Genomic DNA, 72,089 nt, shown 5'->3' with positions numbered 1-72,089 from the left:
CAGAGTGAAATTTGAAAGCTAAAGAGATAATCATGTTCAGTTCTGGACGAGGGAGAGAAGCAACACTGAAGCTGTCGTGTTCTTGGTGAGGGCCAGTCAAGGACTGAACAATATATGTTCGAAGTACACAACGAAGAGTTACACATGACTGAGGCAATGCAGTTACCATTTGAACTGAAAACAAAAGTGATAGGGTCTAAAGGTGTGATTCCTTAACATGAGGATAATCTCGGCCAGACAAGGAAGTTGATGGTGGATTACAGATGGTTCCAGCTCGTTTTTGTAAGAAATGGAGAGTCTTCAGAGCATTCTGATGGAGGATGGAGATGCAAAACGATTGCACATCCATGGAAAACAGGAGACAGTTGGAGACCGAATTCTAGAAATTCAGAATCTCATGTGAAATGTCAAACAAATCGTGGATCTAATTGGATAAACACTAGATGGTGAGAAAAAAATCAGATCGTTAGGAAGAGAAGAGACCTTTGGGGGAGGAGCAAGCAGAAGCAATGGATATATCCGGCTAAACGTGTTTGTAGATTTAGGGAAGTAAGCTGAAACATCACACTATTTTACACTTCGGCAATTAGTAATCATGTTTCATTGAAATCAAACATTTGCATTTAGCAGTGACCAGTCCGCTTCACTGTCTTATGTAGTGCATCTCAATATGTTAGCCATGAGCTTCAAGGGATTAGGGGATATGGTGACTTGAATGCAATTCAGATGCATGTGTTTTTGATGCCACTGTTTTATCTGTATTTTCGTTAGGTTTCTGTTCATAATTTATTAGTTCAATTAAATTTAACTTCACTGGATACTATGTGATTTTATTTGCAATGTAACAAGTGAATTTGTTAAAATAATGATATAATATTTATCATTTCTCTTCAAAATAAAAGTGTTGCTGCAATATTAAGTCGTTGTTTGTTTTGTGCTTACGGTCATTCGCTGGAAATACAATATGACCAGATTGCTTGAAATATGGGGTCCAGATCAGAGTGGTGCTGGAAAAGCACAGCAGGACAGGCAGCATCCGAGGTGCAGGAGAGTCGACGTTTCGGGCAAACGTCCTTCATAAGCCTGTCATGTTGTGCTTTTCCAGCACCACTCTAATCTCGACTCTGGTTTCGAGATCTGCAGTACTCACTTTTGCCTGCTTGAAATATGTAACGTTTGTGAAATAGCCTAGCATATCTGCATTTTGAAGTAGTATCGTATCTAAAGGTTGGGGTAAGAAATAATTGCATATTTAAACATGTTGACATTTGACTGAATACTCATTAATATGATGAAATACATTGTTGACCATTCTGCCTCCCAATCTGCTCATCCATGTCTCTGTTCTGATTGGGCGGCCTGTAGAACATTTCAATAAAATGACTGCTCCTTTCGTATTTCTGACTTCCACCCATTCTGTCCACAAACCTCCTCGACGACATTCTGCAACAGTGATACTGTCCCTGATTCGCAATGCAACTTCTATGCCTCTTTTATTTCCACCCCTCTTAGTTTTGAAACATCTAAACCCTGGAACATCCAGCAACTATTCCTGCCCTTCTAATATCCAAGTTTCCGTAATGGCCACAATATCAGAATTCCAAGTATTGATTCTTGCTCTAAATTCGCCACTGTTATTCCTTATTTTGGTTGAATTAACATAGACACATTTTGACACATCACACTGACTGCACCTTTGCCCTATCAACTGTGCCAAATTTAGAGGGTCATGCCTATCAGGACACTGCTTTTTTGGAACACCCACTCTCACAAGTATTGTTACATATAGATGAAGACAGGCACCACTTTGACAAGGGCAACACATCCAACCACGGACAAGCCAAACAGAGACATTCGTGAAAACTCCTGGAGCATTCCATTCCAACCTGAACTCCATCAACAAATGCATTGACTTCGAGCCCATTTACAACCCTCTGACGAAAATGTCAGGAAATGACATCACCACTCGTATTGACGTCACCGAGCCGAGGAAACCTAAACACGAAATAGAAAGCGGGTAAACACCAGTATCTCACCAGAGGCTTATTGATGGTGTTACCGCTTATGGTGATGAAAGGTCTGAAAGTGAACCTTCCAGCTCAGCCAGCATCCTTACATCCAGTGCATCTCCAACAGTTACATCATGACTAATTAGTATCCTAACTCCCATCTTATTTCCACTTACCTCCACTTGTGATAGAAATAACTTTTTCAGATCATTACGATTTTCCTCTGGAAGGTAACGCAATATTATGTGCTAAGTTTTGAAAGCTTCATCATTGCCCAATTTATTTTGCGAAATGTCCAATTCAGAGTGCTCTGAACTTGGTTCTTCACTCTTTCTTGTAGCTAGTAACACAGTCCGCTTTAGCTTTTCATTCTGGTCGAAATAACTTTTAAGCATATTAGCATGCACACTCTATGAAATTTCTTTCTCTCTGGAGACTTGATAAAGTATTCACCTCTCGTGATTTCCTTTCGACTTGATAAGTTCCAAAAAACATTGCTTTTGAACGTTAACCTATCCCTCTCAATTCAAGCCGAACAACTAATGCAAATAAACGGAAATTAGTTGATTCATTTGGTGCATCACTGATCGTAAAAAGTACAAACGGGAATTCCTTAACCAACTCAACTGAATAACGTTGCCTGAAAGCCCTCAATATGGTCCTTAATGTCGAGTGCCACGTTTCTATCGCTGTCTGCCACACTTGATGATATGAATTTGAATTTGAATTGTTTTAATCCGAGGCTATCTGTAACTTCTTTGAATTATTTCAATCTGAGGTTTGATCCTTGATCTGTATGTATCTCTGTTGGAAGATTGTAACTTGTGAAAAGTTTGTGTAATCCCTCTAAAATCCTGTTAACTGTGATAATTTGACATGGAACAACCTCTGGAAAGCTAGTGGACATATCCATTATTCTTAACAATAATGATTCTTATATTTTTGTTTAAATTAGGGGTTCTGTTAAACATTCCTTAAATGCATGAATAGTTATTAAAGATGCAGGTTTATTGCACCCTAATATTTTCCAATTACCTGTCTGGCGAAACTCAACTACATCCTTGTGCAACCCAGGCCAATGAGAATATTTTGATATTTCAGCATGTGCTTTCTCACTCCGAAATCACAGCGTGGTGTTATCTCAACTCGCAGAATCTCCTTTCTTTACCGCTATACGTGCCCCCCACCCCCACCTCCGGCGATACAAGTTGATGGTCTTCTGCTAATTTCTCATCGGCCTGAATATACGATGGTCTCCGTTTCCTCTTCCAGACATCACTTTAAAGATTTTAGCATTCAGGGATCCGTGCTACTTCTTTTCCTGTGCATAACTTTTGATACAGTTGCTTTAAACCTTCATGTTTTCTGCTATAACTCAGTTGAAATATCTTAGCTAAAGATGTCTGATGTGAAATCTGCCTGCTCCTGGTTTATGTCAGACATCTGATAAAACATGGTCTCTGCTAATTCCACTTTCACCTTCTTATCTAAACTCATTGATCTCCCCTGTTTCAACTAGTGACCTTGTGAATGCGTTTTCACACAGTCTTGAAGAATTGCAGGACACGTTTTCTGCAATAGTTCAGTTGCCTTACTTTCCAGTAGCCTTTCCTACCTGTGAAACAGCTGTATCATTAGCAAGAACAAATTGTATTCCCAGAGCTGGCAGTTTGTGCAGTACTCCCACCACGACATTTCCACTCTTCACTGGACACTATATCCTCGATCGACAGAAATAAGCGCTTCTTTTCTCACTGTTAATTCCTGTTATTTGCACCATTTATGGTAATAGACCGTCAGAGTTACTTATCGCCTCATCTTTCAACATCACTGTTTGAGAGGATCTCTTAATATTGCAAGTTCTTCATCTGCTACTTTTGGCCTATTCGCAGGTATATATTTTTAAGAAGGCTCAGCCCTTCCTCCTTAACCACCCTCCTTTTTATCCTTTGGTAAGTTATGCTAATGATCTTCACTGAGGTCTACATTTTCCTTTCTACGTGAGGATCTCTTTTCAACCCAATTTCAATCCGTCACGTATCGAAATTAATTTCGGAAGCCAAAATTAATTTATGGACCAACTCATAATCTTCAGCAATTTCTGCTATTCTTGACCTTTTAACTTCCAGGTCTTCCACGTGATATCTCATTACATTAGAAAATGGGTTTGGAACTCTCTAGAATGATTGTCTCTCTAAGAGATTCATACATTTGCTCTATTTTCAAGTAATTTTGCACCGATCAAAATTACTTTGATCCTATCAAACTCAGTATAGGTTTCACCAGGGACCGTTGTGAGGTATCTGCCACAGCTTATTGGCACTTCAAATGGTTTTCTTCACCTTCTAATCTGACTCAGGTGTTTCTTGTGATCGTGATGCAAATACATCACTAGCTAAACATACAACTTTTGTTTGTATCAACAAAACTGCATGATCGCTGGTCACTGCATGTTTGACCACCTTTTCAAATGAAATAAAAAAAGAAGGCTTCTACATCTTTCTCATATAATTTATGGAATGCTTTCATATATTTAAAGAGTTTCTCACTACGCTCTTAGCTCCAATGGATTGGCTTATCTTTACTCTCTTCCTCAGTAAGCTTACCTTCAGCCTTCATTACCATCCCGTTAACCTGTCTTTCCTGTCTAAGTTCAATTTCTGATGTTCAAACTGCCTGTCTTTGTTCATTTCTACTCTGATCTGTTCTCTCTCTTACTTCTCTCTTTATCCCACTTATCTCTCCCTTCTTTTAAGTGTAATTCAAACCATTTAATTTCTTTGACCGTTCCTTGTCTTTTGCTTCTAACCCCAGCTGTTTCATTTTTGATTGAAGTTTAACCGTTTCTAAAGATATTGACGGCGTTTCCTAAAACAATAAATGCTGAGCTGTTGCTGTAATTATCTTTCCTTTTCTCACGGAAAGAGGCAGCTCCAACTCTAGCTTGGTTGTTATATCTAGCAGGTTGGCTTTAATTACCTTTTTCAAAAACTCCAAGTCATTTCTTTTCCGCTTTCGGAGCACTCTGAGTGACTGAATGCGAGATTTCTATGGCAAGCTCTGTTTCAAACAACTGAATTCAATACTCATAACAAAAGACACTAACGCCTTCCGTTATCTGCCATTGACTACAGCGACACTAATCACAAATAAGCTTTCAGATGGTGGATAGCCTTTGGGGGATTCGAAGGTTGAATATTCGTTGCACTATGCTTGGCCTCTAACGTGCTCTGGTAGTATTTGTACTTGCATGGTTTGTCAGTTCAGGTTCTATACAATGGTAATCCCTGGATTTTCATAGTGGGAAGTTCAGTAACGGTAACACCATTGACGGTCATGAGGGCTGTCTGGAAGGGTAAGTTTTCCCACTTAAAAAGGGACTTACCTCGGGAGTCGTGACTTCATTATGACAGAGCGGCGAGGAGAGAAGGTGGAGTGAAGCGAGGGCTGCTGGGAATGTAAGGGAGTAATTTATATTTGGACAGTGGCTGAACCCGAGATACTACACGTGTCGTATCTCGCTCCGGCTCCCTCCTCGAACAGGAAGGAAAAGACTCAGTGTGGTAAGGCTTTTATTTTTTTCTTTATCTTTCTTTTTCATATAGTTAAGTGCATTGTTTGGGTTTAGTTAGTTCACACCAAGCTAAGCTTACAATGACAGGGGACTTCAGACCAGTGCTTCTTGCTTGATGTGGGAACGTAGGAACGTCTCTGACGTTCCTGACTCTTTCACTAATAAGAAGTGGGTCCAGCTGCAGCTCTTGTTTGACCGTATAATGGCTCTGGAGCTGGGGATGGACTCATTGTGGAGCATCCGCGATGCTGGGGAGGTCGTGGGTAGCATGTTTAGTGAATTGGACACACCACAGGTTAGAGTTGCTGAGGGAGACAGTGAATGGGTGATGAAAAGACAGAAAAAGAGTAAGAAGGCAGTGCAGGTGTCCCCTGCGGTCATCTCCTTCCAAAATAGTATACCACACTGGATACTATTGGGGGAGATGGCTCACCAGGGGAGTGTAGAGGTTGCCAGGATCATGGCACCATGGCGACCACTGCTGTTCAGACGGGCGGGAAAAAGACTCGTAGGGCCATAGTCATAGGGGATTCTATTGTGAGGGCAGCAGATAGGCGGTTCTATTGCCGAAAAGGGGACTCCCTGATGGTTGCCTCCAAGGTGCTCGGGTCAGGGATGTCACTGATCGGCTGCAGAGCATTCTGAAAGCGGAGGGTGAACAGCCAGTTGTCTTGGTGTATATAGGCATTCACGATATAAGTAGGAAACGAGATGAGGTCCTGAAAGAAGAACTCAGGCAGCTAGGAGAGAAGTTAAAGAGAAGGACTTCAAAGGGAATGATCTCGGGATTTCTACTAGTACCACGTATTAGCCAGCGTAGAAATGCAAAAATAGGCAGGACGAACACGTGGCTTGAGAGATCGTGTAGGAGGGTTGGGTTTAGTATTGTTGGACATTGCGACCAGTTCTGGGGAAGGTGGGACTATTACAAAATGGACGGTCTACATCTGAACCAGACCGGAACCAATATCCTTGGGGGAGTTTTTGCTACTGCTGTCGGTGAGGTTTTAAACTAATGTGGCAGGGGGCTGGGAACCAGAAGAGAAAACAAATAGGCAGCGAGGTGGAGACTGGAGACTGTAAGACGTATGAAGATAGCATTAATAAAGTGAAGAATAGGCAGAGAGCAGTTGAGCGCAAAAAAACTGGTGCCCTGAAATGCATCTACTTTAATGCAAGGAGTATAGTGTGTAAGGCAGATGAGCTTAGGGCTAGGATTGGTGCCTGGGAGTATGATGTTATTCCAATCACAGAGACCTGGTTGAAGGAAGGACATGATGATTGGCAATTGCATGTTCCAGGATATAGACGCTTCAGACAGGACAGGGAGGGAAGTAAAAGGGAGTGGGGTTGGAGTTGCATTTATAGTCAAGGACGTTATCACAGCTGTGCTAAAGGAGCACACTATGGAGGTCTTGAGTAGTAAGGCATTATGGGTGGAGCTGAGAAATAAGAAGGGTGCAGTCACACTGTTGGAGCTGTATTACAGGCCTCCCAACAGTGAGCGTGAGTTAGAAGAACAAATAGGTAAACAGATTATGAATAGATGTAGAGGCAATAGGGTAGGGCCGATGGGAGGTTTTAATTTTCCCAACATTGACTGCGATACAATTAATGTCAGAGGTCTGGGTGCGGTAGAATTTGTAAGAAGCGTCCAGGAGATTTTGCGAGCGCAGTATGTCATGAGTCCGACGAGAGAAGGGGCCATATTCGACCTGGTGCTGAGGATCAAGTCAGGATATGTGGTAAAAGTTGCGGTGGGGGCTTTCTTTGGAAACAGTGACCACAATTATGTAAGTTTTAGAATACTCATACATAAAGAAGAGAGAGGTCCTCAGGGACGAGTACTAAACTGGGCCAAGGCCAATAGCATCAAAATTAGGCAAGAGCTCGGAAATGTGAAATGGGCACAACTATTCGGAGGGGAGTCCACATTTGAAATGTGAGAGACTTTCAAGGTAAGGTTAAAGATAGTGCAGGATAGACACAAAGGATAGGAAGAGCAATATTAGTGAACCGAGGATGAAAGGAGAAATTCTACGACAAGCCAAGAGGAAAAGGGAAGCATACATAAGGTCGAGGCAGCTCAGAACAGAACGGGCTCTGGAAGAATATCGGAAGTGTGGGACAAGTCTTAAACGAGGAATCAAGCGGGCACAAAGCGTAAATGAAATAGGCTTTAGCGAGCAGAATTGAGGAAAATCCCAAAACATTTTATTCTTATATAAGAAGCAAGTGGGTAACTAGAGAAAGGATTGGTCCACTAAAGGATAACGAAGGAAGGCTGTGTGTTGAACCTGAGAGAATGGGTGAGGTTCTGAATGATTACTTTGCATCAGTGTTCACTGAACAGAGGAACATGATGAATGTTGAGATTAGAGATAGAAGATTAATTAGCCTGGGCTACGTTGACATAAGTAGGGAAGATGTGTTGGGTAGGCGAGAAGATAATAAGGTGGTCAAATCCCCAAGACCTGATGGAATTTTCTTCCAGGTTGCTGAGGGAGGCGAGAGAGGAAATAGCTGGGACACTGACAGATATCTTTGTGGCATCCTGAAATACAGGTGAGGCGCCTGAGGACTGGAGGGTTGCTCATGTTGTCCCTCTGTACAAGAAGGGTAGTGGGGATATTCTGGGTAACTACCGACCAGTGTGCCTGACGTCGGTGGTAGGAAAGTTGCTGGAGAAGGCACTGAGGAATAGGATCTATTTATATTTAGAAAATAATGGGCTTATCAGTGATAGGCGGCATAGTTTTGTGCGGGGCAAATCGTGCTTTACTGACTTAATAGAGTTCTTCGTGGAAATGACCAAGTTGATAGATGAATGAAGGGCTGTTGATGTCATATACATGCACTTTAGTAAGACGTTTGATAAGCTTCCCCATAGTAGACTAATGGAGAAAGTGAAGTCACATGGTGTGCAGGGTATTCCAGCTAAATGGGTAAAGAACTGATTGAGCAACGGAAGACAGAGATTAGTAGTTGAAGGGAGTTTCTCGAAATGGACAAAGGTGACCAGTGGTGTTCCACAGGGGTCCGTGTTGGGGCCATTGTTGTTTGTTATATACATAAATGATCTGGAAGAGGGCACTGTTGGTATGATCAGCAGGTTTTCAGATGACACAAAGATTGGTGAAGTAGCAGAAAGAATAAGTGACTGTCAGAGAATACAGGAGGATATAGATAGAGTGGAGAGTTGGGTGGAAATGTGGCAGGTAGATTTCACGCCAGCAAAATGTGATGTGATGCATTTAGACAAGACTAATTCTAGAGCGAATTGTACAATGATTGGAAGAGCTTTGGGATTTGTTGATGGGCATAGAGATCTGGGAGTGCATGTCCAGTGTACCCTGATAGTTGCTGCACAATTTTATAGAGTGGGCAATAAGGCATATAGTATTTTCGTCTTCATTGGACGGGGTATTGAGTAGAACAGCTGGAAAGTCATGTTATCATTGTACAAGACGTTGGTTCAGCCGCATTTAGAATACTGTGTACAGTTCTGGGCGCCACATTACCAAAAGGATATGGACGCTTGGATAGGCTGCAGAGAAGGTTTACGAGGGTGTTGCCTGGTATGGAAGGTGCTAGCAATGAATAAAGGCTGAATAGGTTAGGTTTATTTTCATTAGAAAAAAGAAGGTTGAGGGGGGACCTGATTGATGTTTATATGATCATGTCGGGTATAGACAGGGTGGATAGAGACAAGCTTTTTCCCAGGGTGAAGGATTCTATAACGAGAGGTCTCGTTTTCAAGGTGAGAGGCGGAACGTTTAAGGGGGATACACGCGGCAAGTACTTCATAAGAGGGTGGTGGGCGGTTGAAACGCGTTGCCAGCAGAGGTGGCAGAGGCAGGCACGGCAGATTCATTTTAGATGTGTCTGGATAAATGCATGAGTAGGTGGGGAGTAGAGGGATACAGATGGTTAGGAATTGATCTACAGATTCAGACAGTACATTTAGATCGGGTCAAGCTTGGAGGGCCGAAGGGAGTTTTCCTGTGCTGTAAATTTTCGTTGGTCTTTCTTTGTTCTTTGTCCAGCATTGAACTTTATTTTTCCTTTTATTTCAGATTATCTTTGTCTGGTACTTACGACGCATGCATTCCTGGCACTTTTCGAGTCATAAGAATATTATCGAGGTCTTAATGGATTTGGAGTTGGATTGGGTCAAGATCTGGGAAATCACAAATGATGATGAACATTGTGCAATCATGGGTGATTATCGCCACTTCATACCTTGTGATACAGATAAGACTATTGATGAAGCAACTGAAGATCGGCAAAAAATTAGAAAGCATGAAAAGTTAATGATAACAACAGGAAAAGGCTTGAACATCAAGCAATAATTTCTTTAATTTTCCTACTGCATCCCTTACGTTGTTGGAAAAAAGCTATAAAATCCATGCTGTTGCATATGAACCATTTTACTCACATCAGATTGATTCCAACACAAGCTCATGTTCCAATAACGTGCCTGACTTATTAAAATTACGCATTATCTGATTAAGTGAGCTGAATTAAAGTGCTCATTTAACTAAATAACTTATTGTCTTATACGTTGATGATATCTGAATTCTGCGATAAAATTCTTCCTGTGCATCATCTGGAATTCATCGATTTTATCCAAGTTTGAATCAAGGTTGTAATGAGGTGCGAGGTGACCTTGGCCGAAATGAAACTAGGCGTCAATGACATTTTATTACTGCAAGTCATGTGTGACAGAGCCTCCCGCTGATGATGCCTTCCATTGGGTTACTGTTAACTAAAAGTTGATTTACATAAATAATGAGATCTGCAGACGTTTGAGAGTCAGAGTGGATAACGATTGAAGCTGGAATTAACAAAGCAGGGCAAGAAGCATCAGAGGAGAAGGGAAGTTGACATGCCCATTTGGAACCTTTCATCAGGACTAGTGGTGAGGAAGGAGGTTACAAAATAAATAGACACAGGGACTTCGGGTAGGGGTAAAGTTAAGTGGGTTACGGATAGTGGATACAGATAGGAGATAACTGATATCGGTCATAGGAAATGTGGATTGTTTGATGGGAAAGAGGATGGGCAGGTAGGTTCAGAATAAGGGGTGAGTGGAGAGGGGGGCTGCGCCTGTCATGAGGTGGATGGTGGAGAGATTTGAAATTCTTTGCAAAGGCAATATGCTTGCAAGCTCGTGTGGTGAAACATAACGTGTTCTGCTTCCGGTTTGGAGAAACTCGAGAACCATTTCAGGCAAAATATATGGCCATACGTTCCAATCCACCCCACCTTCCAGTTGGTATCCATTTCAATACCCCATCGCACTTCCTCGACAATATGTCCATTCTGAGCCTCCATCACCATCAACAAAAGACAAATTATAAATGGGAGGAAGAACACCTCATCTTCCGCCTTTGGAGCTTACAATCAGACAGTCTTAACTTTTATTTCACCAGCTTCCAAACCTCGCCACTCATCCCAGGCCTAGCCCTCCCTCTCCACTCCACCTGCTTAATTTAAATTTGCCTTTACATATTCCTTTGGGGCTATCTGCTTCACCATTCCCACTGACCAATCGCAGCCACCTCCTACATGCACCCATCTATCACTATCCCATCCACCTTCCCCACAGCCTAACCACATCCTTCCATTTAATTCACCAAACACTTCCCTTGCCCCAGTCCTGAAGAAAGGTTCAGACCTGAAACGTCGACGCCCATTATCCTCTAAAGCTACTTGAAATGTTGACTGATGAACTGGTAAATGGTTGGGTTGTATTTCCTGAATTACGTATCGAGGACAAACTGGAATATTTTCAACATTATCAGGTAATGACAGATTTGCAATAATATTGCCATGATGAGCAGCAAATTCAGGAGCAAACGTTTTCAGTACTATTTCTGAAATCTTGGTAGGCCCGATACCATGTAGAACACCCAAACATTTCTTGATACCACGTGGCGTAAATCGAATTGGTTGGAAGTTGGCGTCTGTGTTGCTGAAGACCACAATAGAATGCCAAGATGCATCAACCTCTCTGCACTTCTGCATGCAAATTGTTGCAAATGCTTTAGCTTTATCAGTGTTATGTTTCAAATGAGCTATCACACAAATCCAGATGATATTTGACAACCAAGCTCTTAAACAGCAAAACTCTGTTTTCAAAAAGGAGATATCAATATATATAAACGTTTAATGTTGCAGTTGTAGTGATGGCTATAAATGAGCAATGTCCGAATCGCAGTCATTGAAATATTCTCAATATTGTGGCAAAGTTTCTTTCTAAAATTAGGAGAAAACTGAAAAGAAGGAATGAAAGTGGAAATCTCAAGAGCAGTGACAGGGTGCGAAGTATTTTTTTTTCAAATAATATTAAATTAGGGTGGAGAAATGATAAATATGCATGGTGCTTTTTTTTCGAAAAAATTCTGTCGACCTCTTCACAGCAACGTTTGTCACTCTTGATCAATTAGTTGATCAATCTTTTTCGCTTAGCACAACCTGCCAAATGTTAATTTTATTTTGAATGAAGAAGTTTAACATGTCTCCAACGCGTAAATAAGCAGGTTATGAAGTATCTAAACAATTAGATTATAGCTTTAAGTCATTTTCATCTCCAGTCGCCATTTTTCACCATTTATATTTAACTTCTGTTGTGAATGCTTTGAACAACACTGTGGGCACAGAAATCAGCATTGCTTATTGGAAGCGTGCTAGTTGCATTTCTCAATATGAGGGCGTCAGTGATTTTTCCACATTCAATACTGAATGGATAAGCGTAGGAGGGATGTCAATTATTCCTTGATGTCCTCTGATGTGAGCAGGGGCATTGTGTGTGTGTGTGTGTGTGTGTGTGTGTGTGTGTGTGTGTGTGTGTGTGTGTGTGTGTGTGTGTGTGTCTGAATGCGCCTTTGACGGACGTTCGAAACACGTAAAAATCAACGAGGTTAAAAACAATGACTGCAGATGCTGGAAACCAGATTCTGGGTTAGTGGTGCTGGAAGAGCACAGCAGTTCAGGCAGCATTCAAGGAGCTTCGAAATCGACGTTGATGAAGGGCTTTTGCCCACTAATCCAGAATTCAATAACACGTGGTGACATACTGGCAGAGAAAGAGAGCTAAAACACGAGTTGAAGGACATGAATCGCAGGCATTGTGCCATCCATGTTCATCCGCACATTCGTGATAAAAGACTGACACTTGACAGGCATGAAGACAGGTTACTGGTGACACGGATGTGAAGCTCTAAAATGCTGAATATCATAATGCTCAACAGATACATTGTGTTTCAAAACGAATAATGTTTATGTGTTGATAAGCAGAATGGAGAAATATAAATAATCAAATACCCATTGTTGACCGTTAACCAGGCAGACCTGTCAATCACTTCAAAATTAAAGGCTATGAAGTGATTACATATTGGGGGAATGGTCCCAAAACTAAATGGAAAGTAAATGCTAGCAATATATTTTAATATTTCAGACATGATGACGAGCACGAATTTTGTCCTTGACATTGACACGAGATAATAAGTGATACATCCCGAGAACTTCATCTTCTCCTGAGACAGGATGACGTTCATTGCCAGCTTAGCTGTAATGGAGAGATCTCTGGATCCAGAACTGACCTGTAGCAAATGGACAACAGTCTGGTAAGCTAACGCATTATGAAAACTCATCTCGTGGTTTTGGGAACTGCACTTCGGGACCAGAGCTGAGCGGGAGGGAACGGAGAGCATCCAAGGAAGATAAGTGATTCTGATTCAGAGAGGGAAGCAGAAAAGTGACGTCACAAGAGAATGGTGAGTTGATTAACCAAAAAAGGGGCCCGGTAAATTTGAATCTGTGTTAAATTGAATCTTGTTAATTTATTGGTTACAGCAATGTTTTCGTTACATCTTGCATAAGGGGTTAAAAATTAAATTAAAACAATTAACAAGATAAGAATGGAAAGTCAGAAGATATGTTGTTTCTGCACAATGTGAAAGCTGGTGGATCCCATTGTGGTTCCCACGGATCACGTCTGTTGTAAACGTTGTTTGCAAGAAGAATTCCAGCTTAGAGTCGATGAGCTGGAGTCTGAGTTTCGAACACTGCGATATATCCGGGTGGCATAGAGTTACCTGGATGCTGTAATTCAGGAGACAGTCATATCTCGAAGCAAACTAAGTCAAATACGGTGACACCATCAGGTTCAGGAGGGTGTGTCTGTGAGAGAGGCAGGTAGAATGATGCAGCAGGCAGAGTTGCAGCAGTCTCAGCCCCTGTACATTTTCGAGAGGTTCAAGAGTTTTGCTCCTTGTGTGGATGGAAATGGGGACTTCAGGGCGGATGAACAAACTGACAGCAGCACCGTGGTCCAAGAAGCTATTGAACTTGTGGGAGAAGAAATAAATATAGTTGTAATTGTGGGCATTATAATTAGAGTTACAGACACTGTTCTGTGTGACCACGATCAAGAGTTCCAAATTTTGAGGTGCTGGTTTTGGACTGGGGTTTACGAAGTAAAATATCATGCAAATCCAGGTTACAGTCCAATAGGTTTATCTGCAAGCACTAGCTTTCCGACTTCTGCTCCTTTGTCAAGTTGTTCACAATCACCTGATGAAGGAGCAGCGTTCCAAAAGCTACTGCTTCCAATTAAATTTGGACTATAACCTTGTGTTGTGTGATTTTAAAAGAGTCCCAAGGTTGTGTTGCATGACTATTGCTCGGATTCAGGATATCTCGTCTGAGTATAAAGAAATTTGGAGTGGGTGAGTAGAGGTCCAGTGGTCTTGGTCCACATCGACACCAACGTCGTAGACAAAACGATGGCACATGTTCTGCGAAGGGGATATGAACAGCTTGGAGCTAAATTAAAAAGCAGAAACAAAATAAAGATAATCGCTGGATTTCTTAGCTGAGCAACAAGTTTATTGGTATAGAGACATTAAGATTAAGAAGGTGCTTGATTCACAGATTGGCGGGGAAGAAATATGTTTGAATTCACGTGACATTGGTGCCATGCAACAGTATTCATCTGAACAGTGCCGGGACCAGAATCCTAGAGAATCACATAACTACAGCTGCAGACAGGGCATTAAAATACATGAGTGAGGACAGCGGGGTGGGGGGGCAGACTGTCCAGATAATTAGAAAAAATAGAAATAAAAGAAGGACATAAGCGAGCAGAACTCATGAGAAGTTACTAAAATCTTCAACACTGACACAAAAAGTACAGAGTTTATACTAAAAATTAGAAGTCCAACTTCAAGCATTGGACAATCTGGATAAGCGGATGGCAACGAAAAGAAGGACAATGAATATTCAGTTGAAGGTGTTATTTCTGAATGCGTTCAGTCTAATGAATAACGTAAATGGACATATGGCGCATATAAAAATTGGCAGGTATGATGTGGCGGGAATTATGGAGAGATGGCTGCAGGGCCATTAGGATTATGAGCCGAATATTCAAGGGTATACATCTTATCGAAAAGATATGCAGATGGGCAGGAAAGTGGAGTTGCCTTATCATTAAAACATGAAATCAAATCAGTAGTTCGAAACGAATTGAGGTCAGATGATGAAGAATCGGACTGAGTAAAATTGAGAAAACGCAAAAGTTAAAAATAAAGGAGGGGTGATGTTCAGGTCTCCATGCATTACTCACGAACTGGAGTACAAGATACAAAATGATATAGAAAAGATGTGTGGGAAAGGTAAAGTTATAGTGATCATAGGGGATTTCAATATGCAAGTCGAATGGGAACATCAGGTTAGTCATGGATTGCAAAAAAAGGAATTCGTGTAATATCTATGAGATGGCTATTTGGAGACGGGGGCCCGATAGGTGTCAGGCAGTGCTGGATTTTGTGTTGTGCAATCAGGCATACGTGATAAGGGAGCTTATGGTGATTGAATCTTGAGGAGGTAGTGATCAAAATATGCCTGAATTTACTTTGCAATTTGTGAAGATGAAGATAGAACCAGAGGTAAAGGAATTGTAGCTGAATAAAGGCAACAACAGAGGTGTGAATGAGGAATTGGGTAGAATTGACTGGAGAAGGTGCCTCGCGTGAACTACAGTGCAATAGCAATGGCAGTAGTTTGTGGGAGTAATTCAGGAGTCCGAGCAGTGCTTCATTTCCAGGAAAGAAAATGCATGGTGCAGGGAGAGGGAGGCAATCATAGCTAATGGGAGAAGTCGAGAATAGGTAAACACAAAAGAGAAAGCATATAATGTGGGGAAGAACAGAGGGAAACCAGAGGATTGGGAATCTTAATAAAAACAAGAGTGCAGCAAATAGTAATAGGAGAGACAAGATTTAATATGAGAGCAAGCCAGCTAATACCATAAAGGGCGTCAGGTTGTTTAGATATATAAAGGCCAAAAGATAAACAACGGTTAAATTTGGATGGCTGGAAAGGGACGCTTGAGTGATAGCAGAACAAAGAAGATTAAAGAAAATTTACAGCCCAGGCACAAGCCCTTCGGCCCTTCAAGCCTAAGCCAATTCAAATCGAGTCTCTAAATATGTCGCCCAATTCCTAAGTATCTGTATTCCTCTGCTTTCCTCCTACTCATGAATCTGTCCAGATGCATCTTAAATGAATTTAACCTCTGCTGGCAACGCTTTCCAGGCATGGGGAACAAGGAAATGGCAGAGCAACTGAATAATTACTTTGCATCAGGCTCTACAACAGCAACACAAGCAATATCCCAAAAATTCAAGACAGGGATGGGGCAGAGCTGAATATGATGTCCATCAACAAGGAGAAGGTGCCAGAAAAACTGAATGGCCTGAACGTGGATAAGTCACCTGCACCGGGTGAATTACACCCCAGAGCTCTAACGGAGATAGCTGAAGAGCTACTGCAGGTGTTAGTGGCTATTTTTCCGGAATTACTGGAAGCAGGGAGGGTTCCAGAGAACTGAAAAATCGCTAATGTAACACCCCTGTTTAAAAAAGGAATAAAGCAGTAAACAGAAACTTACATACTGATTAGCCTAATCTCGGTCTCGCATAAGATCTTAGAAAACATTGTGAATGATGAGATTTTTGAAAACTTGAAAGTTTTTAGTAAAATAGGGCCACGTCAGCATGGTTTCCTCAAGGGGAGTTCATCGCTGACAAATCTGCTACAATTATTTGTAACAGGTTGGACTAAGGAGAGCCAATGCATTTTATCTACCTGGACATCAAGAAGTCCTTCCAAAGGATGTCACACTAGCATGGATAGAGGCTTGACTGTCTGGCAAAAAGCAGAGAGTGGGAATGAACGAGTCCTCCTCAGAATGGCAGCTAGTGACAAATGTTGTTTTTCCACAAGGCTCAGTATTGGGACCACAACTTTTCTTGTTTTTCATTAACGATCTCGATGATGGGAATGGGGCATGCTGGTTAAGTTTACAGACGATACAAAAACAGGTCGAGGGACTGATTAATGACGTGGGGAGACTGCAAAAGGATTTGGATAGGTTGGGAGAGTCAGCAAAGAAGTGGCAGATAGAGTACAACGTGCATAAGCGTAAGAAAATGTACTGTTGTAGAAAGAGTAGAGCCATGGGCCATTTCCAAAATGGGCATAAAATTCAGAATTCTGAATTGCAAAGAGACTTGTGAGTTCTAGTCCACGATTCTGTCAAGGTAAACTTGAAGGTTGAGTCAGTAGTTAAGAAGACAAATGCAATGATGATATTGATTTTGAGAGGGCGTGACTATAATAGCAGTGGTGCAGTTGTCAGACTCCAAGAGGCTCTGGTCAGACCAAATCTGAAGGACTGTGAGTAGATTTGGACGCTATATCTCAAGAATCACATACTGGCCCTGGAGCGTGTTCAGAGAAGGTTCATGAGAATGACCCCCTGGAATGTAAAAATTAAATTATGAGGAACGTTTAGATTTTTTTCGCGTTTATACTTTGATGTAGTTTACAAGAATAAGGGGTACCTAGTTTAAAAACATAGAATACTGAATGGCCTTGAAACATTAGATGCTGGAAAGATATTTCCATTAGTAGGTGAGAATATGACCCGAGCTTATAGCTTAAGAGTAAAGGGAAGGCATTTTAGAACGGCGATGAGGAGAAACTTCTTCAGCCAGAGAGTGGTGAATTTATCAAATTAATTGCCACACAAGGGTGCGGAGGCCAGGTCATTGAGTTTATTTGAGTCTGAAACCGATACTTTCCTGAGTATCAAAAGGACCAAGGGTATTGGGGAGTAAGTTGGAGAATGGTATTGAGAAACTTGTCAGCCATGATCGAATGACAGAGCAGACCTGATTTTTTGGATAGCCTCATTTCTGCTCCTCTGTCCTCTGGTCTTATGTTCAAATAGGTCAAGAGAAACAGGCAGATTAGCCTGCAAAATAATATAAACCTCATATTGTGGAAGCAGGTCGTTTTGCCCATTGAGTCCACACAGTTACTCAGAAGACCATCCCGTTTAGACACAATCCTCTCCACCTCTAAACCTCAATTTCCCATGGCTAATCCACCTTGTAGGCACATCTCTGAACACTATGAGCAATCTAGCATAGTCTGTCCTTCATAAATTTCGTAGTTTGGAAGCAGCCTTCTGCAGTAAGATAAAGCCTATGCCAACATGCAATGAACGTGGAAAATCCACATAGATAGGTGCCCGAAACAATAACCCTATCCAGGACCCCAGCATTGGGAAGCAGCAGTTCTAAGGGCTGATCCAACATCCCACCCTAATGGGCATTTGAAGCACAGAGACAATAGTGAAGTTATTTATTCGACTCTGAACAAATTTATTTGTCTGAACGACTCTTTTCTCTATTCTCCTGTGACAGGTCCTTGGACTGTGCATCAGCAAATAAATGTGGTCTATTACAAAAGAAATGTGAAGTATCCTAATTACAAATACTGGAAGATTTAGAAGTAATCAAAAACAATTTCAAAGCATAAACACAAAGAGGTAAGAAAGAATAACATCCCAGCAACAAATTATGGAAAACATTGAATTACTTGAATATCAAAAGAATCAAAAGAAGTGTTTGGGGTTTTCAGAAATACGAATTATGTTTCAGTGATGAGCAAATGCGGCTCTTTCCAACGAATTGCAATGAAATTGTTCACTCTGACCAACGTTGCTTGTCAATTTCTTCAATGCGTTGAAACAGAACAAAATGAATTGCAAATTTGACAAAAAGCAATGGTATTGATACTTGGACATTGCTGAATTCTGAAATCTTCCCTTACTAATCATCTGGGATATTCTGTGTTAATCTGAATTATTCGTCATAGCATTTATTGAGATATCATTCGGGTATACAGCTCCTACAATGTAATCCGAGCTTTGTGATGCACAACTCAGGCAAAACAAAAGGCCGATGTGAGGGGCAGCATGGTGGCTTAGTGGTTAGCAATGCTGCTTCTCAGCACCAGGTATCAGCATTCGATTCTAGCCTTGGGAAAATATCTGTGTGGAGTTTATTCATTCTCTCCGTGTCTGCTTCACTGTCCTCCGTGTGCTCTGGTTTCCTCCTACAATCCGAAGATATGCATGCCAGGTGAATTGGCCATAGTGTTAGAAACATTCGTCTGGGGTAGATATAAGGTAAGGGCTTGGTTCTAGGTGGGTTACTCTTCAGAGGACTGGTGTGGACTTGTTGGGCCAAAGGTCCTGCTTCCATGCTGTAGCGAATCTAAACCAAAAAAAACCCGATAGTATCGTAATTTATTAAACCAGAAATAAACAATATGTAAACTATTATGACACCAACCTAAAGCAGAGAAAATATGAAACATGTGACCAATCCGAAATATTACTGGGTTCAAAGATTAAAAGAACATTCCAAATCAGCAGTTATGTCTTTAAAATTTTCAGTGAGAGTGCGTGCAACACTGGACAACTTGACTGAAGTGCTAAGAATTAGAAGCTGGGGGTAGACATATCACGCTGGTCAAACACCATTTCAGGTTGATAACTGATCTATTCACAGTCTAGATTAGAGTGGTGCTGGAAAAACACAGCAGGTCAGGAAGCATCCGAGGAGCAGGAAAATCGACGTTTCGGGCAAACGTCCTGTTCCTCGGATGCTGCCTGACCTGCTGTGCTTTTCCTGCACCACTCTAATCTAGACTTTGGTTTCCAGCATCTGCAGTCTTTGTTTCTACCTACCTGATCTACTCAGCTAAATCACGAATATTAAACGTGGGGCACCACAGTTATTAGAGAAAACAAAAATTGAACGTCTGGTCGATTCATAACAACCTTTTATATAAAACCTGTAATACTGAATAATTTGAATTTCCACCTTTGGAAGGAAATGCTTGATATTCACCTTATACATGCCCCTCAAAGTTGATTTTTATTACATCATGTGACCCCTCAGCCTCCGACCACAATAAGAACAACAACCCAAGTTTGTCCAGTGTCTCCGCAAAGTTAATACACTACAAACTAGTCAACATCCTGCACTCACACCAAAGCCCCCACATTATTCTCATAAGTTTCGAAGACCAGAAGTTTGCTTTGCACTCCAAAAATATGCTTACCAATATCTTGCCTATTTAAAACCTGCCAACATTTCCACTCAACATCCTCAAAAAAAATGAATAAACGTATGTCACATCCCTTCTTTGTTAACGTATGTTGTCGCATGCAGCGAACTACGAATTGCCTGGATTAAACTCGATCTGCTATTTCTCTGCCTAACTTTCCAATTGATCTATATCCAAACCTATCAAACTGTGTGGCAACTTTGATGGATCTAAGTACATGGACACCAATATCTCTCTGCTCATCTACACTAACTAGAACCTGACCATTCGCCAGTACTCTGCATTCTTGTTAATTCTTCCAAACAATAATCCCACATTGCTCTGCATTAAACTCGAATTGCCACCTATCAGCCCAGCTCTGCAGGTTATCTAAGTCGCTCTGCAACCTCCAACATCCTTTGGCACTATGTACAACTCTGCCAACCTTAGTGCCATCAGCAAATTTACTAACCCAACCTTCTACGCCCTACTCCAGGTCGGTTATAAAAAATGATAAACAGCAGTGGATCCAAAACAGATCCATGCGGTCAGCACAAGTAACTGACCACCAGGATGAATATTTCACATCAACCTCCACCCTCTGTCTTCATTCAACTAGCCCATTTTTGATCCAAACCGCTAAATCACCCTAAACCCCTTGCCTGCATATTTTGTGCAGTACACTTCGATGGGGAACCTTATCAAACGCATTACTGAAAGCCATATACACCACATCAACGGCTTTACCCTCGTTCCCCTGTTTAGTCGTCTTCACAAAGAACTCAATAAGTTTTGTGAGGCACGACATACTCTCCACAAAACCGTGTCGACTCTGCAATCAAAGTATTCCTATCGAGATGATAATAAATTCTATCTCTTATAAATACTTCCAACACTTTATCCACAACTGATGTAAGGCTCACTGATCTATAATGAACAAGGTTTTCTCTACTCCCCTTTTTGAACAATGGAACAACATTTGCTATCCTCCAGTCTTCGGGCATTATTCCTTAGACAATGATGACATAAAGATCATAGCCAAAGACTCGATAATCTGCCCTGGCTTCCCAGAGTATCCTCGGATAAATCCCATCCAGCACAGGGGATTATCTATTTTCAGAATTTCTAGAATTGCTAACATGTCCTCCTTATGAACCTCAATTCCGTCTAGATTAATAGCCAGTTTCTCAATATTCGCCTCGAGCTTATTGTCATTTTCCAGTGTGAATACTGCTGGAAAATATTCATTTAGCGCTTCCCCATCTCCTCGCACTCCACGCTGTTTGGCCTAATCTTACTGTAATCATCCTTTTATCGCTTACATACCAAGAGAAAATGTTAGGTTTTTCCTTCTTCCTATCTGCCAACAACTTCTCATATCCCCTCCTTGCTCGTCTTAGCTCGCTCTGCAGGTCTTTTCTGGTTAGCTTGTAACTCCCAATCGTACTAACTGAGCCTTCACATATTATTATCTGACAAAAGCCTTCACCTTTCTCCAGACAACGGTTTCAACTTCCTGAGTAAACCACGGGTCAATCGCTTGACAACTTCCTCCCTGTCTGACAGGTGCATACTTATCAAGGGCACACAGTAGCTGTCCCTTCAATAAGGTCCACATTTTTATTGTGCCCTACCCCGGCAGTTTCCTTCACCATCCTTTGCATCCCAAACCTTGTCTAATCACATCGTAATTGCCTTTCCACCAGCCGTAGCTCTTGTCCTCCGATGTGTATCGATCCCTTTCCATCACTAAAGGAAACATAACTGAGTTGCGGTCACTATTTCCAAAGAGCTCACCTAACTCCAAATCTAATGCCTGACCGAGTTCATTACCCAGTACCAAATCGTATTTTTCCTCGCTCCTTGTTGGACTGTCGATACATTGTGTCCGAAAGCCCGCCTGCGCACATTGGACAAAAACTGACCAAGCTAACGTATTTGAACTGTACTATTTCAAGTCAATATTTGGGAAGTTGAAGTCACCCATAATAACTACACTGACACTCTCGCTCATATCAAGAATCATCTTTGCTGTCCTTTCCCCTTTTCCAATGTATGTATTATATAATTACATGCATTTCCTAATACATGTAAAGATGAGGCGTGAAGGTTCAATTGGGGCGATTGAGAGTTATAAGGTAGCCAGGAAGGACCTGAAGAGAGAGCTAAGAGCAGCAAGGAGGGGACATGAAAGGTCCTTAGTTGGTAGGATGAGGGAAAACCCTAAGGTTTTCTATAAGTATGTCAGGAATAAAAGAATGACTAGGGTAGGAATAGGTCCAGTCAAGGATAGTAGTGGGAAGTTGCGTGTGGAGGCTGAAGAGTTTGGGGAGACACTGAATGAATACTTTTCGTCAGTATTCACTCAGGAACAGGACATTGTTGTCGATGTGAGTACCGAGTCACAATTAAGTAGAATGGATGGCTTTGAGTTATGTAGAGAAGAGGTGTTGGAAATCCTGGAAAGGGTGAAAATAGATAAGTCCCCTGGGCCTGATGGCATTTATCCTAGGATTCTCTGGGAAGCAAGGGAGGAGATTGCAGAGCCATTGGCCTTGATTGTTATGTCCTCGTTGTCGACAGGAGTAGTGCCAGAAGATTGGAGGCTCGCAAATGTGGTTCCCTTGTTTAAGAAGGGGAGTAGGGATGACCCTAGTAACTATAGGCCGGTGAGTCTCACTTCTGTTGTGGGTAAAATCTTAGAGAGAATTGTAAGGGATAGGATTTATGAACATCTGGATAGGAATAATGTGATCAAGGATAGTCAGCATGGTTTTGTGAAGGGCAGGTCGTGCCTCACAAACCTTATTGAATTCTTTGAGAAGGTGACTAAGGAGGTGGACGAGGGGAAAGCAGTAGATGTGGTGTATATGGATTTTAGTAAGGCGTTTGATAAGGTTCCCCATGGTAGACTACTGCAAGAAATACGGAGGTATGGCATTGAGGGTGAGTTGGAGGTTTGGATTAGGAGTTGGCTGGCTGGAAGAAGACAGAGGGTAGTAGTTGATGGCAAAAGTTCATCTTGGAGTGCTGTCACTAGCGGTGTTCCGCAAGGATCTGTTTTGGGACCATTGCTGTTTGTCATTTTTATAAATGACCTGGAGGAGGGGTTAGAAGGTTGGGTGAGCAAGTTTGCGGATGATACGAAAGTCGGAGGAGTGGTAGACAGTGAGGAAGGATGTGTCAGGTTACAGCGGGATATTGATAAGCTGAAGAACTGGGTAGAAAGGTGGCAAATGGAGTTCAATGTAGCTAAGTGTGAGGTGATTCATTTTGGTAAGAGTAATAAAAAGATGGGGTACTGGGCTAACGGTCGGATACTTGGTAGTGTGGATGAGCAGAAAGATCTTGGTGTCCATGTACACAAATCTTTGAAAGTTGCCACCCAGGTAAATAGTGCGGTGAAGAAGGCATATGGCGTACTGGCTTTTATTGGTAGAGGAATTGAGTTCCGGAGTACTGAGGTAATGTTGCAGTTGTATAAGACTCTGGTGCGGTCGCATCTGGAGTATTGTGTGCAGTTTTGGTCCCCATACTCTCGGAAGGATGTGGAGGCACTGGAACGGGTGCAGAGGAGGTTTACCAGGATGTTGCCTGGTATGGTAGGAAGATCGTATGAGGAAAGGCTGAGGCACTTGGGGCTGTTTTCATTGGAGAAAAGAAGGTTTAGGGGTGACTTGATAGAGGTGTACAAGATGATTAGGGGTTTAGATCGGGTCGACAGTGAGAATCTTTTTCCACGTATGGAGTCAGCTATTACAAGGGGGCATAGCTTTAAATTAAGGGGGGGGGGGTAGGTATAGGACAGATGTTTGGGGTAGATTCTTTACTCAGCGAGTCGTGAGTTCATGGAATGCCCTGCCAGTAGCAGCGGTGGACTCTCCTTCATTATGGGCATTTAAACGTGCATTGGATAGGCATATGGAGGATAGTGGGCTAGTGTAGTTTAGGTGGGCTTGGATCAGCGCAACATCGAGGGCCTGTACTGCGCTGTATTCTTCTATGTTCTATGTAAAATTATTTAGGGTTTTTTTTTATCTTCTTTGCCAAAGACATTTCATTGCACCTTCCAGCCATCTTAACGTTTTATTTTTATTTCATTTCTGTTATGCTCTTCACGGAAATTGTTTTGTTGGTGTATGCTGAAGCTTTCAAATATTTCTTTTTATCTAAACTTACAACTCTCATCATTCGAAGTTTCTGAATTTGTCGTCTTTAAATTTCATCCTCACAGGAACGTGTTGTTCCTGAAGTTTGGTCAACTAGCTTTTGAAAAGCTTCCAAATGGCAGATATGGATTTACATACAAACAGCTGCCGCCAGTAAGATCAAAGACAAATTACTCAGAATCATACAATAACTGTCGACGGCAATACGGTAACAGATCTACAATTATGCCTTGAAATCGATGCAAAAATGATCGATCCACATCGGCATGGGAATTAGGTATATTTATAATCAAGACAAATGTTGTCAGAAAAAAATAAATCCCATGATCAGGGACACAATTGTTCGATGAGGCATTATTAGTAACAATACTCACATCATGTTCCAACATAACGTTTAAACGCATGTGAGTATTGCCAAAGCTGCAATGAAACTATGGTGATATCATCATGACTTCCAATAACTGGACTCACAATTATACGATCAATAATGCAATGGAATTTTAGGTGCATTAACATAATACCATTCCGCTCACACCGACAGTGTTAATACTGCAATAGAACTGTTTTCAGATCATACGGTGACAGTAAACGTGGCAAAAATATAATTATAGGAATTAAGTGGTCACCAACACTAGAAGATAATTTTTCATTCAAGGGAATATCATATAAGCATTAAGAAGAATCTGTGAATAAAATCTTACATTAACTGCAAGGAAGGATATCGCCAATGCAATTATATATCGTTGTGAAAATGAACGAAACAATGCAGTTAACCAATGATTGACATAGCTGGCACCGACTAACTAAATTGAGTGAAGCAAGGCAAACACAACAAGTCTGGCAGCATCTATGGAGCGAAAACAAAGTTAACTTTTCAAGTCTACTGACTCTGCATCTGTTCAGGGTTTGTTTTATTTGTACTGAAGCTGACTAGCTGGCTGAATTTCTAAAGCAATTTATAACTTCTTTTCCAGACTTCAATTAACCACAGTTAAAGATCGAAAATAATTACTTACAGAGTGGAAGCAGGCCCTTCGGCCCAACAAGTCCACACCGACCCTACGAAAGGCAACCCGCCCTTAACCCAATGCTATGGGTAAATTAGCATAGTCAATTCACCTAACTTTCACATTTTTGGGCTGGCAGAGTAAATCCACACAGACACGAGGAAAATGTGTAAACGCCACACAGCAAGTCGCCTAAGGTGGGAATTGAACCTGGGTCTCTAGCACGGCGAGGTCGCAGCACTAACCACAGGGCCACCGTGCTGCTTACCAACGGTGACTCTAATCACTGCAAGGACAGGATAGTAAATGGCAAACACCAGACCTATTTCTATTCCATGCATTTCTAAGTTAAGTTCTGGACATGTCCGTTACTGCATTGAAAACCTGTTGAATTTTCAAACATCAACGTGGTAATTAAACTGAATTTTATTTATGTTGACCAAGCTACTGTAACGAAAGTAATAACTGCAACTGCTGCTCGGTTGGTACTCATGTTTTGATTGAATGGATGTTTACATTCCATGAAATCGGAAATGCATCTATAATAATATACATAGTACAATGTTATTTGTATTTCTAAATTAAAACCAATAACTGTTTCAAAATTGGATCAATGCAAAGTAAATTGTATTGGCCACTGACTGCGCTGAAAAATGCACTTTCTTTGGAACAGCCAAGGAAGACATCAGTCACAATCATTTTCAAGCAATTCATCACTGAACAGTAGGAATATGTTTCCAAATTTCTGTGAGAATTACCTTCTGCTGCCTAACCCTATGGTAGGGTCATCTTGGTTAGGTTATCTTCATTGTGCAAAGTCACAATTTTTCCATTCTTGTTAACTTGTTTAAGTCGGTACCAATACATCAGTCAAAACAGGCGAATGATCATCTTCTGGGAACTTGAGCAGTTGAGCACAATTATGTTCAGTGTGAGTATGTCCTGTTCGGTGCAAATCTGTCTATTGCAATGTAGTTTCAAAGTATTCTGAGGTTAGTGTGCACTGTTTTCAATATAGATGATGCATTTGAGCATGATCCCATCTGGTCTTGGATATGTCGTCAACAGCACGCTAAGGCTAACGGTTATTATATTCAATGTTAGCTAATTTATTTCAGCGAATAGCCGTATACACACTTGGCCTTGGCAAGGAGTTAAACAATGGTGCCCAGCATGTCAGCCATGAAAATAAGTGACCAGACTAAGGAACAATAGAGTTCATTGAGCAGTTGTTGGGAATTGCCTTGTGAAGGAAGTGTTATATGTCCATGATTCCTATAAACGTTTCTGGTTACTCTTATTTTCAGTCGACGCTGACAAATGTTTAACTGAGCCAATACTTTAATTTTTCACCATTGAGTCCACATATTCTCTTCTTGACAAGATTTCCATCATACCTGTCAATAGTAACGCACAGGACCAGTGGCCTTAGCTGATTGTCGAAAGCCTCGTGGCATTATTGTCCAACGTTTAATCCAGAGACCTTGGAGGTGTTCTGTATATGCGGCTTAGACTCCTGGCATGGTGGGTGGTGGAATTTGAATTTAACAAATAACAGCGGTTAGGAGTCTGGTGATGACTATTAAACCATTGTGGATTGATACAAAAACCGTGTTTTGTTCACTAATGCACTTTCAGGACAGAGGTTTTTGTCCTCACCTCGTGAGACCTGCATATACTTCCAGACACCAAACAAAGTATTTGAAACTTATTTACCTTTTGCGCAATTAGAGATGGGTATTAAATGGCGAGTCATGCCCACATCCGTTCAATGAATACACAACAACACATAAAAATTCTGAGAACGGAGGGGATGTTTGGTTACAATTATTCAACATGAAGGTCCAGCAGGCGCACCATGCAGCCCTCGCTGTCTGTTGTACCGTTACTTGATAACACATTCAGAGTCACAGAGTGAAAATAATCACATACGTATGAACAGATAATGATGGGTTCACGGCGAAGTGGAAACAGACTGGAATAATCTGGTCTAGAAAATTTGGTGAGGAGAACTTAGTAAACTTCAGTCAGTGTTATGTAATACACAATGAAAAACTTTGTGTGACCTGCGAGGGTTTGACCAATGAAATATTTATTATTCACAATGGAAGGAAAGCATTGTGAGAAGCCAGTGTGGAGAGGAGTCTCAGTGATCAGAGTGGTAAAATATTCGCTTAGCAGAAAGAACTGGTTGACCAAGAGTACCTCTCTCGTGCTAATTTTCGCGTTCCATTCACATCTTTTTCTGCCTTTCACAGCCCTCAAATCTCTGTGATTATATTTCTCCTACCTTCCAAACAATCAGAGAACTTCCATTATGGCCGCTTCTAATCTCCCTTTCCATCTCTGTGGTTGCATTTCAAACTGTGATCGTTTTCACTTTTCCCAGTTTTTTATGTTAGGTAATAGAGATTAAAAGTGAACTCTGGTTGGACTAACTGCTCACTCGTGCCTTCTAAACTCAAAATAAGCACAGTCGGTGGACTGTGTATCCTTTTATTATTACAAAAAATGAGCAGGATGGAAATATGGTCTGCACATGATAACAGTTAATCTTTTTCTATTCTATTTCAGTACATATCGCTGTCAATCTAATACCTAGCCTATAATTAATTGTTTTCTTTTGTGGCCTAAAGTCTTGTATCATCTTTTCAGTTGTTATGTAGATGCCATCAGTGAAAAATCTCTTCAAATTTTCCAGCAGGAATTTGAAAATCAAGACGTTGCTCCCGTGTAGACTTACTCTATTTAGCCGGATATGGATTTCCTGGCTATCTGAGCATTTTAAGACAATCCCAATGTTGTCGGCATTTTTGTAACCCTGATATTCATTTTTTTTTAAATCGAATAAATATCTCATGTCATCTTAATCCCTTTAATTGAACTTACCTTTGCTTCATGTCTACAAACACACGCAAACACAACACACATCTATTCAAAATATGAAACACACTCTCTGTCTTTCTCTCTCTCTCTCATAAGTACGAGCACTAACAAACAACTACTAATTTATACATACGAGCATACTGTTATAAAGCAAAGTTTGAGATCCTTCTGAGAAATGAAACTGAAAGACCCAAAGAGGAGGGCCTCACTGTATATTCTACTGAAAGGCGTGTACGCAAGGGTGTAACTGATATTCAACTTCTCGTGGTTAAGGTGAAAAAATCCCTGACACTCACTTCACAATTTACAAGTGACAGTTTATTTATCTGACTCTTAACAGTGAATAACTTAGCTAAACTATTAACAAACCAAATTTTCCCTACTAACTACTCCTGAATACCGCAAGATTATAATGGTATGCTGCTTCAATAAATGCGATTCTCACTCATATATTAGAGCAGTACAATTTAGTCTATCGAAATTACAGTCAAGTTACGTGTCTCCAGAATTTTCTATGTCTGCACTGCGTGCACTACCATTGGAAATGTTCTCTCTGTAGACGCTTCTGTCACGACTTTAGATGGTGTGTCATGGTTACATCATAGATAAATGGTACTTTCTCTTAGAGCTGATAAGGGTTATCGCTTAGCAGATGGCAGTTGTTTCTATTCCAATTCTGCAAATGCCCTCATCTTTTGCACGTTTCATGACACATCAATATTTTTACAATCGGATTGGTGCAAGATGTATAAACCATCATATTTAAATATATTCGTTTTTTGTTTAGTAGGAAACAAGCCCGATTTAAATTGATAGCTAAATTTAAGTAGATTGCTGCTTGGTCTTTCGATACAAAACGCTGCAATTCGGGTTTACTCAGTTCCTGCAAACTTGAAAGCAGCTCACAGACATCTATTTTAATGCTGATCACCAAATACCACGCCATCTTTTAAAGGGATCACGCAATATTTTCCCAACTTTCCCATCTTACGATTTTACACACACGAACTTCGCAACACCTGTAAACAGAACCTTTCTCAGATAGAAGGAAAGATAAACACACACACACACACACACACACACACACACACACACACACACACACACACACACACACACACACACACACACACACACACACACACACACACACACACACACACACACACACACACACACACACACACACACACACACACACACACACACACACACACACCTGGACACTCACAAACACGTTTCGAAAGTGAAACACAACACCAGCACAATTGCCAATTAAAAACACAAAGCGCATGCATCTCGCACCCAGAAGTCCATTTACGAACAGAGAGATAAACGCACATAATCGTTCAAATACAAAAACAAGCATAATTAAGTCATCTCCAAAAATGTTCACATTTGAAAGAAATGTTCATGTTACTTGTATATCAGTCATTTTAGTTCACAGTATTTATTGAAAGACAATCGCGATTTCTGTGGCAGGAGCAAAATGCTGTCTGGATGATTGTTTTGCTGAATACCTCCAATTTCCTCTCAAGATAATAAATAGTCTTGTTCCTATGCAATAATGCCTGTCCTCGGCCTGAACAATATATCGAATGACGTTCAGTGCAAACTGAAAGAACAGCACTTCAGTCCTCATCAGGCATCTTTCAAACATCAGGACTTACCACTGTGTTAACAGACTCAAATCCCCTTTATACTGTGTGTACCATTGTCATTACAATAACCTCATCTGCCTCATAACCACACATCATGTTTTTACCTTGATGGCCATTCTGTCAGAAAACTGCTGTCATTTTCCCTGTTTGATACCTATCGTTTACATGGATTTTAGATCTCAACGTCTTCACTATTAAAAGGCACACTCCTTTTGTCAATTGCACTAAACACACCCATTGACTGTTTCCCGGTTCATCATTCTCTGTCAACAGCATGAAAAAGATGAAATTTAAGCCTTTTTCGATATTGATAAAGATTCATATCTAACTCAAAAACTAAATTCTTTCACACACTTGTCAACAGAAGAAAGCAACTGTGTTAAAAGTATCGAATGGATAAAACAGAAGAATGGCCTCGTTATGGCATGGACTCCTCAGTACTTCTGTTTGTGTTGGGTTTCTTTGCTGCTGGTTTTATGATCTCCTGTGCCTGTAAGTAACGCACATGTAAGCATTATGTAAGCAGGAGCAGCAGAATAATCCCATAGACATGTGAGGCATATATAGTGTGGCGTTCCCCTGCAGCACTATCAAGGGATAGGCATGGAAAAAGAATGATTTGAACTATTGTCAAATTTCGTGCAGGTACAAGTTTGTACAGCGATGTGTTTGTATGGATGAGACAAAAAGTGAAAGCCATTTTGCACATGGTGAAACGCATCATGGTGAGAGTCATTGTGTCTCTTCTGATGGATGGCGTAACACAAGTCTTACCAAAAATAGAACAGATCTGTTTTCGCAATGACTTCTTATCCACGTACATGTCATGAATCTTCAACAGGCTGATGTACTTAAAGCATGCTAGCAAATAAAAATGTCCGTTTCCTTTTTGGATCAACCTGTTGGTCAGTGGGCATGACAATGATTTGAACCTATCCCCAGTAGCAAAATTGAAATGAGTCACAACTTAAACAACTCCATGATACGGGGAGGGAACTCTGTGTGACGGAATATGCTGATAGCCATGCCAGTGCTGCCTAAGTTTGGTTTTTGCAGCAATGTGGAAACGAGAAAATGTAGTGTAATCTGCAATATTTTATTAATAGCAAAAACGTAAAAATGGGGACCAGAAATTCAGAAGTTGACTGCACGATGAGGTATTTGTGCAGGAATAAGTGTTGTCATGTTAAAATGCTCGTCAGTATTACTCATATATAGAGGAATACTGAGAAGGCTCCGAAGGGTACCATAATGACAGATGGCCATGTAATGATTTGACTGGCTCCATTGATCCTTCAGATGAAGTGATCAGTTTAGTTGTAAATGTAAAGCATTTCCCGTTGAGATTGTCTAGCCAGGATATATAGGAAATACCAAAGGGTGTGCGAACCTGCCTGTTTTCCCATAAGCCGAACTCATTGCAAGTATAAAGGTGAAGAAATTGTGTGATTTGCCTAACAAGCTATATCTTTGCTGCTCTGCATGGCATCAGACTGGCAACATTTAGCAAAGCCAGTTCAAAATTCCAACGCCTGCCTAGGTGGACTGGGCACCAGCATGAGCACCAAACTGCATGGCAATCTCACTGGAGATACTGTTGCAACATTCTGAGACTACTGATCATTTACTATGCGGTGACCATATGCACGACAAAAGACGTGAACTTGTGGGAGTTATTGCAATAGCTAACAAAACAAAACTTGCTCTGATCTTTACAGAAAAAGACTAACGGAAATTTATGAGTTGTCACGTGATGCCAGGTGAAGCATAGGACGAGGGAAATGATCTGAGGAAGTGTGCGATAGATTGCCATCCCCAAAGTGTGAATTATCGTTCTTCCACATTTTTTTTCTCTTATTTTGAAATTATCATCATTACGAATATTATTATTGAAGTTCTCATTTCAACGTTGGTACTATCGTCATTGTCATCGTTATTACTTAAACTCTTGTGTGCAGCAATATTTAGCACAATTCTTCCAGTACTTGCCTTTGTCTTCAGTTTCAGGCATTATCGTATAGGTTCTACCTCTGCAGCCATCACAACTGTAATAGCGACTAATTACAGCAAAATCATGACGATTATTGTTCCTCTTCGTCTCGTTGTTAATTCTAATATTGTTAGTAAAATAAGAACATTACTAATGTTAATGCTAATTGTCGAGGTAATGTGCATAACAGCGATTTTAAAACTTCTGGCACATAACGTACCGATTCCACTTCTGTACTGAACGCAACTAATCTGAAAAAATAAATAATGATGCAAATGCGCAGAAAGTAAGGGAGAACATTGAAGCAGAATTAGGTGTTAACAGGATACTTTATAGAACTTTATTATTCAGTAATTTTCCGTTCCATTTTCATTATTTAATGGACACTTCGCAAAATTTTTAAAACTGATTGTGCCGAAGAAACCGGCTTTCATGTCGTATGCACAAGTCAAAGCAAAGCTCACGCTGACCTCTTTCCTAAAGTTACAAGTTTATTCAGTATGTTAAATGGATACTTTGTCCCTTTCATTAACTCATGTCTGAATTTGTTCTGGGTTCCCACATAGATGAACGGATTGATGCAAGAACTCAATAACTGAAGCATATATCCACCTTGCTGTAGAACAAACGTGGAACTTCTGAAATTAGAGACTGAGGAATAAGGGACATTCGAAATTCGGACATAGATGACCGATATAAACAATAATAATGAAAACAGGATGAAGCTGGCCGAGATGAGGAAAAGCAAAACAATGGACTTTCTCCGCTTCTCCATCTCTGGGTCAGTCTGTACCTCCGAATTACTTTTTGTGTGGAGTCTCCTCCTGGCTCTATTCGCCACTAGAATGTGCCTCACCGTCAGTACGTTGAGTAAAAGAATCAGAATGAAAGGGAGAAAAAGAGTTAAAATGGACCAAATCCAATCATATACAGCCCATACAGTTAAGGTGTAATATGTTGGTGTATTTGCACAGAACCAAGGGACATTGTTGATTATGTACAATGGCTCATAGGAAAAATAATTGAAGATATTTTTTATGCAAGCGAGAATGAACACGGTTCCTATAATCCAACTCGCGGTATTCTCCTTGCAATATTTTATTTTCAGGTTCTGGCAAGAAATGGCCACAAATCGATCAACGGTGAATGCGACTGTTAACCAGATAGAACAATCAATAACTGCAAAGCATATAACAGAGCGTACACTGCAGATTGGAGTGATGGACAGGAAACTGGTTGGAAAATAAATGCCAGCTATCCGATTCAATCCGACTACAGCCAACATGACACTGAGGTCTGTCACCGCCATAGACACCAGGTAATATGTGATACATCCAGAGAGACCACATCGTTTTCGGCACAATATCACAATCACTGCCAGGTTAGCTTAATACAGGGAGGAATAAAGAGGTGAATAGTCAGTAATACTCATTCTGTGTATCGAAACAAAAAGAAACAAAATTACATTCTTGAGATGTGATGTTAAGATTGTTTTGTTTTTTCTCTCATACTATAGCTATCTTTTACTGATGTTAACATAATTATACTGGTGAAAAAACAACAGGTCGATTTATTTCAGATATGTGTTGATGAGAACCAATCAATTTCACGAAGTACCAAACCAAAGAAACATGAAATTGATAAAAAGAAGTAATAACGAAGAAAATACCACATCAGCAAACGAAGATACAAAAATGAAGACGACGAAGAACTGATTAGTCACGAATGAGCATGATAATAATATGTAGCGCATGACCATAAAACGTTTCCCTGCAGGAATTATTGCTAAAATGTTCACTGATAGAAATATTGACAGTCATGTTGCTCAAAGATAATCTCAAAGTGAAAGCAACAGGAGAACAATTAGAACTTTTCTAATTTTCAGGGTCCCAATGGCGAATCTGAACTGTCTGCCCCAAATAACTGGAATATTTGGTGTATACCAGGTCTATTGAGACTGGGAGTCGAACATGTCTCGTTCACTGAAAGACCCGTGACATTGAGCACCTTTTCAATGTTGCATTCACCTGTCGGGATAAATCATAAACTTAATCATGCTGTGGAAGTTTGAAATTAAGGCCATGTGCATGAAATACGACAGATACCACCCACAATCAACAGTCAATTAACGTATTATGAAAATAACCTAGAATATAGAACACTACAAAGAGTTATCTTTATCAATATTTTTGTCGGACATGATGCCATTTTAAATAAATTATATCCGTCTGTGCATACTCTATATCTCTTTTCTTGATTCCTGTTTGTGCATCTGCCGAAAACCTTTTAAATATGCGGCGTTTCTCTTCGAGCACCGGCCCTGGCAACACGTTCCAGGAACATATCATACTCTGTATAAAAATAGGCTTTACCCAAAATTATACTCCTTTTCACGTTTAACCCACGCCCCTGTAGTAACTGCAACTTCATCCCGGGAAAGAAAAGACTCCAATCATCCCCCATATCCAAGATAATCAAAACGAACATACTTCTCAGCTGCCGATTCTGCAGCAAAAAATCCAAGTGTGTCTCTCTTCCCTTTATATCTAATACACTTTAATCCTGGCGGAACCTGCCTGGCGTATTCCTGCACCAAGAATAAACAAAAAGCTTGATGCCATCCAATACAAAGCAGCTGGCTTGATAAGCAACCACAATAACAAATATTCAGGGCCACCATCACAGAGAATCAATAGTAACATTGCATAATTTCTGTAAGATGCACCTAAAGAATGCTCCGAAGATAAATATAAGCAAATCTTCGAGAAGGGCACGGGCTGCAGATTCATGGGTACTTCATCATCTGGCAATTCACCGACAAGCCATACACTATGCTGAAATGGACATATATTGCCGCTACTTCTCTGTCACGGAGTCAAAATCCTGGAATACGATCTCTCGTGGTACTGAGGGGCAACAGTATTGATGGTTTAAGAAAGAACCGCATCATCATCTCCTGAAGCGGACCGAGGCAGGGTGAATAAATGCTGGTTGACCAGCGAAACCCATATGCCACGAACGAATGCAATAACAACTCGTTTGAAACCTTTCCAATTATAATACAAGATTCCATAACTGTGGTGACCAAAACAGCATAAAATACTCTAAATATGACCTAATAGAAGTTTCGACCTGTTGCAACCTGAGTTGTTATCATTCATGCTCAATTCCCCGACACAGTAAGTGAAGAATGCACTACGCATTCTGTCCTACTTATTTACTCCAAAAAGACATCGATGGGACTCCAAGCACACTCTGTATATTAATGCTCTTCAGAACCTGCCATAACCTGCATATTTTAATCTTGTATTTTACCTCCCAAATATACTATGTTGCATGTCTGGATTTAATTCCATCTGCCAATGTTTCTAATTGATCCATGTCATGCTGTATTCTTTGCTAACTTTCCTCACGATCTGAAACTCCACCAATTTCTGTTACGGCTGCAATTTGATTCCTTGTGTAATAAGACTAATTACTGACCTTGTTTTAGAAAATAAATCACGCTTCCCGAACTATGGACTAATCTCTACGACCAGCTAATTAACCCTCTGTTGGTCCAATTCAACATTAATTCTGGAACAGCATGGTGGATATTGACAAATGCTTTATTACAGTAGATGTAGGCAACATCCATGACACGACCCTCATCAATCATCTTCTTCACCACCTCAAAAAAAACGTAATGGATTTTTTCAGAGAAAGCTTGCCCCTCAAATAGCAATGCTGACTATATCGAAAAAGGCGATTATTCCTCTAAAACAGAGTAAATCTTGTTTCTAGGAATATTTTTCCGAACATTTCCTCCTACATATGCAAAGCTCACCATCATATAATTTCTAGGATTATCGCAATGGTTATCTTTAAACGGAATCACAGCATTGTCTATTCTGCAATCTTTTTGTGACTGTGCTAAACACCACTCAAAGATTTCAGTTAATATCCGACACTGCACACAGTTATCTTCTCTTTTGCTTCCTTTAGCATTCTGAGTCAAATTCCATCATGCCCAGAAAATGTGTGGACTTTTTGCTTCTTTTTCAACGTGCCTATACTTCCGCCATTAAATATCAGTATTCCCCAGAATGTCACATAACCCTCCCTTAATTTATCATGATTTATATCACTCTCTGTAGTAAAGATCACTGCGAAGTACTCAGTAGGTGCCTCACCCACTTCCTCTTTTGTCACTGAGTGGATTATATTTTCTCTCCTAACGCTCCAGCTCCAGGCATATGTACAAAATGACTTGGGGTACTCCGTAACCTTACTTGCCAAAGACCTGTTAAAGGCCCCTTCTCGGCCTTTAAATTTCTAATTTAAAACTCTGTACTGCTTCCTGCAAATTTACCAGGGAACTCTTCTTTCCTGAAACTCGCATATCCTTACTTTTTTTTTCTTTTTAACTACCTTTTCAGCATCACATTTCAATCGAAGTTTTCCAAGTTTTACCAACCTTATGTTTTCGCCTCACAGAAAAATGCTGTTTCTGCGCTCTAATGAAGTGGCCGTTAATAAATTTTAACGTATCAGACGGGTACTTACCCCACAACAGCCGCCCAAATCTACTTTCTCAGGACTATGTCTAACAATGTTCTAATTATTTTTCTCCCAATTTAGCACGTTCACCCACTATCATTCTTAGCTTTTTTTTCCATAAACAGCTGAAAATTCACGGGATTATAATCACTTGTTCCAACATGCTCCCACACGGAAACCTCTATTACCTTGCAAGACCAATTTCCCAATGTGTTGTATTGTCCCTTAAACTGTTGGACTAACGACGTACTGCTTCAATTAAATTTCCTGGAAGCAAATTCATCCCGGTCTAAGTTTTCTGGCAGTAAGGAGTCCTAGTCAATATTTGGGAAATGCTGACACCCAATACACCAATCCTGTAAGATTTACTTCTTCCCCGATACCATACAAATTCGTCCCTTCATTTGCCACGAGCAAACAGCTGTCCATATTTTAACCCTTTCATGCTGACGGAACTTCCTTATTCTTATTTTGTCCTGTACATGTGCTTTCATTGGATGAACCCTCCAAGATATCTTAGTCTTAGTGTATTGGAACAGTTTATTTCATCAGCAGTGTCACTGTAACCATTTTTATATTCCTCTCTTTCTGGTATAGAATTCGTAAATGATGACAATAGAACAATCAGATTCACTGGCGGCCGTTCTGAATAAAACAAAACCTGCCACTCAGCAAGCTATTAAATCAGAAAATTTAATGGCAACTAATTGAGAGCAAGTGATATGTTTTTACAATCAACTGGAGACTGCGAGCAGTTCCCTGGGTGTTTGTGGTATATACTACAGATGCTGCCAAAGGTGATTCATTTAAATCATAATAACTATGCTTCAAAGCATATATTTACTCAATTTAATCGGTACTTATCAATGATTCAATTCTTCCAGTGAATGAATCGATTATCGGAATGATTCAGTCGCTGTCAAAGGCCACATTTCCAAACTTAAATAACAACTTGCTGCGATAATTCAGGAACTGAAACAGTGGCAGGAAAATAAGAAAAATGCATCTGTAATGCGATATTATGAAAGCACCATGCAGTGGAGCATTCTTTTTAACAATTGAACTGCATGTACACTGCTCTTCCTTATATTATGGCGAATAACGACATTGCCAAGAACACCGTGGAATTGCAATTGCACAGTGGTAATGACGTGTGATTTAAATTGTGTCAAAGCTTATAAAGTATACACGTGTTATGAAGGAATAAATCACAGCAAAGATGAAATGTCAAGATATAGTGAATAAAAATCAACATTATTTATTCAAACATTATTTCTAGCCGAGCAATAAATTATGATAAATGAACAATTAATATTGTAAAACGAAAAGAAACTCTATAGTTAGACAATTTAAAGCAGTGAACAGAAAAGGACATTTGTAATGGCAAACATGCATTCTGCTAAATAACGCAAAGAGCAATTGTAATGTGCGTACAACTGAGGAAAATGGAGATTTTTGCAAAGATCTATCGATTCTTGCATCTATTAACTGACTTTCATACTATACCTGGAACTCCAATTAGTGCAAGGATAGGGTAGTAAATGGCGAACACTAGACCACTTAGTACTTCATGCATTTCTATGAACTGCTCCGAGAAAGCTATGCACTTCTGTGGAAAAATTGCTTTATTTATACTCCGGGGATAACAAATAATTTTACATTAATTGCGTTGTTGTGACAAACATGTCATTTCAACCTTAGTTTAATTCGTGTTTATACTTTGACAGGTCTTAAATGCTTTTCATCGAATATAACAAGATTGAAAATTCTAAATTTAAATGTATTCATGGAAATAAATATGTATCTGAGTTCCACTTATTCGTAAATGAGTTAAAGACCGAGATTTTGGCATCGTGTCAGGCAACTGACTGCGCTGCGAAACTCAAATACACTCCGTGGAACTACAGGTAGCTTCTCTCTGAACATTAGTCAGTCCGTGTGGTCATTAGTAAGGCAGGCAAAATTCCAAGCTTTCACTGCACAATAGTGGTATGAGAACTTCTGACATATTCAGTAAGGCCAGATGCAAATAAGTGCCATTAAATTTAGTGCACACAGGCCTAATTCTTCGTGGTAACGTTATAGGAAGACTTGCTCACATCTGTGTCATTATCTTCGAAGCTAGAAAAGCATTTTCCCGAGTATTTTGTCATTAAATTCGATGTAAGCGTATCCAGCTAAGGCTTTTTGTACTCAGTGCCAACCTATTCACTCAATGTGACTTCAGGTGAAGCTTCAGTACAAACAAAATCATCATAATTACATTGTATAACTCTAAATTCAAATTAGCACACATATGATTAGAATGATTCAATTCCTTACAGTAAGTTCTCAAACATCCCAAACGATGTGGACTTCAGCATGACTAAAACCAGTTTGGCCTCGCACAGTTCAGAATGATTGTTTTCAAGCTCATTAATTCCCGCTGCAGTTCAAGACATTTGTCTTAAATGTATGACAGTGAAAGTCAGTACACGATACTAATAGTTGAAAATCCTGTTTGAATATTTCCGATCAGTTGGACAATCGTTGGCTTATTGCATATCGAACCTGAGGTGAAGCATTGCAGTTTTGGTTTATCAGTAATTAACAAGTGCAGTTGAATTTGAAATGGCAACATGCGGGCGAGAGTGTACCATTTTGTTTAATTCTGAAAATAAATCTTTCACAAAAGTGTTGTGTAAGACAGTGGAGGTTCTAATCTATAAACGTTGTTGCACGCGAAAATTGTATTTCATCTGAGTGGAATGATTTCTTCCATTGAGATGATAATTTCCTCAACAATGAATTTTTAATTAGGCATAATTCATCTAGATTAAATTAGATTAGATTAGATTACTTACAGTGTGGAAACAGGCCCTTCGGCCCAACAGGTCCACACCGCCCCGCCGAAGCACAACCCACCCATACATTTACCCCTTACCTAACACTACGGGCAATTTAGCATGGCCAATTCACATGACCTGCACATCTTTGGACAGTGGGAGGAAACCGGAGCACCCGGAGGAAACCCACACAGACACGGGGAGAACGTGCAAACTCCACACAGTCAGTCGCCTGAGGCGGGAATTGAACCCAGGTCTCTGGCGCGTGAGTTTGTTTTTGTTCTTTAATTGCTGCAAAAGCTTGGAGCAATTTCATTTTAATCGAATTTCTTTTCACGTTTCGCACTCCTATAATCCTGCTTTTACATTTAATGCATAATGGATTACCGCAACAAGTCTACTGGAATTGATTACTTTGATGCTGTGCTGAAACGTATTTAATACATAGTGTATTTTTGTTCTTCAGTTTGAAAACAAGTACAAATTATGACTAGAAAGAAATCAGTGAATTATTGAACAATATTCATGTCAATTAATAATTTGTTGATTGCAATTATCAATGGGATGCTGAATAAAGACAATTTGCTCTTTGTTATTGACACCTGGGTCACCTTCATGCTCTTGCTATTCTGTGATCAGCGAAGGCCTTAGTTTTATCTCCTTTCAACACCACGTTAATAAAATTGCGATAAGACAATACGTTTGCTTCTTCCCTCAACTCCACGTCCTTAACTAATCATTTCTCCCCTACCCACATATTCCTTCAAGCACATCTAAACTGTCTCTCCACCTGGACACCTCCTGATGTCCTTTTGTCTGCAACCAATCTGTTCATCGACGTGTCAATGGTCATCTCAATTTCTCTTTCCCATTCTCCTTCCAACTTGTTTCCAACAGAACTATCTGAACTCCGTAATTGCATATTCAACCATTATATGGTAATCAAGTCTGTGTGCAAGTGTGGTGCTGTTGTTTTCTGGCATACTGACATTGATGTTATGGGGACTAAATGCCAGATGTTAAATATCTCGTATGAAAGTAACCCTGCTTTCATAGGTGTAGTCTGCCCTCTGTTTTCTTTCAAAGTTGTTTTGAGGCATAGACTACGAGTTCTCTCCTCTAAGCCATAAAATTACACAGCCTGAAGTTGTTTTGTTTTAAATTGGAACAGCAGAAACAGTATGAATGGGTGGAGGCATACTCCCACGGACCCAGCGTTTCAGTTTTAAGTTCAGTGGTTTGTTTACGGGTTGAAATGGACCACGGAAACTATCTCCCTCTCATCCAGAGTTATCTATCGGCTTCCTGAATCACACGTGAGATAATCAATTTTACTCAATATGTCTTTGAGAAGGTAATGCTTATGTAAATTTACGACACTGAACTCTTGCTGATTAGTAGTTGAGCAATCTATTATTATGTATAGTTTTACAATAGAGGTTGGGTTAAACAATTATTCTTTCTTTTGTCTTCATTTCAACTGTAGACTTGGAATAATATCTGTTTTGCTTAAAGCCCAGGAGAATAGCAAAATGATTTATCTACAACACATCACATCCCATTCACCTTTAAAGGAGATAAATGTTGAGGTTTATGCTTTCTTCTTGAGTTTGACATGGTTTGGCTTGATGCTTCATATTTCTCCTAACTCCCCAGGCCTTTAATCTTTCCAGGTAGTTTGTCGACAACGGTCACTTATTTCAACTGATGTTTTCAATACACCCACATCTCTTTCCGAGCCGCCAAACACTAGCTCTCCAACACTGCATAGTCAGCTACTTTTCCTTCCAAAAATCCACAAACAGGACTACTCAGGCAACCCCACTATCTCTGCCTGTTCCTGACCGTAGATCTTGTCTTTCTCCATCTTGGCTCTTGTCCACACTCTTCCCACTTACACTGCAATTCTTCTCAAGCTTTATCTCAGTTTTAGAATTTCCAGTTGACAGACACCATTCACCTCCTGTTTCCCATGGATGTGAAATCGATATGCATGCATATCGCCCATCAAGATACTGTAAGACCTCTTCAACTCCTCCTGGGGAAACAAAATGCCTGAACTGTCCGCATTTATGACCATCCTCTTCTGCCTTGCAGACATTGTTCTCACTTTCAACAAATTCTCATTTAACTCAGGTCAAAGCAGCAGTAATGAGTGAGAGGAAGGGGTATAAAGAAGTCTTTGTGAGTTCCATGGAGCGTTCGACCTTCCAGTTTTACTCAGTCTCCCAATGGCAATTCTTTCATAGAAAGAACTATTAACAACATCAATAGTCATTTCCTCACGTGTTTACGTCTGGGTAATTTTCATTATTTCCTCCAATATCTCCCCTGCTCTCATCGTCCCCTGATCCAACTCTGATATCAAATGCACCACGTTAATTTTCACATGTTCAGTGATGACAGTCAATTCTATCTCACAGTCATCCCTTTGCGTTGTTTTACAGCAAACAAGTTATCCAACTGCTTTGTTCGCATCTGGGAAGCACCATTGGAAATTTAATTTCCCACGACTAACTTTATCATTCTCCCTTGGATCCGTTTCAGACTCAACTAAACTCATCAGAGCCTTGCTCTCATTTCTGACAGAAGATTGCTTTCCGATTACACATTCACAAAATAGCAGAAAGTTCAATCATGAATGTATTCTTTATCTCCACTTCACTCTAGTTCATCTGCTATGACGCTCTGGTGCATGTCATGTTTCCGTCGACAACAATCCAACACGTTACAGGGCTTGCTCGCACGTAGAATCGTGTGAACATTTACAACTCTGCTGTTCGCATTGTGAATCATGTCTCCTTCACTCATTATTTATTTTTCCCTTGACAATGACTGGCACCTGACAAAAAAGACCTCACTTTTAAAATTAACATTCTTGTTAATAAGTCCTTTGTTGACCCTACTTCCATCACTTCCACTGACATCACTTTCGAATGATCAAAGCTGCTTTTAGTACGGCCTCTTTAGATTCGCAGGTTTCAAGTTAAACACAAGTGGTTTCCATGACTTAGTGTGAAACTCTGAAATTATATTCTTAAACAACTCCATCTTGCTCTCTTGATGAAAGGAGCTTGTCAAAAATGACCCCATCAACCTAGCACCTTTCAAAGGCGCTCTCTCTGACTTGGTGATGACTTTTGTTTTCACAATCCTACTCTGAATCACCATTCGACATTTCTGTACGTGAGACATGTTGGTCAAGTACAGCTGTGACTCTCGTGATACCACCAAATTGTGAGAATGCTATGCATTAATATATGTGCTTTATCCTGCTTTATTCCAGAGAGAGATTGGATGACAGGAGCCGAGCAGTCTATGAGATTTGGGTGTTCGTTTTCTTAAAGTATAAACAGCGCAAGCAGTCTGCATGCGTATGGTTAACAACAGAATCAAGGGTTAAGTTTTTAGTTTGTAGCGGTTGTTACTGGGTTCTCAGTAGTTTTGGGAGGCAGTAAATCTCTCCCAGCAGCTACACTCTTTCTCTCTGTGTTTTCTCCTGGAAGTTGCTTTCCCCTCCTGAGCTGCTGGAGTCACATGTGGGAAAATTCTGTTTTCTGAGTTTGCCTTTTGCAGAGAAGGTTTTTATGGGATATTGTAGTATTGGAACAGTTACAGTTTAGTCAAATACTAATCTATCAAACTGTTGCGATTTCCAATCGATCTAGGTTATTCGAAATTCTTCTTTCCTTTGTTGCATTGCAAGAAATGCCATCGGAATCAATGGAAATACCAAACGAAGCATTTTGAATTAGAGGCAAAAGAAGACCTTCGATGAGCCAGAGCAGAAGAAAAATAGACAGCGAGACAGTCTGAACTCGAAATTTTGGCAATTCGAGAGGAAAGTCGACTTAAAAGGGCATGGGTGATTCCAGTTGGATTTAGTGATGTGAATTGTGATGAGGACCACTCCTCTTTACCAAAGGAGGTTGAAGGTCTGTTTAAATATGTTCAAACGTTGCCGAGGTTTGACGAGGATTATATAGAAGCATGTTTCATTTCTCTTGAGGAAGTGGCAAAACAAATGAAATGGCTAATGGCAATGTCAGTACGATTGATTCAAACAAAGTTGACGAGCAGAGGCAATGCGTTGCTTTCATTATCAGTCGACGCACTTAGGGCAGAGAATGAGTTGGAAAATGTCATTGCAAGTTCATATGGACTCGTACCAGAAGCAGACAGGCATCATTTCAGGAATCAAAGGAATATACTAGTCATTGTTCATTGAGTAAAAAACAAAATAATTTTAATAGTTTGATAAGTTCCTTCAAAATAGATCAAATATATGGTTGCTCTTAGAGAGACGATAGTTTTGACAGTGTTCAAATCTTCACAACTTAACGTATTGAGAAGTCATCCTGTAGACTGATACCTGCAAGATAAGCACTGTACACGGTAGATGATAATAAATTGATTCACAAACACAACTTTGGCTTCCGACGTAAATTTCAATTGGAGTCATAAAAAGAAATCCTCAGTTGGTACATGAACAGTAGATCTCATTGGGCATAGTAAATGCGGCTTGCCAGAGTCTAAAAAAGAAACACATGAAGGGCAAAGTGAAGCTGAAAAGCCACTGGACAGTCAGGAAGCACGTATTGCAGGAAGTAATGGTTCCTGACTATATGGTAACGAATTCACAAAGCTACAGGTTGAAGCAGTAGTAGAAAAGAATAATGATACAGCGATTGAATTTCAGTTTTTGAAACAATATTAGATTGAAGGATTGAGAACAAAACAAGAACAAATTTGATATTATTTTAGTTCCAGAGAAATTGCCTTAATTATTCCAGACAGATGAAAACTGAATCAGTTCTATCGAGAACACTACACAGATGAATGTGAGTGCATCAAAGTGCGCTACGATCGTAAAAAATGACGTCTTTATGAGGACGAAGTGACCATTGTATTCCATCGGAGATAAGAAATGGGCACACGTTCATCAAGTTGCATTACTGGGGGTAAACGAAATGAGATGTTGAGGGAAGGATGTGCAATATGGGAGTAAGAAAAGGTGAAACAAAACATAAAAACATTTTAATTGGACTAGAATGCAAAAGGTTATACTGAATTTTACTGGAAATTTTGGGTAATTGGAAAATCTCAGGCAGTGATAAATCCAACAGCCTCACATTTCAGAAACCACTTACAAGTGACCGAATTGATTGTTTAGTATTCATACTGAAAAGAAAACAGAAGTGCAAATCAGTATTTGTTCATCAGACAAGATGTGAAACTAAATTTTCAGAGGCCGTTTAATTACACAATATCGATATTTATGGTTCTGGAAAAAAAAACAGAAGTCAGGCAGCATTTGAGGGGCAAGACAGTCCAAGTTATAGGCTGGAAGCTTCATCGGGACAGCATAGTGAGGCCTGAAACGTGTGTTACATTGCATTTCAGATGCTGCCTGGCCTGCTGTGGTTTTCGCAGTGCCACACTTCATCGACTCTGACTCTCTAGAACTTGCAGTACTCACATAACTGCATAATACAGTATCATGTATGAAAGAATCGTAGTAGAGTGACTCAATTTTCTTTCTTTTTTATGTAATGCGAACAAAATTAAACCAAGGGTCGAATTTTGCCTTACAATTTTTGTCAGGAAGTTATAGAAAGCAGGGGAATAAAGCAATACAAGTCCAACGAGGACCATCGGGAATTTCAGGGTGAATGACCACCAGATACCCCACAACTTAACAAAGAGCTGTTATGGTTTCCTACAATACCCCATAAACCTCAATGTTTCGTTTCTTTCTTGCTTTCTTTTCCTTTTGCTTCTAACCCAATCTGCTACAATTTCAATTGATGTTTAGCCATGTCCAATGATTCTGATGGAGTTTCCAGCAAATGTAAATGCAGAGCTATTGCTCGACTAACTGCATCTTCTCTAGGAGACATAGGCAACTTCAACTCCAGCTCGTTTACCAATTACAGCAGCTTTTCCTTGTCAACTCTTTGCAAAAGCCCAAACTTCACTTCTTCCACCCTCATTAAACTCGAAGTGACTGAAACAGTCATTGCTACGCCAAGTGCTCTTAAAGCAAACTAATTCAACACCCGAAGCAATAGACACTAACCCGTACCATTAGCTTCCTTTGAATCCAACAAACGTATTCCTAAACTGGAATGATATTATCAATCCCATCCGAGCTCCCATTCTTTTATGTTCCAGGTCATATGCCCCAAAACATTTTAAGATGGTAGCCCAAATCCTACGGTTGCATGTTGTTTCCACACAGATGTCTCCCAGAATGATGCAGCTGTTCAAACCAATGGGCTTCTAATAAAACAGAATGTATTTAGCCATCACCACAGGAAACAAAACCAAAAGAAAACAGAATTTTGAGTTGAAAACCCGATTGACGCAATACCCCAGCATTTAATGAAGAGTTGTTCTGATTTCTAGCTATAGCCCATAAACACACCCCTTGGCAGAAAGATAAATTCATACACAGGTTCTTACAGGAGAGAGGGGAGCAGCCCAGGATCATTGGCTGAAGCATGGAACCTCCTATTTTCCAATAGCTTCCCTGGGCCTCCTGGTAAAACTAAAGCAAACCAGGGGGAAAAAAGAACCTGAACTGGGAAAACTGACCTCTCTGTTTTCACTTTACAAGTTCTCCATAAAAAAAGACCTAAATGCCATTTTCTATGATTATTGCCTTATTGTAGAGTTAAAGCAACATTTGTTGAAGGTAGGGACAAGTTTGTCGAGGCAGATCAGGGTATTTCTGGAGAGGGACTGGATGGGTCGGATGGAAAGGAAGAAGTGGAGAGCGCGGAGTTCATCCTAGTTTGGTATAGACGCGTATGGGGACTGCACGCCCATAATGAAAATAATGCGCTGAAGGCTGGGGAACTGGGGGCCCTTATAGGCGGTCGTAATGGCATGAAACGGAAGTCACTTTGGACAGGAGACTCCCAGTACTTTCTGGAGACTCCGCGGGAGTAATGGCGGTGGGATTTGGAGTCAGTCAGAAATGGGGCATGAATTTTGAACAGCGAGTGCGTTCTCTGACTGGAGGCGAGAGGAGCAGGGTTTTGCAGACTTGTGATTTTTATTACTGGATATGAAACTGATTTCTTTTTGTTGAGCTGGTGGATTCTCCGTTGGATTTAGGAGAGTAGCAGTCCTCCACACTCAAGGGAAAGGGAAGCTGTAAGCTGGAGCAGGGATGAGGAGGCAGAATGGATGTGCGTCTGCATTGCTGAGAGGGTGGAAGAGAGAATCCGGACAGAAAGTTTTTGGTGGAGGCATTGGAGTTATTACAATAATAGAACATCAAAGGTGGTTCCAAATTTGGAGCATTTAAAATGTACCTGTAGGCCTTGAGGTGTGAGATAATTGTGAAGACAGCAGCTATGCAACGATACTTGGCTGTAGTAACACAATCACAGAATAGCTTCCGATGTTTCTAATGTGCCCGTGCCCAGCGTCAGAAATTTACAAAGTGTCCCTCAGATGATAGCACCAATTCCGTAAAAGGGCTTTGGAGTAAACATATCTATTTTTGGTAACTAATATCTCATTGCTTTGTTAGTCTCGCTTTCCTTTTTCTTAAAATGTAGTTGAAATCGACCTAACTTTTATCATTTGACATTAGCAGTCTCGTTCATCGTTCCTTTCAACCTCTTACCCCATCGGCCTCAGGAAAGATGGACGTTTTGCTGCTCCGGTTAGTTTAAAGCTGGATAAATGGGTATAGACTTTTATTTTTGCTCTAATTATGTTGAGTGCCTGTAAATGTCAACAGTTCCCTGTCCCCCATGTGCCGTCCCTCACGCCCTGAGGTGTTTGAATCCTGTTCTATCGCTCTGTTCTCGGGTATAGTGATCAAATCAGTTGTAAATGTTTGAAAAGTACATTTGCCACACGTACAGTTCTCTCGCACATCATGTCTTTAACCCGAAGACAATGTATCATTAAATATATTCTGGTGAGACACAAAGAAGGGCAAAGACCAGCAGTTGGAAATTAAACATAATTTTTGATACAACGTCTAGTCAGGTTGGCGCTCGAATCCTGGTTACAATTTCAGGGAGAGTTGACTTTCTCTAACCGTTTGTTCAATAACAACTTTGATATAAAAGATCCATGAATAACTCTGAGGAAATAAGTAGTAGTTTCAGTTCAACAGTTCACTGACCAACAAAGGAAACCTCGCTGCATTCACCGTGCCCAGTTAACAGATGGAAGGATCAAGGAAATTATCAAAGAACTATCGAGCGGGGAACAATCCAAATTGAATTAAAATGCCCAAGTGTTAAGGCTACAATGCCTGCTGGTAGTTACTCCAGACTAACTCCCACTCCAAGTTAGTCATTATCCTGACTTGGAAATGTATCCCAATTCCATCAAGGTCGCGGGGTCACAAACTCGTATTCACTTGCTTACGGTCCTCCTTTTGTCTCGACGTGACAAATACAGGAGCAGTTCTTGGGGGTAGTTCGCCAGCACTTTCTCCAGGGCAATTGAGAATGCAGGTTAGTGCAATCAGCGACATCCACGTACTGTGAAACAATGGAAAATTACGGACACAATTTCAATTGTTGTTATGTCTTCTTTAAAACGAGACGATCTTCCCAAGAACACTGAGGCTCATCTGCATGAGGTTCCATTCACTGACTGGCAGTTCAGCCCTCTCGGGCTCACAACTCCATTGGGTGCACAACGCAGTAAGGTTAAAGAATCCTGAGACTCAGCAGCAGATTACTGAGAGCTGAGAATAGAGCCAATGTCTTCCAATATCCACTTTTTTATTACAGAGTGGGCAGGACAATAGTGTACCACAGGAAATGGCATCACCACAGGAAATGACATCATCAATACAAGGAAAACTAAACACATAAGAACAAAGCGGGCCATGTTACCAGCGCTTCATCCGGAGGCTCACTGATGATGTTCCCTAGTATGGTGATGAAACGTCAGAAAACGAACCTTCCGGTTCAGCGAGCAAACCTACATCCAGAACCTCGACCTGAGCTACAAATCTTCTCAAAAACTCTCTACCACTCAATATCGCATGAGAAAATTGTTTCCTTCAAGTAACTATTGACAAGATAAAATGTTCGATTACTGCAATATCTTTGTTTTTCTAAATGTTGTTTCCTCCCCACCCTGGGCATGTCTACCCCCGAAGGATGTTTTTCACAATCCTTATGATTTTTCGACCCACATTATTGATCATAATTTGAGATTCAGAAACTGTACCTGCTCCATCATTAATGCTATTTTCCACTTCTGTAACGTCAGCCTATGTCGCCCCTGCACCATCGATCTGCTGTTCAGTCCCTATTCCAGGTCTCCGAACGTGACAATTTCAACTTCTTCTTGACTGCCGTCTCAAATCCTATTGTGTGTGGACTTCAGATCATCAAAAACTCGGTAGTTGTTGCTCTCACTCACACAAAGTATTTACCTGTCAGTACTGACCTTGCCGGCCGACATTGACTTCCTACTTGGAACAGTGTTAAGGGGCGATGGCACCACAAAGGCTTCGTCTCTGAGCTCATAATCCAAATGTTCCAGCATGGAAATGCGTTCAATTCGCTTTTCAGAAACTGGCAGTTTCAATTTTATTCATTCGATCTGCAGGTAGAAACTGGTGCATGGTTTTGAGTTAAAAGCCTTTGTACTGTCGTTCCAACGGGAGAGAAATTAATCTCAGACACGGTTCAACGCAGAAATTATGAGAGGCACAATCCACCAGATTCCAAACTGTGTGTGGAGATAGCAATCAAATTCAAAACCAATCATGACCATTTGGCCTGTTGGGTTCTTGCTAGCCTGCAAGGAAAATAATCAGTCTTCCCACTTATGTCCGTGTGTTTTAGTTTGCAAATTCTATGTTGTAGATTTTCATCATTCTTTCTCCAAGACTGATGCATGAAACACACCATTCACTTCAATCCCAGCTGTTGAGACTGCCTGGCAGTCAACCGACTGGAGATATTTTGAATGTTCTGACACTGGTTAGTCCACCAGCGCCTCCAAATTGAGAATGACAGCCCACCTGCTTTTCACGAACCTTTATGATGACAATGTATCTATCCAATAGCCCAATGGGTGGAATGAAGAGAAGTCTGGAAGACTTGAATTTAGAATAGGTTGCTAGTCTCCAGATGATTTGTCGATGGAACACAATACCCATTTGACTAAGAAAAACAGTTTCTACAGCATTGCGTTATTATTGCTATAAAATCAAACTTTGCTACAGCGGAGAATGGAATCATAGCCAATCACATCCATGAGGCTTCCTGGCAAACCGGCTTTACAAGTTCTGCAATCCTGCGTTCTTCTTATTGCAATATACGTAAATGCCTCCTCTGCAACTTACCTGAGTCCTTGGGGATTTCCAACCTCAACACCAAATTCAGACTAAATACCAGAAGAAGTAAGGAAGCTGCATAACCTTGATCAGCAGAACAGGCTGAAGAAAGGGAATTGATCAGGCAACTACTGTTACAAAAAAAAACAAAAGTAAGTTTTGGAGCTTAACGTGATTTCGCCAAGAACACATATGCAGCACATTCTGTTCAAAATTCATATCTGCACCCACTGAATATGGAAAGTAGTTCGGGTGTGAAATGTGTTGCTTAAGGATGCTTGAGGAATCAGATAGTTTTTATTCAGAAATTAAGGACATACAGGGTAAAGGCAAAAATATGAAACAAGATGATATGATCAATTATAGAGGCATAACACTTGACGGGATGAATGGTCTCCTTATTGGCTGAAAGAGTCTGTGATTATTTTAAGTCAAAATATGTGTAGCATTTTGTCATTGATCTCCAGATAAATTGCATGTCAACATTAACTATTTTCTATGATTATGACCTGGTCGAGGAAGTGCAAGTCTCAATAGTGCTGCACATAGCAATAATTCTTTGTGGTGCAGGGATTCTCTTATCTACGGAACAGGACATGAATGTGCAGGTGTGGAGCTGGTTTTGATAGAACATGTCAGAGTCTGTAATGGCAATAAGCAGGCATCGGTTTCTGCGCAGCAAGAAGGTGCTGTCTGAGACCGGAAGAAAAGACTGATAAATTGAGGAAGTGCAGATTCGTGGAAAATTCTGTGTCAGCAAAAATCCGAAATAAGAACCTTCCAGTCTCTCCTTCCCATTAAAGAGAATGACGGCGCAAGGCTTGATCCGAGAGCTCGGCCTTGGTGCGTGTCGCCATGTCTATTGTGTGCAGTGGTCAGCAGGACACGAGTGAGAAAATCATTTTTTTCAAGAGGGAAATGCTTTAAAAGTGTGAAAGGAGCTTATTGTTCAGAATGGAGATAACTTGTTCAACAAGCTCTATTACATATTCACACCAAATGCTTTATTGATGAGGCAGAAGGAAAAATAAGGAAGCAAATTCTGTTCCCTGGTTTCCGCCATGTCATGCACATCATGCCGATGTCTAAATTCTTTGGTCTCAGGAAAGTCACATGACGACACAGAACTGCATCTCGTAACTTTGAGCAGGTACCATTCTCGAATCGAGACAGTATCGACCAAAACGAGGTGTAATGTTGAGAAGGAAATGTGTTAAATTATCCTGGGCCAGACGAAGGAAACATCGTAATTTTTTTGTCTTTTCATCTGGACAATTAATGAGGGATTTTTTAAAACGCCTTTTGCAGTGGATTTGAAGAGGATCATTTATGTGCAGCAAACTGAAAACAAGATAAATATCTGTTGCTTATGAGTTGCTGTCCTGCGGCCTAAATAATGAAATTTCTAAACATTTCACAGCATACTCCTAGAAGCTATGCAGACAGGAAACTCAAACTAAACTTAACACAATCTCTACGTTCATCTGGTTCTGGATATTAACCACCTTTCCGAAGAAGCCATTGAGTTCCAAGACATTGCTACTTGCAACACATCTGTTATTCAGCATCATCTCTGTTCAAATATCAAACGTGTGTCCGATAAACTTTTTATTTTTCTCGAAGTCATAATGCAGACAGCTTTGCATGTACCTGCCTTGTTGAAAGTTATCATAAAACAACAGCGTGACGGAATTGTTATGGTGCTGAAGGCATCATTCAGCCCACTGCACTCGTTCTAAGTATTTTTCTCCTGTTAATTTTCTGTGTTTATACTGTAGCTCTGCACTCTCTTTCTTTAAGTTACTGATTGATTTTTTTCCATTGATTTACTTATTGTCACGTGTACCGAAGTATAGTGAAAAACTACTTCTGAGCAGTACAGCAAGATGATAGTAAGCAAGGATGTACAGATCAAAAAGACTCAGAACAGAGGCATACAGCTTACATTGCTTATTGAGGTAAGAGAGCCCATGATCTGTCTACCAATGGCATAGACGAACGTGTTCCTGAACCTGCTAGTTTGTGCGTTCAGGCTTCTGTATATTCTGCCTGATGGAAGAGCTTGTGGGTGATCATTACGGGGTTTGCAATGGGGTTTTGATGATGTTGGAAATAATTCAATTGAACAATTCTGATAAATGCAGAGAATGATCCTTCCGTGTGTGACTAAAAATCACCAGATCATCAATGTGCACCACACAATTCGGTAATCCAGGAATGACAGTGTTGGTTGCTGTCCCAAATGTGGCTGGTACATTTTTTCATAGCAAATGTCATGATTTTAAATTGATACAGTCCATTCAGCATTACGAAATTGTCTTCACTCTTTCGGAAAAAAAGTAACTGCCAGTTTCGACTAAGCAAGTCCAACTTAGAAATATGAGTTGTTTGTCCCACGGCTTCAATACATTTTTCCAAACAAGGAATCAGATATGAATCAGATCTCATATTTGCTTCGACTTTGCGATAGACGGCTGTTGGTGAGCTCCAATCACTGCAATACAGTTCGATTATGTTGCCTTGTAACATGCGTTCGATCTCCATTTGGAACGGTGCCAACTTTAAAAGTTAAGCCTGAAATATGTTGTTTAACAGGAACAGCATCTCCTATATCTACATCATGCATAATTTGGTTAACACTTTCCTGATTATTTCCAAATGTCTCCCCATGCGATAGCAATATCTCATTCAGGTCATTTTGATTATCCTTTCGAAGTTAACTGAATAATTTATCCCAATACTTGACAACTTTCTCATTGTGCAATTTAATTTCGAACATAGAAGATAGACAATGTAGCGCAGAACAGGCCCTTGGGCCCTCGATGTTGCGCCGACCTGTGAACAATTCTCTGCTAGAAAAGCTACTGAACTGGGAGAACTTGGCACTTCACTTCCATTGCATGTAAGTGTTAAAAAAAAAACTAAAAGCCATTCTCTGTCATTGTTGCCGTGGACAGGTTCTGCTGGTCAAAAGCAAAGTGGCTTCACCCAGTCAACTCAGATTCTCCGCTTCTTACTACTCCTTTTGGAAAAAAAAAACTTCTGAAAGAGCAGCATCGCCACAGTCATCAATGAACTTGTAGATAGAGTTTGTTTTAAATTTGGCAGCACAGTTGTGGGTGTACACGGCGTACAGTAAGGGGTTGAGGATGCATCTTTGGCGGATCCCAAGATGGAGTCTCATAGAGGAGTAAGTGCAGTGACCTATCTTCACTAATTGTGGTCTGCAGGTCAGAAAGCTGAGGATCCAGTCGCAGTGGGTGGAGTCGAGACCGGTTATTGTAGTTTTGAGATACCAGGAGGGGATAATGGTGTTGAAGGCAGAGCTGTAATTTATTATAAGGAGTCTGATGTAGGAGTTGGTACCGTCCATGTGTTCTGGGGATTAGTGCAGGTTTAGGAGTATGGCATCCGCTGTGTACCTGTTGTGTACATCGGTGAATTGTAGGGGTTCAAGGCAGGCTACGACACTGAAGTTGATGTGGGTTACGTCCAGCGTCCTGAAGCACTTCAAATGAATACTGAAGTCAGAGCCACTGGGTGGTCGTTCATTAAGATACACTGCATGTGCTTTCTCAGATAAGAGGGTAATGGAGGTCTGCTTGAAGCAAGTGGAGACTTCGGCTTGTATGATGGAGAGGTTTCAGATATGGATAAATTTGATCACCTTGATCAAAACCCGCTTCAGTCTCCTTTTATCGAAGAGGAACAAACTCAGGTTCTCCAACCCAGCCTTCCAATTGATTATCACTATCCCTCTAACTCGTCTATCAAATTCACTCCATTCCCTCTCTGAGACTCTGTCATCTATCACGATGTGTGGTGATTTCTGAATTGGACAGACACAGATGTCAATTGCGCAGTAACATCACCTGCTCCCTGAGGATTTCCTCACCGGCGAGGTTTTTTTTCTCTGACTTCATTGTTTCTGAAACGCTTTAAATCGCAGGCCCCAGCTGGAGGATTTAAAGTTGAAAACTGAATGTGTCTCAAAGATATACTTAAGTATTCATCTGCAAGTTTAAGCTTCTCCTTACAATTTCGATCATCTTATTCCCTGACACTGAGGCTAGTGTAGTGCTTTTATTCTGGATCAGAATCCGGATACATCCATTGTTCTGTTTCGTTTCTGCCTGATCACCTCAATGGCATTGTCTCCTTTCCCCATCTCATAATGAGTTGATGTCGGTTCTGTTTAGTACTTAATTGGTACTTCTCTTGACTGCTCGAACTGAGGTTTCCATGCCTTGATCATATTCTGCTGACTGACAAGCTTCTGGAACAAGTAATTTTGGAGGATGCACTATACATACACGCTTTGATGTGAAAACATTGCCGTTTAGACATCACTAATCAGACTCCAGATCACTGTTAATCTTCATTTGGCTGCAGAAATAATATTTGACCTTCCTGAACTGCTGCAGTCCTTGTCCTGCAGGAGGTCCCACAATGCAGTTATACGTAAAGGCTGCAATCATTCACTCAGAGGTGGTGAAGGAAACAAAAACGTCCAACTCAACAACATCCACTTTAATTTCAGTTGTGCTTTATTGGAAGAGATAAATCCAGCGCATTTAATAGTAATGAAATAAAAATAATTCGATACTGACAGCCAGAAGGTGGTGTCTGGGCAGGTGACCAAATAATCGACCCAATCAATAGATGTTAAGGAGTACACTGAAACCACAAAGTGAGGTTGAGAGCAGCAAGAGCGAGGGAAGAAATTAATAGCTAATTTTGGATGCACAGCCAGCAAAGTTTGTTCAGTTAAAAATCAGTGATAGGCATGCACCCATAAACCGAGGGGCAGAGATATCATGCACTGCTCGAGGATATAACAGAGGTGGGAAGGGTTTTGAGGGTGGAAGAACTTTCAGAGATAGGGAGGATTGTGAAGTTGGAGGAGATCGCTGAGAGGATTGTGAGGCTGCAAGAGGTTACAGGCATAGGGAGTGGTGTGAGTCAGGAGACCTTACACATATAGGAAGGGTTTTGAGGTAAATGGACATAATGTTTGTGTGGCTGGAAGAACTTACACAAATAGGGAAGATTTTGAACCTGGGGGATGTTACAGAGATAAGGAGCCTGGGAGAACTCAAAGAGATAGGGAGGGTGTGAGGCTGGAACACATTCCAGGGATAGAGAGAGGTGTGAGGCTGGAAGTGCATAGTGTCAGAGGGAATGTTGTGAGTCTAGAATAAATTACGGAGATGGGGAGCGTCGTGAGCCTGGAAGAGATTACAGAGATCGAGAGGTTTGTAATGCTGGAGGACGTTAGAGATGTTGGGTGGATTTGAGGCTGGTGGAGTTTAAAGACAAAGAGCGAGATTTGCGAGGCTGCAGGAGGTTTCGACTGATTGAGAGGAGCAAGCCCTTGAGGGATTTGAAAACAAGTTTGGAAATTGTGAAATTTTCATGCTCTAACACTATAAAATGTCTCATGGTAAGTGAGCATGAGGATAGTGGATGCACAAAGTTGATTGGGGTAAACAAATGAGCTGTAGTTTCGAATGGCCTGAAGGTTGCATGAAAGTTGAATGTTGGAAGACAGTCAAGAGTGTGTTCAGATAGTTTAAGTCGAGAGGAAACAACGAAATTCATTACATGTCCTAGCTCTCTCTCCTTTTGTGTTTCTCTCGTATTGAGGACAGGGTATTGTATCAGCCCACAATAGGGAGCAGATTCGCTCCCCGGAGGGACGAGCATTTAATTTTTTTTGATAATCCAGCATTTCCATGTCATTTCCTTTCTGAGTACTGCCCATCAAGATAATAAATGCAATCACTACGTTTTGCCGTGTTTTTATGTGTTAATTTTCACTTCCTTTTAATGTATTAAATCTGCTGCACAGCGCATAAATAGAGAGGACCTTCAGACAGGAAACTGAAAGTAAAATTCGAATCTGTATCTGAGAGAGTTGCTTCTTTTATCGTACTCCACAATAATTGGAGTTTGAATATGGAAGTGGAGTTACTGTACACGTCATGCGTGTCGACTAGGCTTCAGCCAGTCAACCACGCTCTCAGAACATAAATGCTGTCAGAATGGGTAAATATGAGGACTGCAGCAAAAGTTCAGATGTTTTTCTGAGCTGAAACTCCATCAATGCAGTCACAATAAGGAGAGGCCGTTCACAGGCTCCGAGTGTGGTAAACGATTCAGTCAGTCATCAGACTTTCTGAAACACAATGAGTTCATACAAGGCTGCTCCTTGTGTGGAAAGTAATTTAAATAATCTTGCATGCTGGCCACACCGGGAGAGACTATTTGAGTGTTTTAAGTGTTCTGGTGAATTGATGGTCTAACAAGGTAAACACTCTGATGAGAAGTTATTCAATGTGAGTATGAGTTCAGGGAAGTGTCTGGTCTTTAAAAATACTAGCCAATTCACACTGGGGAGAGCATTTTTTAACTGCTCTGAATGTGGGAGCAAATCTATGGTTACAACTGTGCTTCTGAGACGCCAGCGAACACTTGAGTAACTACAGTGGTGACACTTCACTGTGAATTTGAGCCCGGAATGAACTGATAACATTGGTGCTTGTTTCTGTTGATGTAATTAAACTCCACCCCAGTTATAGGTGTTAATACTCTGAATAAATGTTACGTGATTGCGTTCTGTGTTCATCTCTATGTGTTAGCTTGTTTTCCGTTTCTCAAATGGCGGAAAGAAAGGGAAACATTTTAATAATGTGAAACGTTGGCCATTTAATTTTGCATCTTTATTTTAATGTGTTGCAGAAAAAAATACATCAGTGTGAACAGATACAAGAGGAGATTTTATCTCATTCTAATTCAATCTGAGAACAGTTCATATTGATGCAGTTCATTCAGCCTTCCAAAGGTTCCAAGATGCTTCCCAAGGCATCAGACACTCCAGCATGACACCGAACACGTGTATTAGGGAAGGCAGGGAAAAGCTTAGGCAAAGAGTTTGGGTGCGTGAAAATTTCCTAAAGGAGGAAACTGTCGACATCATCTTCCAAGTCAAAGCATTTTGTGTCACTGACTGAAGAGTTGCTTACAAATATCATTTTATCAGATAAACTTGCATATCGTGGAAATGACGAAGAAAACGTAAATGTGAATGTGAACAAGCCAAGTATGAAAGTTTAGAGTCAATTTCAGGTGCTGTATTCACCAGGATTTCCTGTTTTTCTTTTCTTTTACCCACCATAACCTCGGTATGATTCCTGGTTCCAGTCAATGAATATTGTACAATTCTAATATGAAAATCGTTACACATAACAACTGATTCAAACAGACGGTGTAACGCCATTTTCTTTTTTTTTGTAAATAGACGGCAAACATCTATACCAAGATTGGGCAATTTAGACTGCTAGATTCTATCTGGCACGTGAATTCTTAGAGTCCATTCAGCACATTTTTTAGATGCCAGAAAGCAACAGGGCATGATTGTCTCTTGAAGGTTATGTACAATAAGACAGGATGAAATCGTTACCTCGTTATAAATAATCCTTAAAATACGTGATAATAGCTAATGTTGTAATATCAAAGAAAGATTATTTTAAAATATATGAACACCAAGTTTACTGCAGTGTAGCTTGATAAAGATTATTTTAGAAACATGTAGAGAAGAAATGATTCAACATTTCCATTGAATTTCATCATTTCCAGTGAAGATCAATTCTATTGGAAATGCCTATTTGAAAAGGCAGGTTTACTATTTGTGGCGAAGAAAGGATTGTAACGGTGGCATAATATTGGAAGAAAATACGTATAAAGTTACACAAATTTATGACAGCGCAGTTGATGAGGAAACAAAATGTAGAAATAAACAATGTATAACAGGAATAAATCAGAATATAAGGGAAAAGTTTGTATTGTTAAAGAAAATGTGGTCACCCTTACATTGAGTTCAAATGAAAATAACAGCAATAAGAAGCCTTTGTTATGTGACTGGGAATTAATATTGGACAACTTTTCAAGTTTGTGTTGACGTTGAACATTTAATCTGGACCTAACTTTCTATTAAAATAGTCGTGTAATATTACGAGGACACTGGAAGAGCGGAGAAAACGAAAGAACGGAGAGATGAGGTCGAAATAATTATATTAACTCGAGATCGAACAATAAGAAAATAAACCAGACAAAAATGTGACAAGTGTCACGCGCATTATAGCTTTTATCCGGGGATTTTAAACGAAAATACTGTAGCTGAGGATAAATATATTTGTGCTGAATTAGTGTATAATCACCCGATTATTTTGTTTGGATAGAAAGTAAACTTTTACTGATTATTTTAACAACTGTTTAAAGGGAACTCAGGTTTCTTGCAAATCAATCCAAATTGATTAACCTACTGATGAAGAACATAAGTTTACTTTTTAAAAATTCCGAATCACAATTTTTGCTGAGGTTGGACATGACGTTTATCTCCTCTATTGCTCTCAGCAAAAGTAAAGGGCTAATCATTGATTTCAGAAAGAAAGGAGGACAACACGCCCCAATCTCTATAAACGAAACTGAGGTTGAAAGGGCAGAGAGCATTAGATTCCTCCAAGTGGTGATAGCCAACACCTGTCCGGGACTGCCCATGTAAATGCATTAGACTGATGGATGAACTCTCTAACGTCAATCGTGCTGACCTTGCTAACATCGCTGTTGCCTCGTACACGCCCTGTGGCAATGTAACTTGCATGTCTCTTTCTAAGCATTTTCTGATCTGTATATCCTTGCTTACTATGATCTGCCTCGTAAACAATTATTTTCATTGTACTTCGTTACGTGTGGCAATAAATCAATCACACCAAATCAATGTGAAGACGATGTTTTAGGTTTCTGCTGGTAATTGGCTGACTATTCAGGAATTAGCTTCTGCATTAATTATCTGGAGAGTATTTCAGGGCAACTCAAAGTTGGAGGAATCCTGCAAATCTCTTTCTCAGTCTATTCATTGATTAATTCGGAACCGGATAATACCTCCATGATTCAGTAGTGTAACAATTTGAGAAAGCCAATAAATTTGAATCCACTAACCAAAGGCTTGATTTGAACTGCAGTGCAATCCTATTAAAAGCACCGTTTAAAAGATTCTCCGAATCTGCAGCTGTGAACAATTGAGATTCATCAATAAAAAATTAATTCATGTACAATTTCGTACCAAGTCACATGACAGCTAAATAATTGTGCCTGGACACACTGAGCCCTCCTTCTACTTCCTCGTCAATCTGTTTTAATGTTCAATGTAACATTTATTGTTTTTTGTGTGAGGGTTGTAGGGTTGTTGATCGATTAATTTGAACTGCCAAAAAAAAACAGGTTGGATGGTGACCAAAGAAGAGGTTTGATGCACTGTGCTGATTCCCTGGCCAGATGTTTGCATTGCAGGAATAAGACGAAGGACCAGCAACGTTCTAGTAAAGTGTGTGTATATTATTATACTTGGAGCAATAAAAGTGTTTGAAGATTTAGAGTCTGCTAATCCAAGGTAGTAGTAATAGCCCTCCGTAGATAATTAACCTCGCCATTCGTGAGACTGCTAACGTAGTAATGACCACTGAATATGATGTCATGATTGACGGTTGCAGGATCAATGTCGAGGACCTCTCGGAAGATGCCTTAATGAAAAATAGTGGTGCGTGTTTGCTTTTGAAAAGAGTTTACAATAGAAATATAACAGCTTTCAGAACAAGAACACTAACAAAATTGATAAAGGATATGAGCGAGAAGCCTTTGGCTATACATACCCCACTTATAGAGGACGAGGCACTGGAGATGAGAGGCACAGGGAGACGGCAGACAATAGCTAATGGTGTAAAGTGTTTGACGACCCCAATCACCAATGCATTAATATCTCCACTTTGCAGAATAAAGCATGTGCTCACGTGTGCACTGCAGAGATAGAGATTAAAAGTGTGAATAGTTCACAAGGAAACGTTATTTCCTCATAGCTCTTTTGTCTAGTTTCTGGATGATGGGTGGGAATATCCAAATTCCCAGTTTTACAATACTCGTCCATCTCTAGGGCATGATCAACATGTGAATAAATTCAATTCACAGAAATCTCCATTATTTTCACCAGCACATATAACTTGATATGGGCAAATGGTACCATGTTGTTATAATAGGATCACAATCTGGAGAGGTCTCAGCAGAAAACAACTCGAAAGTCTCGCGAAACTGGTGGTATTTAGCTTTTCTTACTCTGAACAATATAGGAATGGTAGGTGATGTTCAGTTTCAAGCTGAAGCGCCCACAAAGGCTGCAAATACCGATGCAGCAGCGGGGTGAGGGAATGCCTGGCCGCTTCAAGGGGCAATGTGCTTGCAATTGTGGCCTTTTCATGGGCTCATCTAAGTTCTGTGTGCAACCAGGAGTAAGGGAATTGTAATCAGGGATGAGCGAGGAATGGTGCTATTGGCAACAATGCTCACAGTGGATGGATGAATGAACCAATGGGAACGACAAAAGAACAAATCAACAAACTCCCGCCTGCATGATTCAGCAACTTTTGGTCGTACATCTATACCGATCTGCAACGTGCTTTGAGCTGATGAAACTGAACCAGTCTGAGTTAGCATGATCAAAACTAATTGGCAACTCATTGAGATTATTTCGTGAACTGAACTTTGCAAAAAAAATGCGTTCCTTATGATTTATATATTCATATGCTAGGTATAGCTTTAAAATACAGAACCCTTTATAGGAGGTCACTTGTATTAAGCAAACAGAAATGAATGCATTTTATACAGGATTACCATGTGTTCAATGTTTAAGTAACAGAATTAGAAGACTTAATGGATATTTTACCACGTTCTTTAAGTCAGTTCTGAATTTACTCTGGGTCCCAGCATAAATAAATGGATTGATGCAGGAACTCAACAGCTGAAGCATAAATCCGGTTTCCTCAAGAGCAAATGTTGATTGAGTGAAATTAGAACCTGAGAAATAAGTAAGCTTCGTGACTCTTACATAGAGGATTGTTATAAAAAACAATGAATATAAGAGGATGAAACTTGCTGAGATGGCAAAGAGTAACAGAATGGACTTTTTCCGTTTCTCAATCTCTGGGTCTATCTGAGTCTGTCTACTTCCTTGGGCTTGAAACCGCCTGCGGGCTCTATTAGCTGCTACAATGTGGCTGATAGTGAAAGCATTGAGCAATAAAATCAGAATGAACGGCAGAAAAGGGTTTAGAATGCAACGTATCCAGTCATAAGCAGCCCATGCATGTGACTTGTAAAATATTAATTTTACACTGCAAAGCCAGTCTACATTACTGATCGTGTAACCAGGTTCATACACAAAATACAAGAAAGCATTTTTCACACAGAAGAATGCCGACACAATTCCTATTACCCAAACTGCTGTCTTCTCGGTGCAATATTTCATTTTCAGCTTCTGGCAACTAATGGCAACAAATCGATCGAAGGTGAAAGCGACTGTTAACCAGGCAGAACTGTCTATAGTTGCAAAACTTAAAACATACCGGAAACTGCACACTTGTGTGATAGATAAGAAAGTGACTGGGAAATAAATCCCGGCAATTCTGTTGAATATCACAGACGTGACTATGACCAGGAAATCCATCACTGCCATGGACACCAGGTAGCAGGTGATGCATCCAGATAGACCGCATCTTCTTCGAGAAAGGATCAGAATCACTGTCAGGTTAGCTGCAGTAGAGAGCGAGAGAAAGTGTGAGAGACAGAGAACAAATGGTAGAATGCATATGATAGATAGCACAATCGTTTAAATGGTTATTTGATTCCTGATAGCATTTTCCATTTTAAAAGAGTGTGCAAAACAGTAGTTAGCAGAGATCTGCTGAGTATAACAATGTCTGTACGGAAAATGATCATTTGCATTTTCAAATCTATAACTTGGAGTACTGGCATTTTAATGGAGTTCATTTCCATTAGTCCAAGCTCAGAACATGAAAAATTCTAACGCACTAACTAAACCAGATAGAATTAACAAAAAAAAACAATGTTATCACAGAAGAGAATAATTGTGAAATAGGTACATAGCAAACGCAGTAAGAATTATTATCGAAATTAATACATTTCGAGAGCAGGAGGGGAGGGAATGGGTGGGGATGCGTTTGCCCATAGGTATTAAAGCTAGGCTACTTATTCAGAAACTGAGCAAATGTTCTAGGGACCCACGTTGGAATGCTGCCATGACAGTTGGTGAAAATTTGCTTTTTCAAATCAGTGGCATCGAGCAGAAAAGAGAACGGCAGAAACATCCGTGACGACCTGCAAAGTCCTCCATAGGAAGATCTGACAGCTAATTACAAAATTGGGAATGTGGTTTCACAAACTAGTTATTGAATAGTCAAAATTACTACTTTTCAATGACCGAGGATATCTCATAACTCACAGTGAGGACCTACAAAGCAGATGTCATGGCACTGACATATACTGTCAGAAGTGATTAGTCCCGGGAGTCTTCACATTGACTCCGGACTTCATGAAATCTCGTGGCGTCAGGATAATCGTGGACATAGAAACCTCCTGCTGATTACTGTGTGTGGAACTACTTGGTAGATGAATTATTATTCTTCTATGTTGTGGGTGGCACAGTGGGTGGGCGGCACGATGGCACAGTGGTTAGCACTGCTGCCTCACAGCGCCAGAGACCCGGGTTCAATTCCCGCCTCAGGCGACTGACTGTGTGGAGTTTTCACATTCTCCCCATGTCTGCGTGGGTTTCCACCGGTTGCTCCGGTTTCCTCCCACAGTCCAAAAACGTGCAGGTTAGGTGAATTGGCCATGCTAAATTCCCCGTAGCGTGAGTTGAAGGGGTAAATATAGCGGAATGGGTCTGGGTGGGTTGCGCTTTGGCAGGTCGGTGTGGACTTGTTGCGCCGAAGGGCCTGTTCACACTGTTAGTAATCTGATCTAATCTAAAAAAAAATAAAATAAAGCGCTGAGCATTGCAACGGCACACAATATACTTTGGGTGGGGCATTTTAATGTCCAACAAAAGAGTGTCTCGAGTACTGCAGACTGAGTTGCTCAGGTCGGAAATAATTTAACTACTAGACTGGATTCTCAGCAAATGATGACGGAGCCAGCAAGAATGAAAAAAAAAACATGCTTGACCTCATTCTTACAAATCTGCCCGCTCCAAATGCATCGCTACCTTACAGTATCGTAAGAGTCACTCGTGCACAGTCCTTGCGGAGATGAAGACGCGCCTCAACTTTGAGAATAATCTCTCTTGACTTATGTTGCACGATCATTCTGCTAAAATGGGCAGACTTCGAACATATCTGCCAACCTAAGTCTGGGCATCAATGAAGTGCAGTGGTCCATCGATAACAACAGAACTTCACTCAGCACAAACATGGTCCTGCATACCCCCCATTCAACTATACATAGAGGCGGTCAACCGTGGTAATGGAGAATGCAGGACAGCGGGCATGGTGCAGCACGAAGCATAACAAAAAACTGAGATGTCGATCTGGGAAAGCGACCAAATAACACTACTCTCATATCAGACTTTATAAGCAGCAAGTGGTAAACAGAGGTAAACGATCCCACAACCAACAGATCAGATCGAAGATCTGCAGTTCTCCCACATTCATTCATGAATGGCGGTGGATGATTAACCAACTGACTGGAAGAGGAGGGTACACAAATCTTTTCATCCTCAATGATGGAAGAGACCAGCACATCAGTGAAAAGGATATGGCTGAAGCTTTCACACCAAACATCGATCATAATTTCGAAGTGGATGAGCCTTTTCTACATTCTCCTGTGTTCCATAATACCACAGATACGAGTATTAAGGTAATTAGATTCAGTCCACGTGAACCGGTTGAAGATACAGATGGCTGCAAAGGCAACGGTCCCTGATAACAATCCAGCTGTAGTAGTTGCCGGTTTGTGCTCCAGAACTTGCCACTCCCACAACCAAACTCTTCCAGTCCAGTTAAAACAGGGGCATCTGCCTGATATTTTGGAAAGCTACCCAGCTGTGTCCTATGCATAAAAAAATCATGACAATTTCATTCTAGCCATTAATCGCCCATAACTGCAGCCTCTCAATCATCAGTAAAGTGATGGAAGTTATTATCAACAATGTCACCAAGCAACAACTGGATCAGAAATAATTTGGTGGATGATATCGAGTTTCGTTTCCACCGAGACTACTTAGCTCGTGACCTCATTGTAGTCTTGGTTCAACAATGGGAAGACAGCTGAAATCCAGAGGTGATGTGAGAGTGACAGCCCTTGATATCAAGCCTGCATTCGACCGAGTGTGATATCAAGGAGCCTCATCAATATGGGAACCACTCAGTACCAGAGGGAAACCACTCCACTGTTTGCAGCCATACTTGGCATGCAGTAAAGATGGTTGAGGTTGTTGGAGGTGAGTCATCTCAACTCCAAGACATCTCTGCAGGAGTTCCTCATGTCACTGTCCTTGGCCCAACTATTCACAGATGTTTTATCAATGACCTTCGCTGCAGCATAAGGTCAGAAGTGGGAATGTTCGCTTATGTTTGAAAACGTATTCATCGTCGTTCACGACTCCTCTAAGTAGTGCACGTTCAAATGCAACAGAATCTGGTCAACACCCAGGCTTGGGCTGACAACTGGCAAATAAGATTCACGCTGCACAAATGCTAGGCTGTGACCATCACGAGTAAGATACACTCGAACCACTACCCCATCAAATTCAATGGTCCTACCATCAGTGAATTCCTCATCATCAATACCCTGAAGAATAACATTGATCAAAAGCTCACCTAGACTCGCGATATAAATGCAGTGGCAACAACAGTATGTCAGAATCAAGGAATACTGCAGCAAATAACTCAGCTTCTGACTCCCCATGCTTTTCCACCAGCTGCAAGGCATAAGTTAGGAGTGTGATTGAGCATTCCCTCCTTTCCTTGATGCGTGTGTCTCCAACAAGACTTAAGAAGCTTAAAACCATTCAGAGAAAAACAGTCCGCTTGATTGACAGATCATCCACAAGCAATGAATTCCCCGAGCACTGACATTCAGTAGCAGCTGGGGAGTGGCAGGTTCTGGAGCACAAACCGTCAGTACTATTGCTGGTAAGCTTTTAGGCCCCGTTGTCTTTGCAGTCATCTGTATCTTCAACCGTGTCTAGATATCAGGTGGAGTGAATCGAATTGTCTGAAGGCTGGTATTTTTATTGCTGTGGACCACAAGATAGAGCCTGGAAGAATCATTCACTCAGCACTTCTAACTGTAGATTGCTCTGAAGGCTTCTTCCTTACCTTCTTCACTGTTGTGCTGGTCTCTTTCGTCATTGAGGATGGGGATATTTCTGGAATCTCCTTCCCGGTGAGTTGTTTAATTGTCTGACACAATTCACGAATGGAAGTAGCAGGACTGTGGAACTTGGATCAGATCCGTTGGCTGTGGCTTCGCTGTGCTCTGTCTATCCCTTGCTCCTTATGATGTTTGCCATGTAAGTAGTCTTGTTCTGTCACTTCGCCAGCTTGTCAGCACATTTTGTGGTATGCTCAGTGCTGCTCGCGGCACGCTCTACTGATGACCATCAAAGCATTGACAATTGTCAGGAAAAAAACAGAGAAGGAAAGCTAGTCTTTACCTGACCTGGCCTGAATGTGGTCCAGATCCACAGTAATATGGTTGACTTTGAACTGCCATATGAAGTAGTCTCGCAAGCCACTCCGTTTTATCAATCGCGACTAAGTCTCAACAATGGAATGAAACCGAATGCAACACCTGCCATTTGTTCAAGCTGTGGGAAAGATAATAACAGATGCAAGCCTGCAAACTTTGCCATGTTACCAGCATCTGGGGACTCGTGCCAAAATTGAGACAGATATCTTACAGTTTAGTTAAGCAACAGCCTAACTTGGAAGTACTCCCGGAATCATACTTTATAGACAATGTTCTAGACACCACCATCACCATCCCTGGTCATGTCCTGCCCTAGAGACAGGATGGACCCAGCAGAGATGGTGGCAGAGTGGTATACAGTTGGGTGTGTTGACTTCGGATCCTGGAATATTGATTCCAAATGCCAGAATTTTCATGGTTTCAGGATAACAATGGGAATGAAACATCCTCCAGTTTGCCCTGAAATATCATCGCTTCGCAGTTGAATTTGTAATCTTCTGTGGCGAGCAGCACTTGGAAGAAGCACAGAACATGGTAAAGGCACAAATTATCTTGGTTGGTGTAGGTTTCGATGTATGAAAGCAGGAGTGGCTCTGTAGCAGCAGGACTGATCCAGTTGCTCGGGGTATAATGAACAGAGCTGTTAGACTGGGTCTGCAGGAAGTGGTGGTAGAACTAACAGGAGGGAAAAACACACTTAACATCATCCTCACTGGTCTGCTAATAATAGACTCATTTGCACATTACAGTATCAGTAACACGTATCACCACACAGTCCGCATGGAGAGAAGTCTTGCCTTCACAGTAAGAGACGCTCCATAGTGTAATGTGGCATTTTATACATGCTAAATGGGACAAACTTCAGATAAATTTAGCAACTCAAGACTGAACATCTATGACGTGCTGTGGCCCATCCACATCAGAAGAATTGTATTCGAACATAATCTTCAACATCATAGCCCAGCAAGTCGCCATTCAGTCATTACAATTAAGCCAGGGGATCAATACTGGTTCAATGAAAAGTACGAGAGGACATGCCAGGAGGAGTACGAGGAATAACTATAAGCGAGATGTCAACTTCATGAAGTTACCAAGGAGGACTACTTACATGGCAAACAGCATAAGAAGCAAGTGACAGAAGTACAAAGTGATAAGAAGCAACTAATCCCATAAACAATGGTTCAAATCTAAGCTCTGCCGACACATTCAGTCTAGAATGGTGAGGGAGAAATAAGCAATTCACCGAAGGAGGAAGAAGCTCCAGACATATTCCCATCCTTGTTGGAAGAAATATCCAACATATCAATGTAAAAGATAAGGATGAATCATTTGCAGAAATCGTCAGCCCGAAGTGCTGAATGAATTATGCATCTTTGCCTCGTCCAGTTGTTCGCAGCATCACAGATACCAGACTTCAGCAATTCTATTCACTGCAATTAAACTCCAGAAACAGCTTGAGGTCCTAGATATTACAAAGGCCATGGATTCTGACAGCATTCTGGCAATAGCACTGAAAATTGTGCTTCAGAAAGTGCTTGCTAAACTGTTCTAGTACAGGTACAACATTGGAACGTGCCAAACAATGTGGAAAGTTGGTCAAGAATGTCTTGAACACAAAAAGCAGGACGAATTCAACGTGGTCGATTGCCGCCCCAAAAGTCTATTCTCAATCATGAGTAAAATGATGGAACGTGCTCAGCAATAATCTGCCTACTCACGCCCAATGGAGGTCCGCCAGACCCACGATCCCGCCTAATTCCAGATTTCTTTAAAACATGGAAAAAAACCTGCTGAAACCATTTTGTAAGGTGAGAATGAAAGCCCTTGAAATCAAAGCTGCATTCGACTGAGTTTGGCATCAAGGAATGTTCGCTAAATTGCAATCAGTGTATATCAGGGGACAAAATCTTCGCTGGCTGAATTCATAGCTGGCACCTATGGAGATAATCATTGGTGTTGGAGATTAGTTAACTCAGCTCCTGGGCCTCTCTGTACGTGTACTCCAGAGTATTGTCATCGGCCAACCATGTTTAACCACTTCATCAACAGCTTTCCTCTGAAGTGGGAACGTTCGCTGATGATTGCACAATTTTCAACATCATTTACGACTCCTCAGATACTGAAGCAGTCCATATTCAAATGCAAAAGGTTCTGGACAATATAGTGGCACAGACTGACGAGTCGCAAGGAACTTTTGCATCACAACAAATGCCAGGCAATGGTCATCTCTAATTCCAGAAAATCTAATCACTGTACCTTGGCATTCAATGGTCCATTACTGAATCCGCATCGCCATCATCTTGGGGATTACCATTCACCAGAAACTCAATTGTACTCGCCTCATAAACACAGTGGCTCCAACAGCAGACCAGAGGCTCAAACTACTGTGGCAAGTAGTCACATTCAGACTCTCCAGACACATCCACTATGTATATGGTACAAGCTTTGTGAAGTAATAATCCCGATTTTCTGTTTGGTTCAAAACCAACATCACTCAGCAATATTTATATCACTCTGGACAAAGTAACCTACTTGATTGGTACCATGTGCACAAGCATTCCCTCCGTCCACAACTAAAGCTCAGTTGCAGCAGTGTTTACTGTCGACACAATGGACTGCACAAGATCCTTAGCCAGCATCTTCCATACCCATGGCCGCTTCCATCGAGTAGGACGAAGGCAACAGAGACATGTAAACGCCTGCAGTACTCATCCAATCCAATCCCTATTCTTTCACTGGCGGTGGGTCAAAATCTTGGAATTCACTCTGTAACGGCATGTGTCGGTCAAGTCACTGCACATGAACTGCAGCACTTTAAGAAAACAGTTTACCCTACCCTCTCAAGAGCAACTGGCGATAGGGAATTGCAATGCCACTTCTAACCGACAATCCCTGCATTCCACCAATGCTTTTTTAAAAAAAGTACAAAATAAGCTGTGTGATTTTGTGTTGAGAGCAGACGTAAATCTGTGTATGAAGCTATTGTATCATCAAATAACTAATTCTTTGCATTTAGAGATTCCAAATTGCACAAACCTTTCAACTGATTAATTATTTCCACTTTCAACTGAATCGCACAATGTATAAATCTCAACAAAGTGACAATAACATATTAAATTAAGCAGGAAACAAGGACAATATGTATTTGAAATAATAGTGTGATCACGTTGCAAATTAACAGTAAGCAAAATACCGGTTATTGCATATTCAATTGCTGATAATATCACGAATTCAGACATCGACATTGTTGTAATAAGAAAGTAGATTGATATTTGTACTGTGATAACATTATGATAAAACTCCGTTTGTGATATAGCCAATAGCTCAATAGATTCATATGTGTAGAATTATGACAGTTCGATCAATCAACATGTGTATCAGCATCAAGTACATAATACGATTCAAATTAACCTGTGTTAGTATGTTAATAGTCTCTCCAATGCAAATTGCATGACAAAGCTACTTTTACAACATAATCTGACGAATGTAATAAATTGACTGACTGAACAGAGCATTGTCACTTCCAGAGTAGCATTCCACTATTCCCAGAACAATAGTAAGACAAATTTCTTTGTGAAGGAGAAGTAGCAGTAGCAGTAAATGAGATATAATGCACTATTAATATAATAAAATGCAAAATTGTGTATGGGTTGAAATTATCAAGGAAACATTTGGACGTAGTTTGTCAAAATGTAGACTTCAAATGTTAAAAGAGGAAATCAAAACATTCTAATGGTCAGAAGACATCAATACCTTTAATGCTGAATTAACTGCCTTGAAGTAGGAAATCTACACTGTAAAATAAGGAGAATTAAGCCAATTAAAGAAAACAGACATTGAAAAGGAGGCAAACGAATAGCAACGCATTTTTTTGCTTTTAAATTCTGTAGCGAGAGCAGTACTGGGAGAATCGCTGCAGCTCAACATCATTTCATGCTGATAATCTCTAACTTCCACAATTTACCTGGAATTCCCGCAGTTGTAATGAAAGGATAGTAAATGGCAAACACCAGTCCCTTTGGTATTCCGTGCATTTCAATCAAAGGATCGGAGCACCTTGGGCAAGTAATTGAAGAACGTTTGCAATTATACTTGATGTCAGTCCCCAGGAAATAATTAGATGACGTTTTTCGCTGTAATTATTACCTAAAAACAGATTGGTACGTCTGTTTCTCAGCAGTGTTTTTTTTTCTCCGAATAGTTTAAAATAGCATGTTTTTTCTTCAATGAGGTCTGATTTGTTTCTGAAGTGAAGTGCCAACACCCTACAAAAACAGCAGAAACATGTTTCTCACCAAAAACGAATGCTGACCTGAACAGTAACGTCGTTGAGAGAACAACACACAGACACATACACACACAGGCACAAACACACACACACACTCGTTGAACAGAACAGTCATGTTTTTGTTCATGTCAACTATATACAGCTAGATTTCATGCCTAAATGTGTATACATGTCCAAGTCCGTATAGTTGTATTAAACGTAGGTAGCTCTTGTATGGCACTCTCATATTCAACATGATCTTGCCCAGAACAGGACAAATACACGAGGTGTGCTTTTACCCAGTTCATTTTATGTGTCAATCCACTGCAAACCAACTTCATTCAAGAAATTTACATTCTGCAATTAGTTTCAGATTCGACGTTTCTATTTCCTATTGGAGCAGATTCATTCTAATAGCATTCAGATTAGGAAGCTTCAACGTTGCTGCAATCCATGAGTTCCCATCTCAATTGAGTCGCTATTTTTGTATGGTAATCATTTTTGAACATTCATCTCTCATATTAGGTTATTTAAATATGAACCACTAGCTAATAGAGAGGTGTTAACTAAACTTGCTGCTTGTTCAACTCAGTTTAATAGTCCAACAAATACAAAGAAAGCAGGAGAAACATAGAATTTCTGAAAAAGAGTCCGGGTGGATGTCATACCAGAAGCATCAGCTCTGTTTCTCTTTCCAAAGACGGCGGCGGCCCTGTTGAGTTTAGCCAGTATTTTTCCAACTTTGTTTCAGATTTCGAGCATCTGAATTGATTTGGTTTTATTAAAATATGAGTGACTATACCGAGATGATTTTTCCTCAAATTTTTCATGTCCGGCCAGACCAGCCAATGTTCTCCAGCATTACCTGTTTCTGTTTCAGATATCTAACATCTGCCTTACTTGTTCCTCTATATTTAAAAAAAAAAGCCCCTGCAGCTGGGCAGTGCGTTGTCGGTCTCCTTTTAAAGCAAAGATGTTCAAGACTTTCACTGAAGATTCTCTTTATTTTCAGGGAACAAAGCCTTGTCACATGAAGACACCTTTGGACAATACACATTTGGAGTTTGTAATAACGAACTGTGATCCCATTGACGCACAACATCTCCCGACGAGGCATAAAGGTCCATAAACTGGCAGGATGTTTGCACTTGTAGCTCAATGTTGTTTCGAAAACGCAGCTAAAGAACAAAAAGTCGGCATTCAAGGTGGAGATCTGAAATATGGCGAAGAAAACAAGGAGTAACAGTTGGCTATTTGGCCTATCGAGCTTCATCTGACTAAATCTTCAAGGCTACTTTCATGACTACCAAGATAACGCTTTGCCCCTCGCTTTACAAGAATCTATTTACCTCTTTTAAAAGAAAATCCAAGTGTTTGTTTCTTATACACTTTCAGGCAGAAAGCCCAGAACTTTAGGACCACTGAGATTAACTGATGTGCCATTTAAATTAGAAATAGGGAAAACCTTACTTCTACTAAATCACATTCAGTTCTACATCACCCTACGAGAGGAAGCATCGTTCCAACCTACCCTGTCACAGGATCTAATAAAGATATTTGAATCAAGTCATAAATTAATGCTTGTAACATAAAACGGTTAAGGGTCTAGCTTGTCCATTCTTTCTGTTAAGACAATTCATCTATTTAATATATGAGCCTGGTACCCGTGTTTGAATGCATTTATATCCTTACGGAAGTGCCGAGTTAAATACTGTGGGAACACCAAAAATTACCTTGCTACTAATTTCTCGCTTCTCTCTTTTATTTTCACTGCTGCTCTTGCTCTTCTTAGTTCTGATTCCTCTGATTGATTTTATTACTACTATGGATCCTCTCCGTGTTCATTTCCTCTTCCTCCGTCTTTTCCTTGCCGCCGTTGATCTCCTTGTGTCCCCTTTATCCTATGGATAATGATCTCACAATGTCTCTAATTTGTGCAGCGCACTTCTCACAGCTGCAGGTCTCGGTGCCTCTGGATCTCTGCTCGCCGTCTTCCCAACTTCTCGCCACTGCTTTGAGTATCACTTCAGTCTTATTATTTCTGTACCACTGTTCGTCACTCACCCTCCATTGCTATGTACTCACTGCCAGACCGTTAACTGACACATCCACTCCCTAAAAACTGCACTTCTGGAATGTAGGTTTGTTCATATCAGCCCTTTCTTTAAGAAAGCTGACCAAGACGTTCAGGGAATTGCAAAAATCTAAGGCTAACACTTATAGTGGAAAAACCGATCAAATCAAAATATCTGTTAAACGGCATGGATTCATGAAGGGTAGATCATAATTGATAAACATTGTGGCACTTTTTGAACAGGTTGACATAGAGTGAACAGCGATACGCTGATCGATACTGACTGTATAGTCATCCAAAGGTTTTTCAAGCATTAATTATTTATTTATGAAGTATCACACAAGAGAATGTTAGAAAATGCAGAACCGCATGGAACTGGGGATAAATGATTGACATTAAAAGGAAATTGTTTGAATGCAGGAAACTGCCTGAATACTGGGCAAATATAATGACAAAAATCTGAAAATCAGATTTAAAAAATGCAGGGAAATCACTGCAAGAACTCAGCAGTTCTGTCAGCATCTGTGGAAAGAGATCAGAGTGAATATTCCATAACTTGGTTCTGAATAAAGATACCCAGAACTGAAAAATTGAATCTAATTTACCCCCCCTCCCCCCCCCCGGAGGTCTTCCATAAACATTTGTGGCATAATGGGTAAGTCACCGAATTGGTAAGTTGTGACTCC

This window comes from Chiloscyllium plagiosum, unplaced genomic scaffold, assembly GCF_037043375.1.
Source record: "Chiloscyllium plagiosum isolate Xiang-an unplaced genomic scaffold, Cpla_swu_hap1 HiC_scaffold_27, whole genome shotgun sequence".
NCBI lineage: Eukaryota > Metazoa > Chordata > Chondrichthyes > Orectolobiformes > Hemiscylliidae > Chiloscyllium > Chiloscyllium plagiosum.
This window is presented reverse-complemented; position numbering follows the sequence as displayed.